Below are 62,331 nucleotides of genomic sequence, written 5' to 3' on the forward strand. Positions count from 1 at the left end.
CACGCGTTCTAGTGTTATACATATTCAACTTCACCAAATACGCCAAGGCAATTAACTACAGTCATCACTCTAAATAATTAGGTACATCAAAATCAAATCCATAGCCTTTTGGAATCCGAGTTACACCTCACCGGAAAATGAAATTAATGGTCCAGAAGTTTATGTGATTCGAACTTAATTGTATTGTCCAGACACATACAAAAGATGTAATGATAATTCGGAATGCAAAAGTAAATCCATCAGATCCAGCGAATGAAAGAACATTGTGTATAAACCGTAAAATTTTCATTTCCCCAAAAAATGAAAAAGCAAACTGTACATAATCATCTCACTTGGGTTCAATTATGATTTCCCTTCTCTTTTGTTCTTTGTCCTAAACCCTATTTACAAATAATTTCATCTTCTAGCCCTCTCTGAACCCCACATTCATATCCTCACATTTCTACCGGAAGCTGAGATTATCAAGAGTTCGATTCCCGTCTTTCTCTGAATCTCATAGACTCGGAAATCCCTTTTTTTCTAAAAAAGAGAAAAAGTAAAAAAAGAAAACCTCAAATCTTAGTGCTACAAGTCATAACCAATAGCATGTGGAAAGTCGCCGTAAAAATCAGGGATGCCGGAAGCCTCCCAAAGCCTCTCGTTGAAAGCCCCCTGCATATCTTCCGGTATGAACGGCGTCCGGCAAAGCGGGCACGTCTTCTGCTCGTAGCCGACCCACCGGTCCACGCAGCCTTTGTGGAAGATGTGACGACAGTTGGTCAAGCGTCGTACGTCGTCGTCGGCCTCGAACTCGTAGAGGCAGACGGCGCAGGACTCGGGCGGGTCGACCAGGTCCGAGAACTTGACGACGGGGAGGAGTTCGCGGATCAGCAAGGCGGAGACGGACTGGAATTCGGGGATCCGGGTCAGGTGGGGCGGGTCGGACCAGGCATTGTCGGGTTCGATGAAATCTTGGAGACCCAGTAACGAGAAGAGGGTGGTGATGAGCTTACGGATGAAATCAAGAAGGGAAAGTGTGCTGAGGAAGAGCTTGGGGAGCAGAAGCTCTGTGTAGCCTGCTGGGAACCCCATGGTTGGAGCTTTCAAGGTTTGTTATTGGAGATTTGGAGTGGCTTGTTGCTTTTGTGTTTTGTGGAGATGAGAGAGAGAGAGAGAGAGAGAGAGAGAGAGAGAGAGAGGAGAGGGAGAGATCTGTGAAAGTGAAGAGCTTATATAGCCATGGATGAGGATTGAGGAGGTGTTGACACTGTTTTTGGAATGACTGTAATGGCCTCCAGCTTTGTGGAGAATGACATATACATTATTCAAGTCATTTTCAGTTGTGTATTATGTACCTACCTTTCCTATACGTACATGTTAAAATTGCTTTCACCTTTTGTTTTCACTATCAAGGTCTAGTGGGGGCATAGAACTCTGTCGGTTTCAAATTGTGTCAAGGTATTAAACGTGTTAAAATATGAAAATTTAAACTCGATCTAATTAATTATAAACGTGTTGGAGAATCTAAACTTATAATAAATTCTAAACGTGTTAGATAAAATCTAATAATTAAAAGAAAAAAAGTGTAAACTTTTGTTCTGGCCTAATCTAATAATCTTAACTCATTTTCCGATTCACTCTATCAAATTTTTTTTTTTGTTACTGTGAAAGCAAAAGGAGATATCATTTATCATCATTCAACAAAACGACTAGTCATCATGTTGAAAATGGAAGACCCATCTTTGTTTGTGAGGCTTCAACCACACTTTTTTTTCTTTGCACACCTCAATTATGACATTTACATAGCTCATGGAAACTCCATTGCATTGTCTAGAAATATAAGCACTCGATGTCTGGTTGAATTGGTGTAGATGGTAATGAATTCCACTAAACAATAACTTATTGACATAATCTGTTCTTAACATGTCAACTATCCACTTAATAGAGTCGCATGTGTTTCTACTATTAATTGGGGAGTAATATATTTTCACACTTAAGTACATAAATTTTCTCCATGTACATCCAGTTATCATGTATAATTTGGAAATTTTTCTGCTTACACTTATTTTTTTGTTTTTAAATTTGGTAACTTTTAAATGTTTCTTACTTCTTATTAGGTGCACGTCCAGTACATCAACATGTAATTCCAAATCATAAAAAATCATAAAGTCAATGTTAATCACTTTGATTGTTTACTACTACACAGAAATTAGAAAAGGACCTTTGCAAGCATATATATGAAGAGAACAGGTTCTTCATAATGCTTAAGCTAGAATCCTCCTCCTCCACTTTGTTTTGTTTTGTCCACTTGTCCCACACCCCCAACATAGTAGGAGCCAACAAACTAATTTAGTACTTTGATAGGAATTACTTTTCATTAGGTTGGGGTTACATCGAGAAATGGGGGGGGGGGGGGGGGGTGTTATGGATGAATATAGGGTAAAATCCTCATATAATACCTGAATTATCACGAAATGCACTTTTTGGTACCTACAAATTTTCAGGGAGTCCAGTGGTACCTGTACTATCCCTCCGTTAGCCCTTATAGTACATCCGTCCATTATTCCGTTAAAAATGCCTACGTGGCAGTCATGTGACACTCATGTGAGTAAAATAGTAAGGGTAAAATAGTCTTTTTGATAGGAATTACTTTTCATTAGAAAATTAGAGGAAATGAGTTATTCAAGTAAATTATATTGGGGTTACATCGAGAAATGGGGGGGGGGGGGGGGGGGGGGTGTTGTGGATGAATATAGGGTAAAATCCTCATATAATACCTGAATTATCACGAAATGCACTTTTTGGTACCTACAAATTTTCAGGGAGTCCAGTGGTACCTGTACTATCCCTCCGTTAGCCCTTATAGTACATCCGTCCATTATTCCGTTAAAAATGTCTACGTGGCGGTCATGTGACACTCATGTGAGTAAAATAGTAAGGGTAAAATAGTATTTTTATTTGTATTTAGAATTATAGAATTTAATATATTGAATATCTATAATTAAAAAACATTTTGATACATAAAAAATAAAATTTATTCTTTACTGTTATTGGGATACTTGGGTCAATTAATTTAAGTACTTTTATTTTTGTTTAGTTTTTTCTATTTTATGAAAATTTAATATATATTAATTTAGACATAACTTTTTTCTAGAACAATTAATAGGATTAATCAATAGAGATGGTAGGTAAATCTAGATATTCACTAAATTCAATTATAGGTCTTTCTTTTAACCTAGTCTAATTTATTTTAATTTAGTTTAATAAAAAATTTGTAAAAGAAATATGAAAAATAGGTGTTTTACGATTTTACCCATACTTAACGGAATAATTAACGGAAGTACTAAAATGGCTAACGGAGGGATAATACATGTACTACTAGACTCCCTAAAAATTTGTAGGTACCAAAAAGTGCATTTCGTGATAATTCAGGTACCATATAAAGATTTTACCCATAAATATATAATGTGCTATTAGAAAGTTGGGTTATTATCACAAATGGTACCTGAACTATATCTCAATCTTATCGATGGTACCTAAACTTCAATTTTGATCACAACCAGTACCCGAACTTTTCGATTTCATTTTAAATGGTACCTAAGGCCACATTCGGTCACTATTCCGGCCAAAAAAGCCAAATCTAAAATATAAAAAAATTTAAAAAAAGTTCAAGGCAAGTCTATTACCAAAAAAATCATCACTATATATGATTGCAACCCTTGAAATCATCAAAGATCATCACTATGATTGCCTTTACATGCCATTTTTAGTTGGAATAGTGACTGGAGGTGGCTCTAGGTACCATTTAAAATGAAATCGAAAAGTTCAGGTACTGGTTGTGATCAAAATTGAAGTTCAGGTACCATCGATAAAATTGAGGTATAGTTCAGGTACCATTTGTGATAATAACCCTAGAAAGTTAAATGAACATGATTGGAGAGCCTTTACGTACAAGGAAAGAACAAAGACTACAAATTAAGCACTACGTAGCTTTTATGATTACTCATGAGTCACTAGGTGTGTGCGATTTGAATGAGGCATTCCCTCTAACATCTCTCGGGAGTCTCGGGGGCCCTAGTAGGTATATCTTTAATTTCATTGGAAGTTTAACAAACAATGTTGATGGTTTATGAAAAAACTAAGCAATAAGTATCAAAGTTATCGTTTGGACATGCATGTAGTTCTAGCATTATGGAAAGGGTTAGACAGAACGATTTGGCTAGCTTTATAGATATGGCTGATCCCTAAAAATCAATCTCCTTGCTTGCTTAATTAGATTACGTTCATAGTTGACGGTAAGTCATGGTCTATTGATTACTAAGTTAACTAACACCATAGATGTTATGGATTCAAATTTTACCAGGATGAAGGATGAATGGAGTGGGGATAAAAAAAAACAAAGGCATGTTCATAAATAGCATGTTTTAATTTATGGGCTTTTAACTTTCTTAGAGTGAAGGAAAGTGAAAGAGATGGTAAATGATTGAAATGTCCTAGCTAGCTAGCTAGCTAGACATGAGTACATCATCCCTTGGCCCCAAAATAGGGTGGACATGAATTGTAATGTAAATTCAATGAATTAAGCCAGATTATGTCGTAAGAACTGGTTATTTTTAGTGGTGATGAGTACTAGTGGTGAAGTTTGGTGTCTTTCACAAATCATGGTGTCATTGTCCTATGTTAAAGTGGCATGATCAATGGGGCAGCACTGAACATATGACAATGGCCTTATGCCTTGATTTGAGACAACATTTGAGGCGATCCGCCATTTCCAGCTTCTCGATCGCTTTCATTCTGCATACACAATGAGAGATTTATGAATATTTTTTTTCAAGAGACGAGACATAGAAGCACGCATAAATAATTTAATTGTTATAGGTAAAACTATGCTACGTTAACGTTTCTCATACATGTCATATTTCATGTAATATTTACCACTTTGAGAACTCTTGTTATCACTTTGAGGACTTATGTGATAACTAAAAAAAAATCCTCATTAAGGTAAATAAGGTCCTCGTTATAGTAAATTAGTTTCTCATATGTCAACGTATTGTAGAATTTTCTAATAATTATATCTCACATAATAATTTGTCTTGCTTATATTTATTTAAGTTTATTTGATACACATTTCTCTTAAAATATATATAAGTATTTTTGAGCTACTGGATATTAGTTAGAATGAGGGAGAATTCTGCCCTTAACGAACACTCGACTGAATTCGATGTGTCAATGTAAGCATCCATGCCCATAAAGAACACTTATCTAAGTGCGCAATTAGGTTAGTTATCTAATAAGTACGTGATTTAACATTTCAAAAATTTGTATGAGATATATTAGTACAAAAATTTGTATGAGTACACATTTTAATAATGGAACAGGTTGATTTTCTTTATTCCAATTCTTCAAAGTTAGTAGACACATTTATGAAAATAAATCTTCCTTCTCGATTTAATTAATATTAGCTAATCAAGTAGAAATTTGAACCTAACCGTTAATATTGTTTAGAATTCAATCATTATAACTTTGCCATATAAGCACATAAGCATGCCAATGATTCTCATTCTGGAAAAATTATTACATGGTCTCGGATCATGGGACACATGGTGATCTGAATAGATGTCATTGATCCACAAGACGTATACTTATTCTTGATTGGTTCTATTAATTTATTTTTTTCACCTTTTGCAAGATTCCTACCAAAATCGAGTAATATGATTGATCCGGACCACTATATGGCAATGTCATGTGGTAGTCCGGAATTACAAAATAATTCCTTCTCATTTTGATAGGATCTCAGTTGAATTATTTCTACGTCCGAGTAAGCATGCCCCAAGCTAGCTAGCTAGGTTAGACTAGACATGCATGTTACTATGACACACAGTAATAAATTATGAATGAGATAGTTGTCGAACCAAATTTTACCATGTAGAAATACTGGAAGTTTACTTTATATATACATGTAAATACTTTCATTGGTAGATTAATATTTTAATCACAGCCACGATGAGGATTTTACATGGTACATATACACCTGATGTGGCCGTTGATTAATCACATGTCAGACCGGGCCATAAACATTAACAATGGCTCAAAGCTGGGGGGCCAATCATTCACGAAGTGATTGATGAATACTGGTTCATGTGTGAGAGAGAGAGAGAGAGAGAATTAAGAGAGAGGACAAAGGCTCTGACAAGATGTATTGGCCTGAGCGCGGTAATGGTGAGCCCTGCCATTGTCCAACCAGGCAAACCAGCAAGCAAGCATGCATGGGCGCCCAGCTAGCTGGAAAAAAATTATATACCAAGAGCCCTAGTGGGTGAGGGAGAGAGAGAACTAGGGTTTGTATTGTACGTATGTAATATGTATGGATGTGCTGCGCGCCAAACTGGGTCTGACATGTGTCTGATGAAGCTGAGACATGGATGGCCAAGCGATAACGCACACACAGTGACTGCGAGGGAGGGACAGAGACACTTGGACGGGACACCATGAGAGAGAGGGGTACGGGCCAAAACAAGTCTTACTCTCTCCCCGACACCAAGTCACCACCGCCTTGTCTCATTCAGTGTCTTCCAGTCTTTGTATCCACTGCCCTAGCTCCTTCGATCCTTTCAGTCCCAGGACGTTTCACACTCAACCTTGACCTTATTGCTTATCCACCATCTATATCGATCTGCATGTATGTCTGGTATATTATTATACCCTAAATTTATTGGTCTATGTTGTAATTGCTTGTGACTTGTGATTGTGATATTACATGGATCATCCGTGGCTTTTATTTTGCTTTTGGCAATCTGTAGCCATCCCTCATTGTCTTCATCATGCATGTGTAGGTTAAAAATCTAGTGAAACTAAAGCCAACTAATTCACTTGTACGTGTTTCTACTTTTCGTTACTTTTTCAGTATTGAAATCAGTGAAATGTAGTCAAGGATTGTAATATAATTAGGGTTTCTCTCTTTTGAGCATGACTCATTTCGTTCCATATTTTAAAAAAGCGAATCTCTACAGTCTATACATGATCAACTATATAAATTTCAAGTGTCTTTAAGTTTTTTATAAGACCTACAATATGTTAAGTTTATAGCTCATTTCGTATTTACTATTTTATCATTAAACTATTGATGCAAATTGTATCTCATGACATTAAGTGATGATTGAAGCCAAAATGGAGCTATAGCCGTCTCTTATAATTTTATTTTTCCGTTATCTTCTACTTAATAAATAAATATCTACCTTTTAACCCGACTTAACAATGGAGTTACTGTTAGCATTGAAGTCACCCTCAAGTGCAAGAGGTACAAGTTATAGAATAGGGGATTAAGTAAGGATGTCGAACCCACGAGGATTGGTAAATCTTTTCCTAGCTAGGGAAAACCTAAGGAAAAACCGAAAAACTAGAAGAATATACAAATGTACAATCACAAACAAAGGCTCACAAGTGAACCAAAGTTCATGGTGAGTATGTGCAAGATGGTGTGTAGAGATTTGATTTTGATTTTGAGATTGGTTCCTATTCAAATTGAAACAATGAAAGCAAGTAAAATAAACTAAGCTAAACTAAACAAGTTGTTATCAAATGGATGGGAGTTAGGGCATCGGGTTTCACCTTTTGCCTCCCTTGCAAACATTAAAGCAATTGAATATGAATGATGCAAAGCTAATTGTCCAACTACCCTCTTAGCATCCAGATAGGACTACTAAGGCTTAAACCCCTTTCATTTTATTAACTCTAACCGGATAAGTCTAGAGCTAACTACCTAGAGACAAATTCAATTACCGGATATGTCTCAATCCTTTGCCCCTAAATGCATAAAGCTTAGAGTTTAGGTAACCAAGCAAGCAAACCAATCCTATCTCTAGGTGATTTTAGCTCACTACCCTCACATGCACACATGGTGTGCTTTCATGCATGCTCCCTTTTTGCCGAAAGGTAATCAATCTCTAGGAAAAACTTCATGTCATGGCAAACACATAACTCAAATTGATTAGGTCTAAGTAATGCATTCAACTATTGACTTAGCATGTGAGAATGACAACATGAATTTGCATCAATTTATAAACAAAAGCATCAATACAAGCAAGATTGGCTAGGGCTTTCAACCCTAGTCACATGCCAACTAGTTCACTACTCACACATAGCTAGATACACAAGCTTCAACATTCTATTAAACATCAAATACATAAAGAGATAGAGAGTAAATGGTGACTATTGATGATGCCGGAAGAGGTGGTGGAGATGGGTCTCCAAGAACATGATGTGGTGGTAGTCACCTCTTTCTCCTTGCTCCAAGCTCTTGATATTGGTAAGAATAGTGAAATTTGGGATCTCTAAGGTGAGTTGTGATGTTGAGTGGTGGAGGAAATGGAGGTTGTAGTGGTGAAAATGGAGGTTTTAGAGGTGGAGATGGTGGTTTTAGTGGTGGAAATGGTGGTGTCTTCTCTAGAGAGAAAATAGATCTTGGATAGGATGAAGATGATTGAATGGAGTTAAGAATGCTGAAGAATTGGTCTTTGGCCTCTCTTTGATCAGCTATGTGTGTCCTCTTTGGTCCCAAAGTGTGCAAGAGATGCTCTTACACCATTGTCTCCCAAATGGTCCCAAATTGGCAAGGTGCAACAAAAGGACAAGGTGTAGGGAGATATTTGAATTTCAAGTGATGGGAGATTCTCACAACCATGGTCCTCCTTTGCTGGAGAAAAGACCCTCCATGAGCGGCGGCTTGCCGGAAAAGTTTGCCGGAAAAATCGCCGGAAAAGTCTATTTGCAATTTTCTTCCAATCTCCGTGTCTTCTTCCCCTAGCTTCAAATCTCCGCATTTCAAGCCTCAAATAGTCATTTTATTCTCAATGAAAGGTTTCCTACAAATAAAAGGAAATGGATTAAAAAAGGCAAAATAACATAAAAGACAAATCAATTTTCATAATTATGGGGCACAATTACATAAGTAATTTGTGACTCAACAGTTACAAAGGACCAATCAATTTTTATAGCATATATAGATATAGTTAAGCACGATCAAGTTGGAACTCAGATAAAACTTGGTGCATAGTGATTAGTGTTAACCAAGTATAGTACATTTCCCCACTATGGAAAAGTGGAGAGACCCCATTGGCAATGGGTACTGTCACATTATTGATGCCATTGCCCTTTTAATTACTAGCTATAAGCCTATAACTACCATCATGTAGGTGCTGGGGAATGCTTTGAATTTCAACTTTTTATATGATGGAAAAGAGGTTTTAAGAATTCAAGCCAATTATTGAAATGAAATTTGGTGAACACTCTGTCTCTCTTTCGGTATACCTAAAAGCGCGCTTGTTTGAAATTGCTCCATTCCCTCATGCACGTTTCAACTCCCTAATATTTCAGGTAATCAAGAAATAACATGCTTAAGCTTAATGTATGCATAAATACCTAGCTAGTTGAAGATAAACAATCCCAACTAAATTCATGGTTGATCGAGCTAGGCTTACTTGCCTTAATTTGTCCCTATTAGGATCTGATTAACACAAAGATAGGCCAGCTCATGAAACCTGATCACCTTATTAATTTTATCCGTAATTAAGCATCTTGTACTTCAAGTAAAGACTGTACCGTTTTTGCATTTCTTTAGTTTATTGAGTCAGTGAGCATGTTTGTATTCTCTTTCTCACCAATTTGATTAGCTTCTATATAAAACATGAGTTGTACGGGGTTAGTACAAATCCTTGCTCTAATATACTATGATCTTCTGCAGGAATTGCCTGCCACAAGGTCTAACTGAGAATCAACTTGTCTAATGGTTAGTACTGAAAGCTCAAATACCATATATCCAACCTTGATTGTCAGATCATGTATCTGAGATTCAGAACAAGGCCATGAGGAGGTTGATTAATCCATGTTTATTAATGGGACAATTAGCACCAACTTTGCATTGGTTAATTAACTAGCTAGAAAGCTAGTTATGCAGAATGGTCGATCTTGTGAGAGCATGAGATTAATGATGATTGTTAATGGTGATATATATGGAGTGATGACTAGGATTCTATCACTCTATTGCTGTCTCTAATTTGCTTTTGATAATCTGTTTTAACTTTACCTCCAGCTTAAACCTACTTGGCATGCACTAATAAGTATGGTTAAAAAGGACAGCTTGTACCATATTGGTTTATTCGCTAGCTTTACTATTTACCCTCGTTTTGTTAAGGAATTTAGAGAAATCTATTGGGGAAGAGACCCGAGTCTGTAGGGCTAGCTAGCTATAACTAATCCAAATGTTTGTGTCAAGTGTAAGTATATTTTGTTGAGTCTTTTGCGGGTACATTTTTCTCATTCAATGTCGCTCTTCTCATCAATAATTCTATGTTGTCTGCAACCATCATGCTATTTTTTACCTATTACATCATATTTTTTCTTTAAATCGAAAAGTTTATTTTGCAATACATACAATATATTCTATTTGAACACATTCTTGCAACTTCTCTTTGCAAGCATTGCTTCAATAAATTGCTTTGTATTTTCATAAAATAAAACAAATTGTTTTGTTGGGATGAGGAAATTGAGGACTAGCATATGTGATAAATGTTACCAACTTGTAACTAAATGTGATGATGATCAAAATTCAAAAATTTGAAATCCAGATTCAGAAATTGAGAATGGGATTAATACTACCTAAAATGATAATGATTTCAACCAACACAGGTTTCTTATCATCATATAGCAATTTTTTCATCTCTTTACATATGTAATCTATAAATGGGCGACTATTTAAAACACAATCATTCTTATTATGAAAAAACATTTCCGAAGGTAATGAGAACAAATATATATTATGAAGGTTGAAAGACCGAGAGTCAGAAGAGAGTTATCATTCTTCTCTAAGTCCATACAGATAATTTCTTTGTTTTAAATCGTAGTATAGTGATAAGAAAATCGATAAACCATCGGTGATCGAGAATAATATCAATACCCGGCCGGCGTGATTATATTTATTCCTGGCCCTTAAGCTCATCGCTAATCTTTTCGATCGGCAAAGCTAGCTAATTAGTTAGTTCGAGCTAGTTGCTAGTATATATATATATGATATAAAAAGTAGATTTCTAGGGCTAGTTGCGAGCTACGTCTTTTGTTGGGACTTATTTGGGTGGAAGGTGGAAGCAGCACTAACTTGATGAGGAAAAGCTAGAAATGAAAGAAGGAATTCAAATAGGACCACGAGAGATTTCCAGACTCACATTAATAATACTGACGTACTGAATAATTAAGAAGATAACGATATTAGTACAGACACGCACAGAGACACAGTAGAAGTCGGATTGATTAAATTCAGTAATGGTACGGTGGGTCATCTTTCGCATGTGAAGATGTCTGGTGATCTTTTACCTAACCCTAGCTATTAGCTAAGTAGCTCTGCATATGTTAACACTGCAAGTTACACAATTCTTTCTTTTAACCATCTGGGGTTTACTTTCTTGTGTAGGTATCCCAGATCGATGTAGAGAACTAGGTAAACCGTAAACTTTTCTGATCGAAAAGGATATACTCCATCAGTGGAAGAAATTACAACCTTAGCTTGCTCAAAAATCTGCACGAAGAAAAAAGTGACAACGTACATTGATCCACCTTGTAGGGTACCGGAAAAAGCTACATTAATTAAGTAATCTCTCATTCATACTCAACACATAGGAAACCCATTTCCCATATGTGTCAGATTTATGCGCATAAAACATGTGAATATTTTGAATACATCCAATTACTTGCGGATATTTTGAACGCGGATTTCCTACTTTAAATACAAGCAATCACTTTAAAAGAACATTTAAGTGTCCTTACATTTAAAACTAAAACATCTGAGTTTATAATTCACCTATTTAATTACCTTATGGACCAGCTGATTTTTCTTGAAGAGGATTTTTTTTTTTTTTTAATTTCAAGAAAAAGCTCAAACTCGTACATACTGTTCTTGTATTGTGTAATAGATTCTAGCATACAAGGACACTCTTTAATAAGGACTACTTCTCTTGACATGGTCCAAAGGTTAAACTTTCTTGTCAAACTATATATCTGGTATACACTAAATAGTTCTTAAATAAAGTAGCTAGATCCTACGAAGAAAGAAGAACTTGGACAAAGCCAACTAAGCTGCCTAAGCACTCGATCATATAAATCAATCAATTCTTGTAATTAATTAACAGTCAATAGAACCTTAATTAATCATTCTTTTGGTACCTCACATCCTTAATTATTAACTTACTTTTTCACTTCCCATGCTTCCACTTACTCATGTGTAAAGAATTGAAAGGCATGACTCTCAGCTAGCGTATATATGTATCATTATCACTAATGATAATTATAGATATTAAAATTTATCGAATAAGGATTGTTTCTTTTTGTTCTTTTCCTCACCAAATAACAATATTTAAGAGAGCAGAATTCGAGTTTGGGGTATGAATTCAAATTTAGGGGTATTTGTCTATTTAGTTGCAAGTGCTTGGTGCATGTTCTTTTTAATTGAAATAAACTGTTTTGTACTGATCACTATAAAAGGGTTATCATGGCCTAAATAATTACTGAGTATGTTATTCGGGTATTTCTTTTCACACACCTTAGCAACAATAAATTCCACTTTCACTCACTATATATATTGGAGGGGTCTTTCTAAATGTACCAAACAAATATCTATGTATACCCAGCGAATCAAATTTGCATGAAAAGACAGTTGTATCCTCTTAAGAAATGACATTAAAAGTCATGGTAAATTAAGATAATAACATAAAAAAACCATAAAATCTGAAACACTTTTTTCTATTGTACCCAGCAATTCGCTGTGTTACCGTTATTTCTTCTAGCAAAATCTTGAACCTGAATTTCACTTTTCATAATAATTGTTTCATCTCTTTGGATTAATACATATTATATTATTTCAAGTATAATCATGATTTCCTCTGTTTTAACTCTGTTTCTGACCCTAATTTGATCTCAAATTTGTAGAACGAATGGATAATTTGTAGGGTCTTTGAAAAATCTGCTGTGGGAAAAAATTCCATATCATTGGACTTTGTGAATTTTGGTTCTCATGGAACTAAAATGGGTTCTTCTAGTTTACCACCATTATTGAACTCGGCACTTTACAATGGCACCAAGACTAGATCTGCTTCAAAGTCCAATTACGTGCCCTACTTCTTTAACGATGAGTCCATTGATTCTCAAACAAAGAGATTGGTGATTAAATCAACAGCAATCCTCTTTTCTCCGTTTCTTCAAATCCTTCAAACAACAACAATGCTCTCCCACGAGTCATGTATCAGAATCCACACTACTCTGCTCTAGTTTCATCAGCGAATTACTAGTCTTCATCCCTATTGTAATAGGTTTTGCTGGGTTTAATTAAAATAAGGGTAATATTGGAAAACTTGCTGTGTGTAGTTAGAGATTTTGTGATTTTGCTGGGTGTATAAAATCTGCTGGGTATACTTAGATATTTGCTAGGTACATTTAGAAAGACCCATATATTGGAGTTTCTTTAAGGCTAATCTGTCTCGTGAAAATAATTCATGAGAGATCGTATAATTGCCCTCCTCCACTCGTTTCATTTAAACACCAAAAACTATTTACCAAGTTTTTAAATCCTTGGTTTTTCATACAAATTAACCTTGCTACAAGAGCAAGATTGTGCTTGATTTCAAGTAAGAACCTCATGCAACGAGGAGAGTGCCAAGTGGGGGTGGGTCAAAGCAAACAAAAATAGGCCCAACTCCAAAGCAACAGAATTGTGTTTCTACTTGTGTTCGTTTTTTGTCAATAAAACAGCGGATCGGAAGGGGAGGGCACCTTCTGATGATTTTTCGCTTCCTTTTTCAAGAGGCATGCGTTTGGACTGATCGACTAGTGTGATTTGCTCTTGCATAATCCTTTGTTAAGTTTTTGACATCACCGATCGATTAGCACGAGTAAGAGCATTTGGGAAGCAAATAAGAATGGGCAATTGTGATCAAACAATTATGGAGACCTATAGCAAGTAACATAAACTATCCGGCCATCTCACTCATGCACCTTGGGGAACTTGGGGTACTCGTTTCCTTCGCAACAGATGCTGCATTGATGATCCTCATCCTGATCTTTCGTCAGTCTGGGTAGTGAAAAGACAGTTGATAGATCATGGGCCAGACCCAGTCAAATTTTGGCCCAATCCTGAAAGCTGAGGGTGAAAAAGACATTTCCCCAGTTGAGAGACCCCGACCCATTTGCGCAGAATTGGAAGATCGAGGAGACCCATCTCCATCTGAGCAGCAAAAACACCCATCTGCCATTGGCTCTCAGTCAGGTAACTCCTTCTCTCTGTTCATATTAGGTCCATTTTTACCTCCTTAGTCCTTACGCTCCTAACTTTACTTACTGTGTTGCTATCTTCCCAAGCATCTTAGCTCTCACTCTGATTCAGGTTCAGATCCAGATCTAGGGCTAGTCTCTTTCAATCTTGTATTTATTACATATTTCTAGAATTTACTGCCTGCTTTTCTATTTCCATCTCTGTTGTGCAATTGAATATCCACAACTTCCAGATTTAGGAAATTGAGTTTGGTGAATCTGTTTCAGTCTTTCCACATTTCACTCTGATTTCTAACTAACAGATCAGACTAATCTTATACTTAAAACAATGACATTACGCCACATCAATTTCAAGCATCTTAGCTCTCAGTCTCTCACTCTGATTCAGGATCAAATCAAGGGCTATTTCCCCTCTTTCAACTATTATGCACTAGTATCGCTCACTTGCCTATTCATTGGCCATTTGGTTACTTACTCGCATTTTGCAACTTCCATCTTGGTGTGACTCTTCTTTTCACACTGTTGTTGACAGTAATTACAATCGCTGGAAAATTATTTTAAGCATTCAATGATTATTTTGCTATTGCTTCAAATGCATAAATTTAGGGAATGTGTGACATGCTATATTATATTTTGTTAACTAAGTTTCAAACCTAATGTGTTCCGATGAAAAGCATGTTTGAATCTACGGATTTCACCTAAGTTATACATGAGTTCTATGTCTTTACTTCATAGATGTTGGAAGTTGAAACTGAAATACTTCTAAATTTTGATCATGTTCTTAGGGTGGGCAGGGTTACTGGAATTGCATTCATATGCCAAATATTTCTGTTACTTTTGGAACCCTCTTTGGAATTTTAGTTACTTACCAAATTTCATTGATTCAAAATAAAAAAGATTCCTAAACCATCCTATGTATCTTTCCTTCTCTGTTGATATCAACATAAGCTGATACGCGATTGATGATTTTTCTTTGTTCTTTTTGCAGAACCGAGTGTGTGATGTTCAAATCATCGATTATGAAATTACCCAGAACTTAAGAAAGGGCTGCAAATAGAAGCTAGCTTTGTGGGATTTCTTATATATGAAGAGATGGAAGCAATCAGGTGTTTCAGCGCAACTAAGCAACTCGGCCATCATTCTATTTTGACACTTATTTTTCTCGGTTACGATTCAGAAAAGGACAGGATATTACTGTTCTATGAGAGGTATGACTCTTTGTTAGCTGATTGGAGAGAAGGACATGAGATTTGGTAGCAGCAAGCTATATGATAACTCTATTTTAATCTCTCAAAAGCATGTCTTGTAGTAAATATATGTAATGACTTGACAAGGAAACATGTTTTGCAGTGAACAGATACAGGCCACAAAATATTTACACGATAAAGTGTTTATTCATATAGGCATTAATAACTCAAGAAATTTTGCCATCCAAAATAACAAGTTAAAGATGTTAAACATCACCTCGAGCCTACATGACTATCTACAGGCACTTCCACAAAACAATGCAGAGACAATCAAGAGGGATAACTTCAGAAGTTTGAGGGACTTGATGAGGCTAAGATATCAGGGATAACTTGAGTAAGAACTTTCTTCTCCTGGTATCTTAGCCTCATGAAGTCCCTCAGACTTCTGAAGTTATTCCTCTTGATTGTCTCTTCATTGGTTTGTGGATGTGCCTGTAGATACTCATGTAGGCTCGAGGTGATGTTTAACATATTCAACTTGTTATCTTGGATGACAAAATTCCTTGGGTCATTGAGGCCTGTATGAATAAACCCTTTATAGGGTAAATATTTTGTGGCCGGTATCTGTTCACTCCAAAACAGGTTTCCTTGTCAAGTTATTACATATATTTTCTGCAAAACATGCTTTTGAGAGATTAAAATAGACTTACTGTGTAACTTGCTGCCACCAAATCTCATTTCCTTCTCTCCAATTAGCCAACAAAGAGTCATACCTCTCATAAAATAGTAATATCCTTTTCTTTTTTGTACTGTAGCTGAGGAAAATAGGTGTCAAAATAGACTGATGGCTGACTTGGCGAGTTGCACTGAAACAACTCATTGCTTCCCTCTTTTCAGATTTACGAAATTCCCCAAAGCGAGCTCTTAGTTCCATACCTCCCCTAAGTCTTATTATGGATGCAGATTTGCTCACCATCAACAATTAAGTGGTGATGAAGTTGCCACGTGTATAAAAATCTAACCATAGTTAACTACGTCTAACTCAATCAATTAAGAATGAGAAAAAAACATTTAACATTATTAAAATCTTTATATTTTATTTATTTTACTATTCATCTCAATCTTTCATCATTCATCCTTAATTATTATAATTTTTTCTAGGTTTTCTCTTGGATTCGTTCTAAAAAAGCATTTAACATTATTAAAATCTTTATATTTTATTTATTTTACGATTCATCTCCATCTTTAATCATTCTTCCTTAATTATCATCATTTTTTCTGGATTTTCTCTTGAATTCGTTCTCAAAGAGGGATAACTTCAGAAGTCTGAGGGACTTGATGAGGCTAAGATACCAGGGATAACTTGAGTAAGAACTTTATTTTCCTGGTATCTTAGCCTCATGAAGTCCCTCAGACTTCTGAAGTTATTCCTCTTGATTGTCTCTGCATTGGTTTGTGGATGTGTCTATAGATACTCCTGTAGGCTCGAGATGATGTTTAACATCTTCAACTTGTTATCTGATAGGAGCATAAAATGCGATAAATACAAAGTGCAATCTTTTACATTTTTCTTAGTTATTTCCTTTAAAAAGTCAGTTTTAACTTTGTTTTCTTTTTAGGTAGTTCGTGAAGTAGTTCAAGAGAAATAATAGCTTAAAGGGAGAAACGAAGCCATGGATCATAAAGTACTGATGCAGAGGACTAATTTTGATCAACCTTTTAGCCAGAAATTACAAGGGAAGTGCACGGAAATCGTTGTGCAAAACAGTTGCTGCAAAGTAGAAAACTGTAGTTTCAGAATCAGCTTTCTGGGAACGGTTTTGAGGAGCAATTCTTGCATTCTTCCAGCTGTACCTTTTCAGAAAGGGCCAGCAATCCTTGAATACATGATGTTATAATTCAACTAGAGCTAAAGAACTGGTCATGAACGAGGCAGTAGGAAATCAAGATCAACGCAGGCTTCCCGATAAGGCAGAAAATTGTCAGCTTTACGAAGTTTTTTGGGAGATTTTTTCCGGCTATTTACTTGGAGTTTTTCTAGAAGATTATTGATTATTCTAGAATATATGATGTCATAGAACACGTGGGAGTCAAGAACCATCCAGAAACTTGGCAAAAAGAACTCGTTCCTTGTCCAAGAAGGAAGTTTCAGAGACAGAAATTGAATCCTAGTCAAAACAGGACAGTTTGGCAGAAATCTTCTATGGACGAATTTTGGGTGCATTTTTGGAAGTTTATTGATGCTACAAATTACAAGGAGAGTCCTAGAATGATTCCTCAATATTTTGGGAAGATTACTAAGGCTTGAAAATCATTTAATTGTGCACTAATTAAAGGAATCCTCAAGCAACTAGGGGAGACTTTTCAAAGCAGAATTGGAAAATGAAACTTGGCCTGTGCTCCTCATAAATATAAATCTTCTGCAAACGTGAAAATGGACGACGCATTTCACCTTCTCTTCTATCTCTCTTTCTTATTCATCCGCCACCATCTTTTTCTTCTTTTTCTCTATTTGTTTTATTTTGGTTTTCAAAACAATGTGTAACTAACTCTCTTTTTGTTAGGGACGAGGTTTGAAGCCCCAATTATGTAGAACATATGTTTGTTTAAATCTAGTTTCTTAATCTTTGGTGTGAATTGGTTGTTTATTTCTGCTTGATTGAAAACTTTTATGTGTTTATGTTCTTTGAGTCGACACTTAGGATATATGCATGTAATTTGAGCTAGGTTTAGAAAATAATTCACCTAATCGTCTTGTTTTCTAATCCGCAAGTATGCAAGGCTTTGGACAAAAGCTGATGTTTTAAACAACTAGAAGAGCATGCTAGGTAGGCGTTCCACACTAGACAGCAACTCTATAACCAATCGTTTCCATGAGATCTTAATGCTTCCAATGTGTTGACACTATATGTGTTGTTGATAGGATAGCGTTCTATACCTTGATTGCATGTTTGATAGGCTTAGCTATTGTGCGTTCACGTAGACTAAGTAATTAGGGAAACATTAATAAGAGACATGATCTGCTCCGACTTGTTTCTTGGTTGGTTTATGTTCACACCTTAGTAATTGAAACTAGGTTAACTTAACATTGTTCCAAAGTAATTGGTGGTGGATTTCCAAGTCTCTAACATGTTCTCCATCTTATTTTCTCAAAATCAAAAATCAAATTCGTTTTCCTTTTGTTTTCTCTTTTATTTTCGTTAAAAACCAAAAACCCCAAAATATTGTTCTTGGTTAGGATTGCAGAGCCCCTTTCTATCCCCTTCTGTTTCCTGCCACATTTTTCTCCCTTTTCTAGTATTTGACGTTTTTGTTTTGTTTAGTTTCAGATTTTATTTGTTTGATTTGTGTTTTAGTTAGTTTAAATTAGTTTGTTTTTATTTTGTGTGATTAATTTGTTACCCTCAATCCCTGGCTAGAATGATCCCTCCTTATTCTATACTGTCGACTACATTTTGATGGGTTAAGTTGAACGCCTAATTTGGGCGTATCATTATCTTGGATGACAAAATTCCTTGGGTCATTGAGGCCTGTATGAATAAACCCTTTATAGGGTAAATATTTTGTGGCCGGTATCTGTTCACTCCAAAACAGGTTTCCTTGTCAAGTTATTACATATATTTTCTGCAAAACATGCTTTTGAGAGATTAAAATAGACTTACTGTGTAGCTTGCTGCCACCAAATCTCTTTCCCTTCTCTCCAATTAGCCAACAAAGAGTCATACCTCTCATAAAATAGTAATATCCTTTTCTTTTTTGTACTGTAGTTGAGGAAAATAGGTGCCAAAATAGACTGATGGCTGACTTAGCGAGTTGCACTGAAACAACTCATTACTTCCCTCTTTTCAGATTTACGAAATTCCCCAAAGCGAGCTCTTAGTTCCATACCTCCCCTAAGTCTTATTATGGATGCAAATTTGCTCACCATCAACAATTAAGTGGTGATACCACCACTATATATGACGCTGCCACGTGTATAACAATCTAACCATAGTTAACTATGTCTAACTCAATCAATTAAGAATGAGAAAAAAGCATTTAACATTATTAAAATCTTTATATTTTATTTATTTTACTATTCATCTCCATCTTTCATCATTCATCCTTAATTATCATCATTTTTTTCCGGGTTTTCTCTTGGATTCGTTCTAAAAAAGCATTTAACATTATTAAAATCTTTATATTTTATTTATTTTACTATTCATCTCCATCGTTCATCATTCATCCTTAATTATCATCATATTTTCTGGGTTTTCTCTTGGATACGTTCTAAAAAAGCATTTAACATTATTAAAATCTTTATATTTTATTTATTTTACTATTCATCTCCATCGTTCATCATTCATCCTTAATTATCATCATTTTTTCTGGGTTTTCTCTTGGATTCGTTCTCTAAGAGGGATAACTTCAGAAGTCTGAGGGACTTGATGAGGCTAAGATACCAGGGATAACTTGAGTAAGAACTTTCTTCTCCTGGTATCTTAGCCTCATGAAGTCCCTCAGACTTCTGAAGTTATTCCTCTTGATTGTCTCTTCATTGGTTTGTGGATGTGCCTGTAGATACTCCTGTAGGCTCGAGGTGATGTTTAACATATTCAACTTGTTATCTTGGATGACAAAATTCCTTGGGTCATTGAGACCTGTATGAATAAACTCTTTGTTGTGTAAATATTTTGTGGCCCGTATCTGTTCACTGCAAAACAGGTTTCCTTGTCAAGTTATTACATATATTTTCTGCAAAACATGCTTTTGAGAGATTAAAATAGACTTACTGTGTAGCTTGCTGCCACCAAATCTCATTCCCTTCTCTCCAATTAGCCAACAAAGAGTCATACCTCTCATAAAATAGTAATATCCTTTTCTTTTTTGTACTGTAGCTGAGGAAAATAGGTGCCAAAATAGACTGATGGCTGACTTGGCGAGTTGCACTGAAACAACTCATTTCTTCCCTCTTTTCAGATTTACGAAATTCCCCAAAGCGAGCTCTTAGTTCCATACCTCCCCTAAGTCTTATTATGGATGCAGATTTGCTCACCATCAACAATTAAGTGGTGATACCACCACTATATATGAAGCGGCCACGGGTATAACAATCTAACCATAGTTAACTATGTCTAACTCAATCAATTAAGAATGAGAAAAAAGCATTTAACATTATTAAAATCTTTATATTCTATTTATTTTACTATTCATCTCCATCTTTCATCATTCATCCTTAATTATCATCATTTTTTTCCGGGTTTTCTCTTGGATTCGTTCTAAAAAAGCATTTAACATTATTAAAATCTTTATATTTTATTTATTTTACTATTCATCTCCATCGTTCATCATTCATCCTTAATTATCATCATATTTTCTGGGTTTTCTCTTGGATACGTTCTAAAAAAGCATTTAACATTATTAAAATCTTTATATTTTATTTATTTTACTATTCATCTCCATCGTTCATCATTCATCCTTAATTATCATCATTTTTTCTGGGTTTTCTCTTGGATTCGTTCTCCAAGAGGGATAACTTCAGAAGTCTGAGGGACTTGATGAGGCTAAGATACCAGGGATAACTTGAGTAAGAACTTTCTTCTCCTGGTATCTTAGCCTCATGAAGTCCCTCAGACTTCTGAAGTTATTCCTCTTGATTGTCTCTTCATTGGTTTGTGGATGTGCCTGTAGATACTCCTGTAGGCTCGAGGTGATGTTTAACATATTCAACTTGTTATCTTGGATGACAAAATTTCTTGGGTCATTGAGGCCTGTATGAATAAACCCTTTATAGGGTAAATATTTTGTGGCCGGTATCTGTTCACTCCAAAACAGGTTTCCTTGTCAAGTTATTACATATTTTTTCTGCAAAACATGCTTTTGAGAGATTAAAATAGACTTACTGTGTAGCTTGCTGCCACTAAATCTCTTTCCCTTCTCTCCAATTAGCCAACAAAGAGTCATACCTCTCATAAAATAGTAATATCCTTTTCTTTTTTGTACTGTAGCTGAGGAAAATAGGTGCCAAAATAGACTGATGGCTGACTTAGCGAGTTGCACTGAAATAACTCATTGCTTCCCTCTTTTTAGATTTACGAAATTCCCCAAAGCGAGCTCTTAGTTCCATACCTCCCCTAAGTCTTATTATGAATGTAGATTTGCTCACCATCAACAATTAAGTGGTGATACCACCAATATATATGAAGCTGCCACGGGTATAACAATCTAACCATAGTTAACTACATCTAACTCAATCAATTAAGAACGAGAAAAATGCATTTAACATTATTAAAATCTTTATATTTTATTTATTTTACTATTCATCTCCATCTTTCATCATTCATCCTTAATTATCATCATTTTTTCTGGGTTTTCTCTTGGATTCGTTCTCCCCCCCCCCACTCCAAAGGCCAAAGCCATGACTGTCGAAGGAGAAAGCAAAAGAAGAATCGGAAAGCTTCTCGGGCCACTGCAAGGGACGTCAGCGGCGGCGGCGATGTGAAGGAGAACAACGATAAACGATCCTCCACGGGTTGTTGGGAAGTTGAAATCGAAGAAAGCCCGAGCTAAATGAAGACATCATGGACGAGGAGTTCAGAAAAAATTTCAAAAATTCACGTTCAAGAGTGCTGCGAGTGTTGTGGAGGAAGCCTCTAGGAAGAAGGTTGATTCAACCGATTGCAGAATTGAAACAGATCTGTGCAAGGCCTGCTGTTGTTGAGGTGTGGGAATGTGGGATGCAACTGCTGATCCTAAATATATTTTCTTTCTGAGTGTTGTGGTGTTGGAGAGATTAAGGTTTGGGGATTTGGTGCGCAGCTTTGAGATGGTTGAATAGAGTCTGTAGATGAGACTGAGAGATCGATACCCAAACGAGAAAGAAATAAGATGGATTAGAGATGGGCAGATGCAATTAATTATAAAACAGACTTTTATTATTACATTTATTGTGTGAGTTTGGCAAAAAAATTAACTATAGTTATCTTATTTTACACATGTCAGTATTTGAGAGGGTGGTGACACCACCACCAACTGTTGGTGGTGAGCAAATTTGATTCCTCTTATTATTGCATGCTTTTGTCGATAATTTGTAATCTGATAACCAATGACATCTACACCAGATACTTCATTCTACAAAAAATACATAAGTAAATAACAAATCACATATGAGCTTATGTTACCACATTATCAGCCATGTTTGATTGTGTTAAACCTTTCTAAATGTACCTCATTATTCCTAGACCAAAAAAAGAAAAGAAAACATACCTCATTATTCATCCTCCTTCTTTTCCGGTTCGTGGTAACATCCCTTAGAGATTTGGTGTTGTATTGCCGTATCTTTGGCTCTGCAGAGAGTCTTTTAAAGTTTAAACGAATCCTTAACCATCTTGTTAATTGTAAATTGATGTGACATAATGTCATTGTTTGAGTTGCAGGCATGCATCATATAAGGTTGAGAATTCAGTATTCAAGAGTACATGATTGTTTTGGCAAAATTTTGAAGTATAAGAGTAGTCTGATAGGTGAAACTAACGGTAGAAATCAGAGTGAAATGTGGAAACATTTATAAACATGGTGCATGGAGCAAATCTACTACAACCAACCAACCAACCTGAGTTTTCAAAACTTTAAGGGCACGTTTACTTACTTGGAATGGGAAGGAATGATTACGGGATAAAACTATTCCTACGTTTACTACTAACACATAAAGGAATCGGAATGATTTCGGGTAAAAGTATTCATGCGTTTACTAGCATATGAAGGAATCAGAATATGTGTATGTCCCACCTCCTTATTAAGAATCGATTCCTGAATACTCAGGAATTTGATTACGAAAGGGGGAGATGGGTTTAGGAATCAACTCATCCGGAATCAATACCGATTCCTTTCTTCTCCCATTCCAGTTGTCTCCGATTTATGATTATTTTCCATTCCAAGTAAGTAAATGTGTCATAAGGGTATCTACAAGAGCAAATCTAAGTCGACAATTCTAGTTCTAATGGTCAACTTGAATTACATATCAAGCGTATCCATAAGAAACCATAAAACTCGCTGTTAATCAATTGGAATCTTCGAATTATTAATTAAGCATGGTATGTTGCCCTGTAATTCCATTAACATTTTGCTTTCTAGCAGGCGATTTCTTGCAGAGTAAAAGGAGTAACATGGAGAAAGGGAAAAAAGGAAATATCAGGAAAAAAAAAAATGGCAAAAAGAATTTGAGATGTGTGTATTAAGAGGATAGGAATGTGTGAGTAAAATTACTCAAAATTGTGTAGTGTATACGAATAGAACAACTCAACAACACTATGAGCGCCTTCAGAAAATAGAATGGGCAATGGGCCAGAAAAAGAGGAGGCTGATTGGAGATTATTTTTTGTTTTTTTTATCAGCCCAGCAATTTTGCCTTTAGGAATATGATTTTTGATTTTTTGTCCTACTCAATTTGTGTGTTCTAACTGATGTGTTTATTATCATTGTTTTGATGCTGAACCAATCGCTTTTGATACCTTTGCTATGAATCGGTTGTATCACTTGCCCTAGGTGCATAATACAAAATTATGTAGATGGATTCCGGAATTCCCGCTATAGCCGAACATGCGGAAACTCCAATTTGGTGAAGATTCTCAATAGGAAATTTATTAAAAAGAAACTGAAGCAAGAAACATAATGGTTTGATTAATGGGTAACAATATTAGTGTGGACCAAATGGCCGAATGTTAGAGCATCTCCGAGTCAAGTGAGATGGGGTTCTTTTCCATCTCTCTGTCGTTTATTAATTCTGGAAAAGCCAAATCTCTTTCAACAAAGTGAGTATAACTAGACCAAAAGAACTAGTTGGGTTCTCTCTCCTCCACTTAACTACAAGTAGGAGAAGAATAGTGCTTTCTTTCTATAACTACAGCTTAGCAAATCAAAAGTGTGGCAGAGAATTTGGCTGATTTGCCCAATGACAGATCCTCAGAAAATTTTATATGAATCGGAGAGAGTAGGGGCACATCACATGAAGCCCAGAATGACAAAGGCATCAAACAAAGCGATAAAGGAGAGATTAACACAATTAGTATAGTATATCTTTGTAATAATACTCGAGCAACCTTTTTGTCTTTCATTCTAAATTATAAACTAGAAGAATGAGAAAGATCGATTTGCCTTGTGATTTGAGCACCCACTATACCTTTCTCCTACGTGATGCACACAACTTAAGTCCCAAGCATTGAAATAAAGCCAAACGTTCATGGCAAGTAGCTTAGAAACAAATCAAGCTCATCTTGATTCTGTGTTGATTAGTACATTACATTGTATGGAGCTGTCTATCACAATATAAAGTTGGTTTAGGTTTATGCTTAATGAGTTAGTGTATTGATATGACATTAACATCTATTATATGTGGCCCATTTCTTTCCACCTAGCTAGAATTACATAATAATATTGTACGAATAATTGATTACTGATATAATGATGATATTTTACTTCATAAAAATGAATGATGTCTGAAACTTGAACTAATATTTTTAAAAATAAAAAGAAATATTATCCGCTTACATTTAGAGCTAGCAATCGATGAATGATGTCATTTTTCTATTTTCTCATTCTTTTACGAATCAGAGCTATTGAAACGTAAAGAGTATTTAATGCCCGTTCATATAATCATGATCAATAAAACCATTATGGCAGAGCTAGATCATTTCAAACAGGGACATGTCAATCTTATGGTAGGGAGGAAGATCAGTTTGATACTGTGCGCATGGCACTGTGCCCAACTATGTATATATGCTTTAGGCTGTCACATGTACTTGTATTAATATATTTATTTGGCTGTCGAAGTATACATGCGCTCGTAACGACCATTCTCAACACAATATGTAATAATATGCATATTTGAATGTGAATTTCATACACATCAACAACTAGAAATTGTGAATACGCTGAATCTCAACGTACTATAGTGACCAAAATTAACTACATTTAACAGTTGGACATTTAGACATTGATTGATCTATCGCAATTGAACATAAGCAAAAAAAGAAGTAACATGCATGTTCACAAGCATTTTTTTTTTTTTTTTCACAGTAAAAAAAAAAATGTTCACACGCATTTTTTTTCTAGCTAATCACTATGCAAGATTCACATGCAACTAGTAAGCACATATTATGAGTTTCAATATTTACGACAACTAGTCACACGCATTGTCTGATATTAATAGCCATTAGGTAGTGTTCCAATCATGACCCAACAACCCCCACAGATTGTAATTGGCGACAGAATGAGATCACAAAATCATAACAAACACCAATGACCCAATGGATCCTGGTAACAACCAAAGAGACCAAGGAGGGAGTGCCCCAATCTATGAAGCCAGATACCAAAACCAAGTCACAAACCCAAAACATACAACTGGCACACCCATTCAAGCAATGCCGATTCTTCTTCTTCTACATCAACAGCATCTCCCATAAAGAAACAATGGGTTTCAAAACCCCATAGCCAAAGCCAAAGCCAAAGCCAAAGCTATTCTTGTGGGGACTACCCCTCCCCCTCTCACCCTTTTTTTTTTTTTCCCTACACTTCCAAAGCTTCGACCTTTTTCCCCAGCGGAGTCATCAAGGAAAAAAGATTAAAGGACCAAACTTTGGATCATCACCAAACGCCTCGCTCTTTCAGTCCTTCCCTTCTCTCTAGTCTCTAATACAAACAAACACTGCCGGATTTGATTCATGCCTCTCTTGTTTTTACTAATGATCCTTTCTCGTTTACCCCGCCATTTTTTTTTAGCTCACTATTGTCTCTGAACTAGATGACAATATAAGCTCCATTCCCATTTCATTTTTATTCAATTTCATGGCAACAGCCACATCTACTAGTACTACTACTACTACTACTGCAGCTCTCAAAGCTCACCCCCATCAACAACCACCCACCAAACCCAGACGCCGCAACAACAACTACCCGACCCGGAAGCTCGACCCGCCGACGATTGTCTCCCCCGAGAACTCCTGGTGCTGTCCTGCCTCAAAACCAATCCCGACCCATTCCCGCCGCGGCGGACTACCCATTGACCCGACCCGCGAGCTCGACCCGGTTGAGGACTACCCATCTCCGAATTCTTCGCCGTCGTTCAGGATCCGGTTCTCTCCGGGGAGCTTATCCCCAGTCATGGACTTCACTCCGGCTTTGAGCAACGGTCACAACGATTCGTATAACTCGAGCTTCACTCGGTTCAATAGTATGCTCAATGCGGGTCTGCTGAACCCAATGTCGCCGCCGCCGCGGACCAGCCCGACCCTTTTCGAAATGATGGCCAGCGAGCCCGAAATGGCCAACCCGAAACCCGCCCAGATCCACCAAAACGGCGTCGCGCCGCCGCCGAGGACTACTCACATGGGTTTGGTCCAGGACAAGCAGGCGCTGATGATGCAGCGGGTTTCGGACCTCTTGGGTTCTCGGAGCCCCGGGAACCAGTTCAATGACCCGACCAATAGTGACATCAAGCTGACGTTGAGCTCCAAGGACGGGTTCAGCGTCTCGATGAGTCTGCACCGTCCGATTCTCATCGCGCACAGCCGGTTCTTCGCCGTGAAGCTCTCGGACAGGTGGGTCAAGCAGCAGAGAACGACGCCGTCTTCGTCGCCACCGTACAATGTGGAGATTGCTGACTGTGATGACGTGGAGGTTTATATTGAGGCTTTGAGGTTGATGTATTGTAAGGATCTGAGGAAGAGGCTAATGAAGGAGGACGTTCCTAAAGTGCTTGGCATTTTGAAGGTAAAAAAAAAAAAAAAAATACTTGTTTGCTTATGTTTGATTGCTTAGAAAGAAAGTAATATATAGTTTGGATAATGTAGCTGTTTTAGGTAAGTAGGTTATGTATTTGGAATGAAAACAGAGTGTACCCGGATGTTGAAATTTTGTTTTATAGTTGAATTATGTATGGCAAAGCAAAAAATGGAAATGATGAGATTGTTGTGTGTGGTGTAGGTTTCGGCGGCAATTGGGTTTGATGCTGGTGTTTTATCTTGTTTGGAGTACTTGGAGGCGGCGCCGTGGGCTGAGGAAGAAGAGGAGAAGGTGGCATCGCTGTTGTCGGAGCTGCGGCTTGAAGGTGTTGGAGCCGGGGAAGTGTTGAAGAGGGTGTCGCTGGAAGTGGCTAATGGGACTGAGGAGGGTAATGACAATGAAGAAGTTTTAGTAAAGCTTCTGCATGTGGTTCTTGAAGGAAAAGATGAGAAGGCAAGGCGCGAGATGAAAGGATTGGTGACTAAGATGCTTCGTGAGAATTCGTCTCATAATGAACTCCGGAAAGAGTCCTTGTACTCGGCTTGTGATGGGTGTTTGCAATTGCTTTGCCACCATTTTTCTCGGGCAGCAGAGGCAGACTTGAAGGATGTGGGACAGATTGCAAGGCAAGCGGATAATTTGCATTGGATTTTGGATATTTTGATTGACAGACAAATGGCTGAGGATTTCTTGAAAACATGGGCATCTCAAACTGAGTTGTCTGAATCGCATTCTAAAGTGGCTGCAGTTCATAGATATGAGGTTAGCAGAGTTACAGCTCGACTCTTTGTTGGGATTGGAAAGGGTCAGCTGTTGGCTTCCAAGGACGTGAGGTTCTTGCTTTTGCGTACATGGTTGGTGCCATTTTATGATGATTTTGGATGGATGAGGAGGGCATCAAAAGGCCTTGATAGGCACTTAATTGAGGATGGTCTGAGCAACACAATTCTTACCCTGCCTTTAGCATGGCAACAAGAAATTTTGCTGGCTTGGTTTAATCGGTTCTTGAACTCTGGTGAAGATTGCCCAAATATACAAAGAGGATTTGAAGTTTGGTGGAGGCGGTCCTTTTGGAGGCGGAATGGGGAGCAGGAAAGACCACGGCCATTACGAGTTACAGCTGCAACCATTGAGAAGCAATAGAAGTTAATAGTATCCACAGTGTGGGAAATGATGCACTAAAGGGTCTGTCTTTCTATCTCTCTTTCCTTCCTCCTGATCACTATAGTCTCATTTAATCTTAGTTGGTAATTTTGTGGTCTTCTTACTATCTAACCCAAGGTGGGAATCCCCTGATGAAGTTTTAGTTTGATTGGATACACCCTGAGGTTTAGGTTGGAAGAGGCTATAGAAGCATTAGATATATTTATTCAACTTTTGTTCTGTTATAAAATTCAGAGAATTGCATGTTTAGTTAGGTTTGATGGAAGTATGGAATCTTCTTAGTTCATGTTGAATGGAAGTATGGAACTTTAGCGATATAGGACTGACTAATATTTGGTATAGTGGTTATTGGTTGAATGAGATGAGATGAGATTTTTGGACAGCTGGTTCTACATTGGGAGTTGGACAGCTGGTTCTACATTGGGAGTTGGCTATTTCTATATGGTTGTTTTGATTTTGGCATGTAATTTGGTCCTGTCCTGGTTTGTGTAAATGATTTGGCCATGTTAGAACTGTTGTGTAGTTCAAAAGTGCAAAATAATATGGTAATATTTGGTTAGCACTGGACTAGTCTCTTGAGTTGTACACTTGTATGCTTGTTGAGAAGTATTATGTGTAATTTGGAGGGAGGAAAAAGCATTGCCCTTGTGGAGATGTTGTGTCAGTCCTCTTCTTGTTGGTGGTGTGGATAGAACAAACAAGAGGATTATGAAATTGTATGGGGAAGTGAAGGATCTGTGGGATATAGTTTGTCCTGAGCATTCCCTGTATTTGGGATGCACCATTCTTTGTCTCTTAAGCTTTGCTTATGTTCAGTTTTGATATTTTGCAATTCTAGAGGAAAGGTTTTTCACTGTGTCATTAGTTTTATCACATTAATAATACCAGGGCTTTGCCACTCACGATGAAGTTTAGTTTTATCTAAGCATTTCCTGTTTGTATGTTATTTACCCTTTTTCTCCCTTGTGCAAACTTCATAATGAGATATTCCTCATGGAAATGGAGTTCCTTTTCTTGCTTCTTGTTAGTGGCTATTGGTTGCAGCCTGATATCTAACCTTTGCCTTAATTTGTGCAGCTCTAGAGAAAGTTTGGGATTTTTGACTGAGATTTGAAATCAGTTCCCGGTAAAGGTGTATGAAAGTAAGGTTCTGCTACTTCCACTGTTGGTATGTCAAGGTCCGAGAACCTGCCGGTTCTTACAGGATTGTTGTAACATGTCTCAGGTCAAGTTGACAGAGAACACTACTATTGGTATCTCAGCCCAATTCTTTCTGTAACCGAGCCTTCAAGGCTGTTGTCTATACTTTTGATTCCAGAGCATCTTATACTGTGTTGAAGAGGATGATTTTGTATGTTTTTTTTTCACTGCCTGCTGGTGTTTGATGTTGGAATGTAATTAAAATTTTCTTTTTAACAATTTAGCTGTTGTAAGGAACAACTTGATTGTGAGTTTTCTGTGGAGTTAATATACCGTGATTCTATTGGGGGTATTGGTTATGATGGTGCTTGCACTATTTAGTTTTCGACATCTTGGGGAGGACTCTTGAGGAAGTTTTGGGTCTTAACAGATTTGGAAATCCTGTTATGTGAGTTAGCAGAATGCGTTACAGCATCTCTGGCATAGTCCCCCTTGATTTCAGGGCTTTTCTTTTCTTTCATCTTCTCCATTCAAAGAACAGCTTACATGGATTGGATTTGATTATAAGCAGGAGGATGTTTCCACTTGGTTATATACTTATATGTACGGAAAACTAGCGTGCATGTTTACTGAGCGATATAAACTTGTAAGTAAGCAATGCATAAAACTGATTAGTTGTACGAGTTATAAGCCTTGCCACACCTAAACTTGTTTTCATACTCAAATTCAGCATAGCTAGGCAAGCTAGCCTTGCCACACCTAAAGCAAAATCCTACGCGATAGAGTTGGAAGAATACTAATGAGACATACATCTGTCCTTACTAATTACATAAATTGAAATTTGATCTTTATCCCTCCACAAGTCATACAAATACAAATTTAACAGAATCGTTACTTCCCTACCTCCCAAAAACATTTGAATCCCCTGATATTAACATGTGTACTAAAATCACAAAACCGAGGAGGATGAGGAAGAAGGGAAGGTATTCACACTCCTGCCGCGGCAGCAAAGTGGTGGGAGTTGCCCTCCTCCTGCAAAGTGGGCATGAATCACTGAAGCGCAGCGAGGACTCGATACAAGTCCTGTGAAGCCTATGCTTACAAGCTGTCTGGGAAACCTCCCTCGCCGAGTTCAAACTTTCCAAGCAGATACAGCACTCATCACTCATCGTCGGCTGCTCTTCTTCTTCTTCTTCTTCTTTGGAGTCTAGACCTCGTCACATGCAGGCGAATCGATACTCCACTCATTTATCGTTGGCAGTTTTCATAATATCCTTGTAGTTTAATTTCCTTTTGTAATTAGTATAGGGTTTCCTTTATAATCAAGTGTGGATATCAAATACAGATTTCCAATATTGTATTTCATAGAAAATATACGTAATATACTTATAAGTATTCTATGCTTCCTACACATCTTCAAGAAAGTATCTTTGAACGTAATCGAGAAAAAAACACTTAAGATCGTCATAATTTATTGAGTATCCGGTATAGTATTTGTTGCTTTGGGAAAAAGTCACCATGAAATCGAGCAAAAGCGATGAAAAAAAAACAGTATTATTATAAAAATGAGTGAAATATAAACAACATGGGGATGTAGCTCAGATGGTAGAGCGCTCGCTTAGCATGCGAGAGGTACGGGGATCGATACCCCGCATCTCCACTCTAATTAATTTTTTTTTTTTTTTATTATTTACTGTCCTGTTGTACCGTATGGTAAAAAAACGTATCAAGAACAATGCATATTAATTGTCACAGTGGTTTCTGGTATTTGGATCCCTATTGTAATTGTTAAAGAATTTGAATGTTCATTCAGAACTACAAAGAATTAATTTGACTGAAGCATTATAGGTAATCTACTTGTGTAATCAATGATATGAACTAACTGCTAGGTTATATGTTGTTTAACTAGTACTCCTCCTCCTCAGCTGCACCATCATCGTCTTCACCGAAGTGGGTGAAGAAGGAATTTAGCGTTGGGCAGTCATAGTTCAGCTCCCCAGGTTTTGCATATTTTTGCCTACACCATTCATCACAGCCCAACAAACCAACACCCAATTAGTTAAATACTTACTTACACTAAGGACATCAATGAAAGCAACAAAGCTAATAGTATTCGTCAACTTAAGTTCTAGATCACCTACCATTCCTGATCAGTTAGCATTTCATCTGACAATCCAAACTCTCTTAGCTCTTCTTCTTCGTGGTGCACTGACAAACTGTACCTGCAAATATTCACAGAGATTGATCTTCCAGTTAGTAACTTTTATATATCGGTTGACAGAGGCTACAATCATCTAGGGATCCGTGGCGCAATGGTAGCGCGTCTGACTCCAGATCAGAAGGTTGCGTGTTCGATTCACGTCGGGTTCAAATCCTAATTCAGTTCCCACATTTTTTTTTTTGGCACATATTTTTCTATCAAATGCTACTGATGATCCTGTATGTTTAGTAAGTAGAAAAACAAGTACCTTCCACCATAGCCTCGTTCCATAACCACCATGCTTCCATTACTAAAGTTGTTCAGTCTCTCATACTGCTCCACTGTCCATTTATACCATCTCATCAGAAACACCCTCAGAGTTAAGCCATGTGAAACTATCACCAAGTTGATGTTTGGGTTTCTCTGCCCTGGTGGCTGAAACCGTCCCACGTCAATATCCGATTTCAGTGTTTCTCTGAATCCTGAAATTACAACAGTATAATGCTTCAATTTCTCAATACCATTTGTCCTAATAAACTCAATGTGAAAGTTGAAGAGAAACCATACCTGTGATTCTGTCATAAACATCAGCTGCAGATTCCCCATTAGGAAACCGGTAAAAGAATCGACCATATCGCATACGGATAGCTTTCTCCACTCTCATCTTCTCCCTATCCTGAAAATTCCCTTTTGATACAGATGCATGTGTAGCAAAACCAAAATAAGTTAAACTTCTCTTATTAAATGCACATGTAGAACACAGTTCAAAACAAAAAATTTCTATCTTGCTAAACAACTTAACATGTTATGTTGTCAAACTATCAATCTAAACGTGACATTTTAGTGCTACATTAACAATCTAGCAAGATAACACCATATTAACATCGGCCTAGAGAGAGAATAATAAACTTAACATGCTTCATTGGGCTTAAATGACATGCACTTACCAAAATCTTGCTCTCTTAAGCGAGGCTCTTCTCTCATGCCAGCAATTCTTGAGCGCTCAAATGATTTCCCTAAACCCTTGAGTGTGTCAACTGCTCTTTTATAAGGAGAAACATAAAAATAGACCTTCCAATTATGCACTTGGTCTTCCTCAATCATCTCCCTGATCCTCCTCCCACATTTCTCAGCATCTGTCACACCTTTCTCTGTCAATCCAATCTTTGGATCAGAAACTCTTGTGTAAACTCCCTCATCCACATTTCCTTCACTCTGCCCGTGCCGAACCAGAATTATCCGCCGAGGCCTTGGAGGTGGAGTTTTAGTTTTACTGGTACTAGTACCTGATTCTTTATGAGAGTAATGCTTTTGAGGAAAACCAGCAAACCCATTACCATAATGTTCAATAGTATCCCTGGGGATTGCACGGGCTTGGATTATATTAAAATCATAGACCCTTTGTTGAGAAACTTGGATAGGTGAAGAAAGAGTTGCATTTTTGGGGAAGCAAGAAATGTAAAACGAGGAAGCAGAAAAGCATGGATGAGTCATTGCCATGAGTAGAACTCACCATTAGTTTGAACTACTTCTAGTCATATATATATGCATCTGCAGTATGGTCCAAGATGGAGGGCTACTTGAGCCTGCCTCAGTTTCAAAGAGAAATACAGCTCCAATTTTCTTGTTGGAGCTTTTATGTACATGCACCACCATATATCAAATGTCAATTCAAATCAAGTGCTCTTGGTGTATGAGTTGGTTTGAACTTTATCTGATTGGTATGTTTTAGTGGTGAAAAACGGAGGAGGGGTCCTTTTTGTCTAATTTTTGTTGGGTTGTGAATCTTGTGAGTAGTTCATTGGTTTGGACAGAAGGGCATGAACTGAACGATGGAAATGGAGTTAGGTGCTTCCCTCCCGGGCCAAGATTTTTGTCCTAACTAGAGGGGACCTATTCTGCATAGTACCTTTGGGTCCCAATTGATGTGTCTTCTGGGATGAGTTGTTGAATGAGCTGAGCATAAAGAAAAGTATATATCCCATTTGATTCTTGGAAAAGTCAGGGTGAAGTATATATTTGTTGGTGACTAGATTAGAATCAAATTGGAATATTGATATCAGTCTGGTTAATCTGCATGGTTTTGAAGGTAAGAGAAGACAGGGTTGGTGATATATGGATCTGTGTATTTATTGGGTTTCAGTTGGGACTTGGTTTTGAGACTCTTGCACAACATGCATATCTTGATAGGAATAAGGAAAAGTGGCTGAACCTTCTAATTTTTATCATTACTAGATGCATCTTGGCAAATTTGTTGTAGAGAGGATTTCCACAAATTGAAAATTGATTAGTTGAACAATATAAAGTTGTAACTAAGCGATGCATAAAAGTGATTAGTTGTATGAGTTATGTCTCATTAGGGATATATATAACATGATGATCTGCCTAAAAGGAGCAACAGAATGATCAACTATCATTTCGTTCGAGAATCCAAACTCTCTTAGCTCTTCTTCTGTGTGGTGTATTGACAAGCAGTACCAGCAAATTCTAAACAGAGTTTCAGTTGACAGTTCTTTCTACGCTAATCTAATACAAGAGAGATTGTAAACATGATCCGAAGGTGCGTTTTTTATTCAAGTTGGGTTCAAACCAGGATGCAAGATTAGTACCTTCCACCGTAGCCTCTTTCCATAACAATCATGCTTCCATTACCAAAGTTGTTGAGGCCATCAAACTGCTCCACTGTCCACTTGTACCATCTCATCAGAAACACTCTCAGCGTTAGGCAATGCGAAACTATCACCAAGTTGATGTTTGAATTTCTCTCCCCTGGTGGCTGAAACCTTCCCTCTTCGATATCCGATTTCAATGTTTCTCTGAATCCTGCAATTCACATTTCAATGTTACTACACTAATCCAATGAAAACAAAAATTGGTAATTTGTGGAGAAGCTCCGTGTACCTGTAATCCTATCATAAACATCAGCTGCAGATTCCCCATTAGGAAACCGGTAAAAGAATCGACCGTAAAGCATACGCATAGCTTTATCAAGTCTCATCTTCTCCCTATCCTGAAAATTCCCTTTAAAAGTGTAACAAGAGTACAAGACCAAAATCTGTTAAAATATTTCTGTTGAGTAATGCACATTTAGAAAACTATCATGCTTTGAAAAGCGAAGTTTTTCTCTCCTGCTAGACAATTTGACATATTATGTTGTCAAGCTATCGATCTAAATTTTAGCTTCATTAGCAAGATAAAAGTATGTCAATACCGGCCTAGAAAGAGCAACTATAAGCTTCAATGGTCTTCTATGGGTTGTAAGAGTAATTGTTGGGGGACAAATATACTGAATAGGCCCCTGCATAGATGAAATATGTATTCCCTTTATCTCATCTTAAATACGAATTCCTTCCTATCACCTGAAAACTTGAACACTAGAAGTTACGAGATTTGTTTTGGGATGTAATTAGACTTGTCATCTAGATGGTGTACCCTAATGTTGAAACTAACCTGAACTAACCCTATATGGAATGCACTTACCAAAATCTTGCTCTCTTAAGCGAGGTTCTTCTCTCATGCCAGCAATTCTTGAGCGCTCAAATGCTTTCCCTAACCCCTTGAGTGTTTCAACTGTTCTTCTATAAGGAGACACATAGAAGTAGACCTTCCAATCATGCACTTGTCTTTTTTCAATCATCTCCTTGATCCTCTTCCCGCATTCCTCAGCATCAGCCATACCTTTCTCGGTCAATCGGATCTTTGGATTAGAAACTCTAGTGTAGACGCTCTCATCCACATTTCCTTCACTCTGCCCATGCCGAACCAAAATTATCCGGCGAGGCCGTGGAGGTGGAACTTTATTAGTATTAGTACTACTACTAGTACCTGATTTTCTATGAGAGTACAGTTTTTCAGGAAGACCACCAAACCCATTACCAGAATGTTCAATAGTATCCCTGGGGCTTGCACAGCATATAACTGCTAACAACCCTTTGTTGAGAAAATTGGATAGGTGAAGAAAGAGTTGCATTTTTGGGGAAGCAGGACATGTAAAACAAGGAAGCAGAAGAGCACAATTGAGTCACTGCCATGAGTAGCATTCACCACTAGTTTGAACATGCAACTTCTAGTTCTAGTCAAATATATGCACCTGCAAAATTGCTGAGATGTTTCTTTCATGTGCATATGAAGATCAATTGTCAAATCAAATCGGGTGCTCTCGGTGTGTTTTATGAATTTATGTGGTGAAAATTTGGGAGGTGTTTTCAATTTTTGTGGTGTTGTACACTTTGATTAGTTCATTTGTTTTGTATGGACAGAAGGGCGTGAACTGAACGGTGGAAATACAATTAGGTGCTTCGCTCCTCGGGCAAGGTTTTTGTCTTCAACTAGAGGGGTCCTTACCTTTGGGTCCCAATTGGTCTGTCTTGTGGGATGAGCTCTTTAAGGAGCTGAGTATAAAGACCAGTATAATCCCATTTGATTCTTGGGAAAGACAGGATGAACGAAATGAGAAATTCTTAGGTGGGCTTTCCCCACCACGTGGGTTTAGAGCCAACCAATCAGAAGAAAGAAAATTTTCTCTCTTTTTCAAAACTGCCCTGCTCCCTAAAATGCAATACCCAAAACACTCCCCTACTGGGTAGTGATTGATCCGCCCCACCACGTGGCTTTAGAGTTGCCCCACGCAAGATTCTCTGAAGGAATAATTTGTGTTAGTGACTAGATCAGAGTCAAATAAATTCATTTGTATGGTTTTGATGGTAAGAGAAGATTGGGCTGATGATGTATGGATCTGTGTGTTTTATTGGGTTTCAATGTTTGAGACTTTCTTTGCACCACATTAAGCACATCTTGAATTCTTGATAGGAATGAAGGGTAAGGGAAAGTGGACCAACTTCTAATTTTATCATACTATATGCATCTATATAAATTTATCCTACAGAGGACTTTTACAAATTTGAAATTTGCATACTCTCATTTATGGGATCTAATTTAATAACTGGAATCAGTTATTCTCTAGTTCACTTGTAAGAACTAATTTAAGTGGAAAACCATTAGTCATTTTGATATTCTATTGATCTAGTTTTCCTTTAAATAAAAGTATATGAATTTATTGTGAGATTGATTATTGAATAATAATTTATAAAAAAAATGAACGAATCCAATCACTAAATTATAGATATCTAAAACACACTTATTTTGATATTTTCTTCTTGATTTTTTCTATTGGAACCTCCAAATTTACTTACTTGACCTCCTATATTTTTTACACCTCCTATCAAATTTTCAAATACTAAATTTACTCACTAAACCTCATTAAAGTTACTCAAATAACCTCACTCATATAGTTTGCAAACAAACTATTATCTTTAAAATAAAAAACTTAGTCATTTCAATGATTTAATTACTCATGCCATCAAATTCCTAAAGAAAATATGCTCTCCTCTCTGACTCTCGAAAGAGAGATATCTCGACGGCGGCTAGCTCCGGCTGATGGCAGTCCTGCATCTTCGACGACAAAGGGGGTCATTCTACTTCTCTCTCGTTTGCCTCTTGGTGGTGACGGCAGGTTTCCTCGACGGCGCCCCTTGCTATTAGGTTGCGGCCTTTTTCTTTTCATTGCGGCTGTCAACTGTTACGGTAGTACTGGTGTTTCTGGAACCGATCTGGGGTTGGTTTGGAGGGGGCTCGATGGGAACTTGGTTTCTCTTCGGGAGATTGACTCGAGATCGGGGCTTGGAGTAGTTTGGGTTTGGGAGCCAGGAGCTTTTAGATCCATGGCCAATGCTGCTGGTCAGAGTGTGGCAGCGGTGAGTTATTGGTTTCAGGCTGGGATGGAGCTCACTGGCCTACTGGTTTGCCAGTGATTTATCCTTGTTTGAGCGGTGACGACGGCTTTGGGTCGATTGGGATGGTAAGAGAAGGGATCGACTGTTTTCAGCGGGCAAGCTTGGTGTTGTAGGTGTCGACGACGGCGAGCTTGTTCTTTGTGGAGGCGGCGGTGATGGTAGTTGAGGCGGCAATTTCCTCCTTAGGGTTGCGATTAACCCTAGAGCCTGTAATAAGTGGGCCTTTTGGTCTTGGGTCCTTGGCATCCTTGATCGAGCTGATTCAGGCCCAAAAGGATTTTATGGACTTTTGAGTTGTTCTTTTTTCTAATATTTAATTTTTGTATGGGTCGCAAAATCTAGTGCTCGGTTGAAACATTTATTTAAACAGCTTATGAGCATTTAGGTTTTGTTAGAATAATAGTGCGTGAATTTCCTAAAAGGTGGATGTACTCTGGATTGCAGAGTCTCTATTTGTTTATAATAAGTTTTTTGTGAGTCCTAAAGGATGACTCTTTATTGTTGACTCCATTAGGGTGTGTCGTTTGGTACTGCTTGCTGAATTATAAAATCGGGTTGATCTCTTTCGATTCAAAAAAAAAAAGATTTAATTACTCTATAAATCTTAATTACATATCTATTCTTTAATCAGACAACATAAATCTCTTTTTCAATAAAAAAAATCAAACACAAGGTATTGATTTTTAAAAATTAATTACTAATCAACAAGAAAATAACATGAACTATTCTGTGGTTTTTTTTTCTTCTTCTTTTTAGCTTTGCAAAAGAAAAATGAAGATTAATTATTTAAATATTTGTTTAGTTTATTTTAATTGCTAGATCATTTTTTTTTTTTTGCAAATATAATGGATGGACTAAGACTTCCGTCATAATATGATTTATTTTGTTTTCACTCACCAATATGAGTTCAACATGTATATCATACATTTTTATGTCACATGATCTGAATCGTAGTTTTAATTCTTATTAAATATATATGAATGCTTTAATGAGTATGTAGTGAAATTAGAAAATGTAAATAGATAAGGAAAATAATAAAGAATCCAATCTAATATTAGTGAATTGGAAAGTGTAGAGAAAATCAATATACTATTATTGTCCTTAATAGTCATTTTATAGTAGGTTATATATGTCATTTTTAATAATTCATAATAGAGTGAGGTCAAGTGAACAGATTTGGAGATCCTAATAAAAATATTATTTCTTCTTTTATTGTTATTCTCCTACATGCTCGCAATCCTATAATTCTATGTCATGGATGTCTAGCTATGAAAGTCTCACAATTTTGCTTTTTTCTTCACTTTTGTCAATGAAGTGGCCATCTTATCATGGATTTTGAGCTTCGTCCCTATTGGTGATAGAAATCGTGTGCTTTGTCTTTTATTTATTTTTATTTTTTTTCTTCCCTTTTTTTTATTTTTTTTTATTTTTATTGTGGTGCGATTTCTTATTCATACTTTCTTATATAGTAAGAGACTTCACACAGTATTTGAAATATTAGATCTATCAGTCTATGGTGCCCTTCATAAAGTTTTACGAACAACATTACCATACATTATATTAACAATCTCTACGAACCTTGCACATTTAACTATCCATGCATTTTGTTTATGTTTGGTACAATTAAACATTGGTTATTCAAAGTTCTACCGCATCTTGAATTCTTGATTTGATCAGGTCATTCATAAAAGAAAGTTGGTAATCTCGAGTTGGTGGTGAAAGTTCTGTAAAGTACCAATCATTTATATGTTTTAGTGATTTTCAACATCCCAAGTCGATCATATATTGTTTGCAATTTTAAAACCCTAAACCCAATTCTTTAGTCAATAAAGACATATTACACCTTTATGGGATTAGGTATGAGGTCCTATTCTCTAACCCTAAAATTCTAATTAAAACTAGTTGTCAAGCAAGCATAACATCCTATTAACTATCATCACTATTTCTTCGAAAAGGTATTATCAAATTAAATGCATGGTGTGCTAGACTACTAATTTCTTCTTAACTCCCTTGACCAGGACTATACTACTAAACCTGGACAGTCCATGTAAGTAAATTAATTGAAACTATAGAACTGACTACAATAATTTATCACCATGGGACATCTTCCTATAGTACTACAATGTACTATATCCCTGGACCTCTTTCAGAAACAGTACTTCTAGGATAAGGTACTAGCAGTAATACCTAATTGGTTTATTGTCATTGTCAAAGACAAGAGCATATATAGTACCTCTGTTTACTTTGTTTAAAGGGTTTGGAGGTTTTTGCATATGCAGATATACAGTGATAAGGAGCTGTCTTCTAAACTATGAGCTATAATTAAACCCCTATCTCTATCCTCCTTTGTTTTCTAAAACATTCTTGCACTTTGGAAAAGTTGCAATGGCAGCCTAGCTCCAAACTAAGGTATGGTCAGAGACCGAAGAGCTTAACTCTTCCCATTTTTTTTGTTTAGTCTAGCTTTTAGGATCATCCACAACTGTCTATATGTATGAAAAAAGCCCATCTGGAAAAAGCTAAAGAGTGATGGTCATTGACAAGATGTTTACGATTCTTTAGAGGAACTAGCCTATGATTAAGAGTATGAGTAGCAATTAACAAATGAGATCTTTCTATTTCAATCCCATCTTAGTAAAAACATAACGTAATACAAAATTGACCCTTGGGGTTTTTGACAAAATGCTTAATGTAGACAGCAATGCATAGTTTACGTTTCGGTTCTACCAACTTTGAAAAGAAATGGTTACTAGGTGGTGTTAATTTAATTGAGATGTATATTATTATGAACCAGAAACTCCTAGGAGAAATTATAGCTAGAAGTAGCACCACAATGTGTTGCATTGCATGTGAACTGAAATATAACAAATATAAAAAGCATAATTTACATAAATTAACAAGAAAAATACTCTCAAATTAACATATTGTTATTAACAATGATAAATTAACAAATTAATTAGAAAACAGTGATTATGAAGAAATTCATGATTCTTTTATGCAGTTTTGCTAATTAACATACAAGTAATTTGAAATGAAACCTTAAAATCCAATTACAAAATTGATTGTTTTATTCATTGGTCAATTGACTCGTTTGTATTTAGTAACTTTGAAGATTGCGTTACATCGTACATAATTCAACATTAAAACCTATACAAGTTATGATTCAAGAATATGTTACAATTATGAACCCAAATTCACAATATAATTTTTTGATGATGAGATAAACTAGCTTAATTGAGAGAACAAAAAAATGTCTCAACATATGAAAATGGATTTGATACGAGACTTGAACTTCAGTCAAGTTGGAGCTTCCTCATCTCAAAATAAACCTCTTGTAGACACTACTGTATATATATTAACATGATGAAGGAACATTATCACAAGAAAGTTCCCATTTAAATATATTTGGCCTTGTTTTTCATCATATCATGTTTGATCAAGACTCAATTAATGTATATTAAGGCCTTATCCATGTGAAAATTATAGTGGAAACTAGTGGTGTGCAGTGTGTTTTATCCCTATTAGTTTGTACATGCATATATATAGTCAAAATGCAAAGTAGCCCACTTGCTCTAAATATGAACATGTACATATATATTATGATATCCATAAGGAAAAAAAAAGAAAAAAAAAAGAAAAATAGACATTATTTTATAGTCATGAAAGATCGAGTCCCTTTCAATAGATATGTCTGTTACACAAAAGCTTAGCTTAGCTAAGCTTAGATAATCAATAATCATCCAATGAGAATGGTAGCAAGGTCTTTTAGGAAACCATCTTGTGATTGCCAACAAAAATGATTATTCTAACAAAGCAGTGCATGCAAGCAAAATTAACTTATTAGTGAGATTCAGCTCAACATTAATCAACAATATTATCATGTGGTGTGGAAAGGAAAAACGAAACAAGTCGAAATGTTAAGAGACAGATGCACATTGAGACAAGCAGCTAAAGAGTGTGTTCTCAAATTTCTTTTGCGTTTCCTTTGTCACTTATATCGACTTTAGTCTTGTTGCTGACTCATCTCTCTCTCAATTAACAAGAAGAACATATATTAATAGTTGGGTTAAGAAATCTTCTTGTTTCTAAATAATGTTTTGATATCTTAGAAGAGTGGATTTGTTACCTAATTCTTCTTACTTGTAGCCTTGTAGATTGCACCTGCCAATCATTGAGCTCAACTCACATGCATGGGGTATAGTACTGACCAGTGAGAAAATGGTTTCCTAATTATAATGGTAAACTCTAAGTTCAAAGCTTGCCTTAGTGTTCTAGGGCATTATTGCTCTTCGTTAACAGATGCTTGGTCAGAGAAGACTTAATAAACAAGTCACAGAGTTGGTATGGATAGTTAGTCTTTACTTGGACTTGAGAAACAACTTTGCATGACATGCCTTTAGATTTTTGGTCTGTGGTCAAACTTGCAAACCAAGGCTGATAAATTGTCATTAACTGCTTAATTTATTTTAGTTTTGCAAAACGGTATGATATATGCGAGGATAAGGGTTAATTTCTAGCAGTTGCTTAGTACTCACGCTAGGTATATATGATTTCATCTAGTGTTCACACACCAAAGTAATGACTTACATTATGAGATTTTTTTGTCAAAGTATAAATGGAAAAGCAAAGCTACAATCTTCTGGCCTCATACAGCTGGATTTTAATTTCTTGTTCAAACCATATATAAGAGGCTAAGAGCAGCTCGAAAAAATTGATTAAGCTATTATGTTTTTATTCCAAGCTACATACTTCATTCTTAGTCATGCACCGAAGAGGTTTATCTTGGGCCTAGGAAGCCTTTGGGTTCCCCTTGACGAAGTCAAAAAAAAAAAAAAAAAAAAAAAAAAAAAAAAAAAAAAAACTTCTATATATTTGTATGGAAGTATAACAACTTCAACAATCTAGCCGATCGACAACTTTAACTCATCAAAGTATTATGGCAAAGAGGAAAAACAAAACACTACTTCATCACGTTCTCCTAGCTAACCGCCCAAAAATCCTCAAGGGCAATGGGAGATACATAATTTTTTACACGTCCACACTGAGCAATAAGGTCGGTTTTGGAGTCATCTCTTTGAGAACGACAGTATGAGGAATGCCGCATGATCGTACAAATATTTCCATGGGAACTCAGGAACTGTACAAAAGCAGACCACCAATTTCAATTCCTTCGCGCTGCAAGTGGCTTTATCACTTGAAAGCTCTGCAGAAACATTAGATATATGGTACTTGATAGATAGAAAACCCTTGAGAACTCTTTGTCATGGCGGAAACACAATGAGGCCTTGACAGTCCATGAGTCAAAAGCCTGATCTGTTATGCAATGAATCCAATCATTGGATTGTCATGTAGAATGCCGAAGATATAATGTGTACACAAAAGAGCGTTCATGAATTTTTTTTTTTTTTTTTTTTTTTTTGCGGAACTCATTTTGTTTATTATCTAAATGCTTTTACTTTTTCCTTTTAAAGCAATTCGTCAAGTATTTTGCCTTAACGTCTTTGCCCAATTGCCCTAGCCTCCTTTTCTTTTCTCAACACATATTGTTCTTTCTCAAGCCTTTTTTTCATAGTTCTTTTGATTAATTTTTCTTCGGATCTGTTAACAATTGATCAATAGAACATTGAAGAAAAACAAAAAATCAGACATATTCAATTAATGCGAGCAATATTAGATCTAAATGGCCATCAACTGGAATTTAAGTTATCAAATTAAGTCACTCGAAGCCATCGTGTGTGAATATACTAGCAATAAAGGTCATCCTCTTCATCTCCTCTGCCAATGTCATTCTAGCTTTGTCATCCTAGTCCAATGCTTCCTTTGCCTTTATATATTCTTTTTGGCTTAGCTTATCTTTGTATTATTGGATTGGTCCCACCCATTTTCATTTTCATTGAACTGGTCCTAGCTAGCTAGTTCCACCATTCCTACCTTTTCTTGTTTATCTAATTCATGTTGTGAGATCTTTAAGCAAGTGCAAGACCAAAGATTAAGGAAGTTAAACATATTTAATAGCTAGAAAAGCCTCTTTTTCTTTTTGAGACTACTTTCTGGTCATTTCCTTGGTATATAGATAATATTGTATATTGAACATATCACAAAAGTTGATGGTCTTATATGAAAGTTCAATACATGCTTTATATATACAAACAAGAATCCTTTTCTTTTCCTCAATGTGAAAAGTCAAAATTCAAATCATTAATGCATGCATATATGGATTAGAATGAAAAAGAAAAATGGAAATTTCTCAGGTAATACAGTTGCATTCAATTAGTAATATATAAGAGCTGGAGCTGGAAAACCAAAGGAGCAATAAATTATATAGTTTATGATGAATATATCGATTTTATCATTCTTTCACTTTCATTTATTTGTCTGTTAACTGTGGAATTGACGCTATCCATCTCAAGAAAATTGATCGATCTAGCTAGACCCCCACCCCAGAAAGGATGCAAATTAACCAGCAGAGAGATGGAGCTTGACAGTCCATTGGATCATTCAAGAACAAAAATGGGTGAAGGTTTTGATGTTAAATTTTAACGGCTATAGGAACAAAAAGGGCCCCTTCTTAACTTACCCTTTGGAATTTATTTTTCATACAATGGTAACCAATTATGGCCCACGACAACAAAAAATCTCCATGCGGGTCGTCTTTATTTGTGGTGTTATTATGCACTACGAGCTAGTGCCAAATTGCTCTTTTCTTCTCCTCCTCCTTTCCACAGGATGAGGAATAAAAGGAAAATTGGCAAAGCTATGGTTACACATGAAATAATGAACACTACATGCTTTCAACTTCTATATACAATCCCTTTTAGTTGGGTAAGAAATAATAACAGCCACCATGACATGAGTAATACAAATTGATCATGAACCAATAATGCCTAATCTCTAGTTAAATTTCAGAACTTCCATCAGTTACTCATGGTCAAATCTGGAATTTTCATCAGTTGTGCTCATTTGAACCACCTGACCTCCTGAACCAATTCATTTGATCGAGTTTCGAGAAAACTTCTTTTAGAGTTCATTAGAGTACGTAGGAGCAACTGGCTAGCAACTAAAAATGCGATATGATTAAGCATCAAAACCAAACTCAAGACTCCATGGCCAGCTACTTAGAAGCCTAAAAGACACAATACAAATCATACTAGGTTTTCAGATTAGGGTTTAAGAGTAAGACCTTTTGAATTAGGGTTTGTGTATTGGACTAGGTATGGAGAAGATGCTCAATAAATATGATAAAAGAGTAACCAACTGTAGAGTAAATTGTACCTTACAATCATAGTTTGAAATAATGATTGTGATAAATGGTGCTTAGTTTTGAAAGGTAAAAAATGCAGCCGTCATTATGCCCAGTCTATTATGGAAATTAATCATAAATTGCTACGTTTGATTAGGACAAAGGCGAAAGCTAGGGACTGATCACTATTGTGCAGTCATTATTCCATCGGCAACTAAGGTCAAGCAATTTATGGATTTCATTAAATATTGAAACGAATATTTCAAATCGTTTTGTATTCCATGAAAATTACACCTATGATAGACTGATAGTGCAACATATTCCATCGCTTCCTTCAAACGAAACCATTTTCAAAAAACTGTGGAAAATGTTGACAAGGGAAACAATGACATACTATCGAGGATCGAGGAGGTATCTTTGGAAATACTCTCCTACCATTTTAGGATAACCAATTTAGAAATGTGACAATAGCAGGTCCTCATAATAAGTCACTATTGTGATGCCTTTGGCTTTGGTTTTCATGTGTTTCACATTCCAAGGTCCATGCATGAAAACAAAGGAAAACAATCACCCTCACTAAAAATGGCAAATAAATTGTTCATCGTATAAGCCTTTCATTTTACGTGACCTTGATGCTAGCAGTAGTTGTTAATCGAAGCCATCAAATTAGGGCTAGCTAGTTGTTTATGTTGAGAATATATACATCCCACATAGGAAAAATGGGACCTTGCAAATGAGTTTATAAGGGTTTGGACCACTCCATCCATGGCCAATTGGTTTTGGATGTGAACCCCAAATTACTTTATCATGATATCAGAGCCACGTTACCCACGTGTGCATGCCTAACGGCCACACGGGCTCCACGTCACCCAAGTTGTCCACGTGTATGGCTTGAAAATTCGCCACACGTGCGGGGGCGTGTTGAGAATATATACATCCCACATGGGAAAAATGGGACCTTGCAAATGGGTTTATAAGGGTTTGGGCTACTCCATCAATTGTCAATTGGTTTTGGATGTGAACCTCATATTACTTTATCAGTTGATGTAACCTTATCTAGAAATTTGTGAACTCAGTTGAAATTGGGGAAGAAGAAGACTTCTCTATTTATTTTCTTTTAAGGTCAAGGAAACTTCTTCTTCTTCTTCTTCTTCTTCTTTTTTATTTTTTATTTTTAAGAATTTTGGGCTTGATCCCTATGGTGTTATAAAAATGAATCCCTAGTATACTTTGATTTACTTGTCAAGTTAAATCATGGACTGTCATGAACAAATATTAATTAAAATTTATGCACCAAAAAATTAATTAACAAGAGCTGAGGTTAAGTAGTTTATCAGTGTAAAACATGAAGAAAAAAGGAGTTGAGGTTAAATGCTGTGCAAAATAACTCGATGATGAGGATGAAATAGTCCAAAAACCTTTCTTCTGTGGCTGGCAGAGTCAAAGTACAAGACAGTCCCTACAGCCATAAAAGCCACACCAATCCATTGGTCCAAAGGCCCCCAAAACATAACTAAACAGTAAATCAATCCCCTTAGATCTGCATACTGTGTCTTCTTGCCCTACCCCCCAACCCCCTCGAGCTCCCTCCCACTTGGATCGTCGTCATCACCATTCACCACCATCACCACTCTCTTCTGTCTCTTACAAAAACCATGTTGTTCCTAGATTCAAAAGCTGCATCAATGGCAGAGAGGCCACTGGGATGACTGGAAACCCTAATCAGCTAGCCTGGTTCGTCTAGAATGGTCCATGCAAAAAAAATTAAAAACCCATCAATATAAATCTATATATGAACCAAGGACCACCCTATTGGCCTCAAAATTATTTAGTTCCAAGTTCCGAAGAAAATAAGCACCCAGTTTCAAAACTGGAGCAAACAAACAACAGTACCAGGCCGCTGATCTCAATGCAAGGTCACCCGTCTTTTATGGGTTTTGGGGTGGCGCCCCACCCAGAATTGACCCATCCTTCCCCATAAACAAAATTACAAAACACAATCATAGACATACCCTTCAAAAGTAGGACGTGTCCGTACGGATCCAAGGGCATGCATAAGCAAAGAGGAAAGGTTATGTAAGCAACTGAGCCGTTAACATATAAAATCTGGATGAAAGTTACGTAAGGCTGATAAAGGCTGATAGTTAAACTGAGTTTTCTGGCAGAGAGTCTCAGACAGACTCGGAGAGAGTGATCGAGGTTTTGGGGAATAGGGTTTGCTAAGTTGCGCAGGGGTGCGCAGAATGAGGTCAGCCTGGTGTATGATCGATTAGGGTACGGTAAAGAGGTGAAGATCGAAGGGAAAAATGGCAAGCTGCGGGGAAAGCTTCTCTTAGTTTAGGACCACCTGCCTTTTCCAACAGACCAAACCATTAAAGCTGCTTAGGACCTCTTGCAATATAACACTCTCATTTCTTGGAGCTTGTAGCTCACGTAACCAACATTTCTTACTTGCTAAAAATATTTTTGTTTTTGTTTATCGTTTTTGAAAATGGGAAAGTGAAATGGAAAGGATCTTTCATTTTGGCTTCAAAAACATTTTAATTACTTGAAAATGAGGTCATTTTAATTTGAATGTGAATTTCATTTCACTGAAAATATAATTAATTAGAAAGGTGAGTTTCGTTTTTGGTGTATGAGATTGGTTTGAAGGAACATGAGGTTTTTGTTATGGCCATGAGGAGAAACCTACGGTCTATAATCTCCTTATGGACATGAGGCTTGCTCGTTCTCAAGATGACAAGAACTTGGCTTTTCAAAAGTTTTATAAATCGTCCTATGATATAGTTAACATTGCATTGTTGCATATACCACTGAATCATTGATCATGTTTCTACTAGAGATATTGTACACATAGGACCCATGCATTATGTGTGTATGTCTCACCTTGATGAGAAATTTGATTAAGCAAGTGATGTGGTACGAAGTCATTCTAGTTTATTCAAGAATGCATGACATATTATCACTACAATTTCACCTACAATCGGCATTTCGAATATTTATATAATAGATTAGTAACATCTTTTGTAGAACCATTGGAATAATTTTCCTAGATTATTCTATTAGAGCCCAAAATATGAGAGGCACAAAATGAATTTGGAACCTAAATGTAAGATCCTACTGAGAATTGGTCGACCCTAATTGTGCCAAACGATTCAACTATAATTTGATCCGGATTTATGGCAATAGAGAAAATTTCATCATGTTGGATCTACATAACTTATCCACGCTTGTATTCGGGAAATTATAATCTCCTTGTCATATTGTGAATTCCAACAATCAGGCTATACCTACGTATGTTGGTCGATTGGCAACTCTTATTCATCGTTTGGTAAATTTACTTTACATCCTATTTGAGAGTCAATCCGCGTTAATATAAATCGACCGACAACCGTGTCCTCATTGCTACATTTAACCCTAGCTAATAGAGAAAACTTCCATCGATCAACTCTTCATTGTGCCAATGACCTTGCAATTGGGGAAGAAGTCATGATTTCCTTAAAGAACATGTGGAGGAGAAACCAACTTGAAAAATGTTGGTGATCATGATAGGGCACTTGTGGAAGAAGACTAAATGAATGACAGTGAAGGGATAGAAGGGTGCGCGTGGAGTAGGGCATATTATTTTCATTCTCCATTCGTAATTAAACACAAAAGAAAGAAAAAAAAGAAAAAGACGATGCGGTCCCAAATGAGATACACATATATGGGTGGACTACTTTAATACACACAATTAATAAGAATTAGATGGATGGCAAAAACAATTGGACCACCTCATCTCGTCCCACAGTCCCTTATTTTGGGAACATTTTGCCACGACTCCAGGCGCATCTATTCTCTTATATTTCACCCCCCCCCCCCCCCCTCCCCCCTCACCGTGAAAAAAAAAAAAAAACAAAAACAAAAACTCCCCGACTCTTTTGGTTCTTGTAAAACCATTACAGAGACCCTAAGCTAGGACTGGAGCTCAGGCCTGCGGAAGGGCAGGGAAGGGCCCCACCGCCCCTTCCATAAAAGAATAGAAGGCTATAGCTCACTAAATCCATCTGTAAGCCTGGAAACAACTCCTACGTAGGAAAAGACTTCTGGGGATCCGCTCCCTTCCCAGAGATTTTTATTTATTTTCTTTACAATGATTATTTCTGGGTTTTGGTCTTTGATTATGATGAAGTTAATCATAGACTAGGGTTTTGAGAAGAAATGATTAAAGTAAAGAAGGAACAAGTCGTGTGGCGGCTTGTAGTTTGTGTAGCAAGGCAAAGGACGATCATTGAATCATTACTATTATGTTGTTCTATTATCTACTAGTTCAGGAGAGGGGAGCTAGAGGAGGGTGTTTAATTAATCAATCACATTTTCTAATCGTTTAATTATTATATTGATTCAAAAATTAATATATATTTTTAATTAACAGTCATTTTTAAATAATTGTTGGGTATGAAATAATTGAGGGGGCCGGGTATTAGAATTCTCATTCTAGGAAGTCTATTTTGGAGGTATTTATATCATGGAGCATTGACCCACTAGAGAGAGAGATAGAGAGAGAGAGAGAAAAGAGAGCAGTATAGAGAAGGGCGAGAGAGAGAGAGAGAGAGGCCATATATGAAATGAAATGAAATGATGAACATGGTTAGGAGGTCATCATCAGCCCTATCTGATATTCTGATCTTCTATTTCTGAGGAGATATATTTGATCTTTTCTTCCTAGGTTCGGGTTTTCATGGCTCACCCTGTTGGCTTATTAACAGAACAAGTCTGAGAAACAGAAGAAGCCCACCACCATCACCACCCCAACATATACATACTCAACCTCCACATCCACTTGGTAAGTATATATAACTACCTTTTCGGGTTTTTCATCAATTTGGACTCTTGATCTTGATTTGATTGATTCATATTCTTCATCAGCTCTCTTTTCTCATTAATTAATTAATTTCTTTCTTCTTTTTGTTGTGAAGAAGAAGACAGAATCTGAGTTTCTTTTCCATGGCTAGAGAGCTGTGCAGTGAAGATCATAAGTCCTCATCAGTTGGTTTTTGCTACTCGGATGTTTCATCAGCCAATCCAACCATCCACCATCAGAACCAGTTCACAAATCAGATCCAAGGCTTTGATCAGTCAAACCCAGCAGAGATCTTCAACTTGACCACTGGCATGGAGATGATAGGCTTCTCCAAGGGAGCCTTCTTCTCCAAACATGGAGGAGGAGGAGGACCTTCATCTTCGAAAGGCGCCGATCATTTCTACCATCCTCATCAGCAAGAGTACAACACAACCGGCATGTCGGAAACGAGCAGCGAAAACCAGAATCTAATGGAGTCTGGTGGAGCTTGGCACCAGGAGAACAGCAACAATAGGTTCCTTGTTGATGATTCTTCATTGAGGTGTGTTTTCCCATGTGAAGGTAATGAGAGGCCAAGCCAAGGCCTCTCACTCTCTCTTAGCTCATCCAATCCCTCTAGTATTGGCTTACAGTCCTTTGAACTCAGGCAGACAAATCATCATCAAGATATTGGGGGCATCAATCAGAGTCATATGATATTGCAAGATGGGTATTTGGGTAAAAGCTCAGGTCTTGGTCACCAATCTCTTCTTCATGAGAATCAAGCTGCAGCTTCTGGGCTTTTCCAGCTCAGAAACTCAAAGTACTTAGGCCCTGCTCAGGAGCTCTTAAATGAGTTCTGTAGCCTCGGAACAAAGCAGACTGATGCTCTTGGAGTTTCAAAGCACAAGTCAAACAAAACCAAACAGTGGGAAGATCAGGATAACAATAATGGCAGTACTTCTTCGTCTTCGAAAAAGCAGTCTTCCCTGTACTCCCTCGAATTCGTTGAATTGCAGAAGAGAAAAACCAGACTGCTTCAAATGCTGGAAGAGGTAAAGTAGATATAAATATTTATGTACTTTTGTTTGACTAGTAATTATTTTTATCTCGCTTCATGAAAAAGATCCCTTCCTTTTCTTGAAACCCCACTTTCAGTTTCTGGGAGTGTATTAGAATGGAAAGTTAAAAACTTTTACTGGGTATTGATGAATTGGGGTCTCCATGATTAGTTGATTACACTAACTAACAAATTTGGAGGCCTTTAAATTAATACCCAGAAACCCTTTATTTTCCATTTATTTTTAATTTTTTTTTTTAATTTCATGATCATATGTGGTTTATTAGGTGGAGAGGAGATACAAGCACTACTGTGATCAGATGAAGGCGGTGGTCTCATCCTTCGAAACCGTGGCAGGGACTGGAGCCGCCACGGTGTACTCGAAGCTGGCTTCGAAAGCCATGTCAAGACATTTCCGGAGCTTGAAAGACGGGATTGTAGCTCAGATTCAGGCCACAAGGAAAGCAATGGGGGAGAAAGACCCGGTGGCTCCCGGAGCAAGCCGAGGCGAGACGCCGAGGCTTCGGATTCTCGATCAAACTCTCCGGCAGCAGAGGGCTTTTCAACAGATGAACATGATGGAGAGTCATCCATGGCGGCCCCAACGTGGCCTTCCAGAGAGATCCGTCTCGGTTCTTCGGGCTTGGCTCTTCGAACACTTTCTTCACCCGTAAGTCTCATCCCTTCTTTTTACAGTAAAACTACAAATTAGATTTTTGCAGAGAATCAATGTTATGTGCTAGCAAGGCAAAGTTTTTGACTTGGTTCTCATCTCTCAAATCTCGTAATACATGGTTGTGAATGATGTTTTTCTGTTGCGAAACATTAATACCAACAAACACCTTAATTTGGTTGTTTCTATCCACCACCATTCAGATTCTGATCCAAATTTTCGATTTTTGTCATATTATTTTCAATCATTTAAGTTTTTTCTCATGGCTATATATATATATATTATGTGTGTGTTCTTTTTTCTTGTGGGTCAGTCACTACTACTGAGTCTCTCAATTCTACATATTCATAGTAACAGTAGTATTTGTTTTAAAGTATCAAGAATGTTTCATGATGATGAAAACTTTTGCAGGTACCCAAGCGATGTTGATAAACATATCTTAGCCCGCCAAACGGGTCTCTCAAGAAGCCAGGCACGTCCACATCTCTCTCTCTCTAGAATATTAGTATCTACAAAATTACAAATTAAAATTTTGATCCCATCATTTAGTTTATATTATTAAGAGCGCATATCTTCTTAGGATCCATAGTTAGATATATAATCACATAATCATATTATAATGCAGTAAGTAATGTATATTATTATCTGTGTCATCAATGATTATATTGTATGTTAATTTGACGCATTTTGTTTGTTTACATATTGTGCTGGGTTTTCAAACAGGTATCAAATTGGTTCATTAATGCAAGGGTGAGGCTTTGGAAACCCATGGTTGAAGAAATGTACATGGAAGAAACAAAGGAGCATGAAAACAACAACAACATGTCCTCCTCAGATGGTGTCACTACTGATCATCATGGCGATCCGAGCACGCAGATGACACGACCCGAAGATCAGAAACCGACCCAGGACCAACTCCAACTCGTCCGAATAGACTCGGAGTGCCTCTCGTCCATCATCACAAACAACCCAGGTGAGAAAAGTACTGGCCATGACTCCAGAAGCGGCAAAAGCGCCCTCCAAATGCACCCACAGCACAATTTCGGGAGGGTAACAGATGCATTCGGATCATCGATGGAGCTGGATTTTTCAACTTACAATCATCATCACCAGTCTGGAGGCGCAGTTGCTTATGGTAATGAAAACCCGAACCAGAGCTTCAATGGGGGAGGGCATGGTGTGTCATTGACATTAGGGTTGAACCAGCATGGTGGTACTAATGGGGTGAGCTTAGCATTCTCTCCTTCCTCACAGAGCTCTCTCTTCTACCCTAGAGATCACATCGAAGAGTGTCAGCCGGTTCAGTACTCGTCTCTATTAGACGGCGAAGGCCAGAACAATTTGCCTTACAGAAACTTGATGGGTGCTCAGTTGCTCCATGACTTGGCTGGCTAGGTAAAAGTACAATATTGCTCTTGGATGATCAGGAGGTTCGATCACTGTGGTTTCAATTGGAGGTGATAATAGATAAATAGTGGGTAGGAATAGATGAAAGTTAATACTTGGGATACATACATAAGGGGCTATACTGGGTTAGACAAGCAGATTAATATGATCATCGTTTTCATGGCTGCTGGTAGTTAATTAATTAATTTTGGGTACTCCTTTTTCATTTTCATTTATAATTTGTATGAACGTGGTTTTATTATTGCTAGGCTAATTTGGAATTGCCAGTGATCTGGTGCAAAGATGATTCAATATTTGTTTCCTCTTATATATGGGGTAGACTTGATTATTTTTCTTTTTCAGTTTTGTTTTCTAAAGATCTTCAACCTAAGTGGTTAGACATCTTTCTGTGCCCAACTGATTATGATTGAACCATTTGTGGCTCATCTTTAAGTGAACAGTTGCAATTTTTTTGTGGCTATCTCCATGAGGACAATTAAGTTGAGCAGCACAATTTGGTGTTGGGTCCTTGTGGTTTTGGGGGGATTAAGACAATTCCTAGAGGAAATATACAAATATCGTGATCGTTTTTTTGTGAGTTGGGTGGTCCCTAATTTTCGAGCCCTCGTGAAGATGATACATATGTAATGTATTTCGATCATGCCAATGAGAATTGGGGTGACTGCTTTTTTGGGTTGTCAACTTTGGGATTGGTTTATATGCTTCTGCTTTTGTAAAATGAGAAAAGGTAGCTTTATTAGCTACCTTTTCAGGCATAGTGTGCAAGGCATTAGGGTTTTCTTTGTTGGTTGAAGATGTGGACCTGATGAAATTGATCATATCTTCATGATCAGAACTTCTCTCTTTTGCATGCAAGCTAGACCTAGCTAATGCAAATATTAACGCTTCAAGCCTATGTAAAATGGATTCTCATTGATTAAAATCATGCACATAATTAAATGAGCTAAAAAATCTCACCGAAAATTTTACATTAATCTATGTCTATTGAGTCATTTTTTAGTCTATCGGACATGTGTGTGAGAAAAAGAACGATGAATTAACATTACCAGAATACGAGTGAATACCACTTGGCTATCGATCAAATAGTACAACAGCCCATGCTTTAATGTTTGTGTACCGACGTACATTGATGATTTTTTTTTTTTGAAAGGACGTACATTGATGATTTGTGACTAATAATGTGTTTTATTTATTCATGCTACATAGGTAATTTTCGCTTATAATGGATGCAATGAATGCTTTTGAAATTCATATGGCTTAGAGTTAAAGGCAATAGTCGATGTTTTATACTTCCATTTCATATTGTAACATATGCAGCAAATCAGGATGCATGTGATAAATTTATCACAAAAGAAAAACTACCCTATTCTTTATTAAGGTGATCTAAAGCCCCAAATTGCAGTATGCAATTAATTAGATTTGCATCTATATATGGAGTTTCTATAATTTATTTCTTTTAGGGTTTCTATTATTTCCATGCACAATCCAAATGAGTCATGACGTCTCGTGCAAGCTACAGGTAAATTTAAGGAAATTTTCTTAATGCTTAGAATTTAGCATCCAGTAAGATTTGAACTATACGCAACTAATTAGTTTTGAACACCTAGATACAAAACTAACCCTAATAACTGATATATTCCAGCCCTTTTTTTGTTAATATTTATAACTTCAATCCTCAGTACCAAACTACAAATGTTGTGATCTCAACATCTCAACCCCAAGTCATCTGTATCTTACAAAATTACTTCTGAAAGCTCATAATCTTATAACCCTCGCTTGGATCGAAATCCACAGAAGTCATCGCTGCCAGCTTCATTATTTGCAAGCCTTTATCTCTCAGACAATCCCTCATTCATATCTCTATACATCTCACTATCTCTCTCTTTATTTTTATACCGTGAGTTTTCAGTTTTGTACCACCTCGTGTTTGTTATACACCGATTGACAACAACTAATATTAAAGAGAAGTAATGTAAAAGACTAGCTTGTAGCTATTGTCTTTGCCAAGCAAATTGACAACTGATCTAGGTGTACGTTATTATCTAATAACTATCTCGTTTTTCCCTTAGTTTTGCAAACACCAGGGGCTGACCTTGTGCATAGCCCGTCAGGGGTTGCCTAAGCTGGCCCTCGGGTTGCTAAGAGTCTCGTAAAGCTATCTAATTCCTCCTTGTGTATATATACACATAGATGATCTTACCATGTTTCGCAACTTTCGCGTCCAAGAAACAACGTAAGGTACAGAGAATCTACAAGTAGTCCCCTTCTCTTGATCTCTTCTTTCCCCACGACATCTCCCTGTGATAAATCTTGCTATGCAACCTCACAAGAATAAGGAAGCACCTAAAAAGACTGCCCTCGTCTAGAATGGGCCATTTGCCTCTTTTACAATTCAGATACGAGCCCACAACTATTTTAGCTCCAAAAGAGCAAGAAACGTTTGCATTCCAAGAAATCATGTATAATATTCGACCATCAGAGTCCACAAAAGCTAGGGCCAATAGCTCAAGTCCATACTATTGTCACGGCACCTTCATTTGAATGAATAGCCCAAGCATGAAGCTTGTATGATGTCCTCTGATCCCAATCACAAGAACAAATTTCCATTTATAACAAAACAGGGAAAATAAAAGAAATAGAAAAAGGGACAAAGTTTTCAGCTTTACACAATGTAGATACCTCCACTAGCAAGGCTAATTCTCTACATCACCAAGCATAAGTAACACCCACTTTGGGACATCCACAAGACATGGTAAGGCCCAACCGAGACATGCATCGTGTAGCCCTATGTTCAGGCTACGCGGCGGTATCCGGAAGTTGCAAATCCGCCACCGGGAAGCCACCTTCCCGCCCTTGCCAAGATGCCTCCACAACATGGCTTTCTACATGCTTCTTGGACTAGCTAGAATTGTATGGTTGCTTGTCCCACATCGAATAACAAGTAGAGGAGATGGCTTCCTTGACTTATAAAAGGAATGTCTCCTCCCACAACTCAAGACATTCCATTACACCTCTTGTAATCTTGTTGGGCCGCAAGGCTCGACACACTAGTACACATTCAAGTAGACGTAGTCTCCCGCTCATGCGGAGGCGAACCACTATACATCTCGTGTCAACTCTCTCTCTCTCTCTCTCTCCATCTCTCTCTCTAAAGCTAACTAGAGATCCCACGGAACACTAACGTTAACATTGGCGCCGTCTGTAGGAAGCCGACACACAAAGGCTTCGTCACCTACCATGAACTTTGACCCGAAAATATCGAGTCGACACTCATTCAACAACAAATTGGAGCAGGTCAGCGCCCAACAACAAAGTCAACGCTGACATAAAAAAAAAAAAAAAATCTGGGCGCCAAATTTCTCTGGGCACCCAGAGATTCCCTTTGGCCACCCTTCTCCTTCTTCGCTGCATCCTCCGCTCCGCCAGTCACACACCCAGCGGCGCACTTCCGCTAGCTAAGCCAACTTCGTTGCTTCGTGCTACCCGGAGGGTTCAACACTCCGCTCCGCCCACCGCTGCACACCCCGCTGACCGCGAGCTCAGCCGAGGTACCACCGCTAAGGAATCACCGCCCAACTCCTCCGCCCACTGCAGGTCTCCGCCCAACTTCGAAGTTCCGCCCAACTGCCAGGTCGGGGACTGCACTCTGCTGTTACTTTCCTCCGCCGAGCAACATTTCCTCTGGTCACTCTCCGCCAGAGCCACCGCTAGAAGCCTAGCCGGCGCCTAGGCCTTGCACCAACCGCCCTAACGTTCAGCGGCAAGCGTTACCCATTATCGGCGGTAACCCACAAAAAAAAAAAAAAAAAATTCCGCTAACTTTGGCGCACCGCTTCGCACAGTCGAGCAAGTTTCCTCCGCTCGTCACTGCCAACAAGTAGAGCAGGCATGGACCAAGGACTCATTCCGTCGAGCCTGGCCCGTCAAGGAGTCGTTCCGCCAAACATCAACGCACTAGTGAGGCTAGCCAGCGCCGGTAGCAGCAGCACCAGTCTTCTGTCAGCGGCACCGCGGGGCTTCCGTCAGCGGCAGCGTCGAGCTCGGTCAACGACAACACCAAACTTCTATCAGCAGCTTCCGCCAAGCAAGCACCTGAGCACCAGTGGCCTCCTTTCGGCCATATTCCGCCACACTGTACACCGCTATTTCTAACCGCTAGCAGGCTCCGCTGCACCGCTGAAAGTCACCGCCGAACTTCATCCCCAGGCTTCACCGCTTAACTTCACCGCTGGGCAGTCTTCATCGAGCACCAAACAGCCAGCAACCAACTGCCAACCTCCGACAAAGCTAAGCCCCTCTATTCGCAGCAAACTGTAACTCCTTAATTGATGTCATGCTCGGCACTTCTTCAGGGATCGGTCCGTCAAGGCGCTGGTCCACCAAGCTAGCATGCTTGTTCTAGCTCTGAACGCTGGCTCTGCAAATGATAAGTTATCGAAACTCATTAAATTAAAAGTCCAAACATTCTTTTAGCACTTCGGGGGCAGGCATATTTGATATGTGTCTCAAGCATGGCCAATCATCTATATTTTATATACTTTCCTTAATTGCAAAACTGGGCTGGCTTGCTATGCTCAGCACACCTGGACATCTTAAACACCATAAGCCTTACATACATGTGCTATGCATTGAAAATCGTTACTTATGATGCATCCGTATACATGCACAGGTATACATATTATAAGCCCACTGTTAAAGCATGGTAGTACCCTAATAAGTCCATGACAAGTGCGTATCCAATTATATTCACATTTATACATCATGGGCTATGCCAATTGCTTCTATATTTCCATGCATCGGTACATGGCTATTCTGTTCTACATCTGCAATCATTAATGGCCTTGGCAATTGTCAAAAGCACAATCATTAAAACATCTCCAGTATGTCCTACATGTGCAACGCACACAACAACATACCCATATAAACAAAGCTTGCCATCAGCACAACCAGTTTTTTGGTAAGTACAAAAGCTGACAAAAGGTTCATGTTCTTGACCATATAGTTTCTGGACAATAACTTATATACACATATATATGGGCTAATGCGTCCATGTATCAAAGTGGGTTTTATCACTAGTACATATACAGATTATTCGTGTTGATTTTTCAAATCCTTATACTAATCATCTATTTTGATTTAAGGAAATTCAATTATTTCTATCAAGCATTCAATCTCAACTACGAGTTGACGGACATTATCGGAATACTTTATCTGCCAAGCAATGGACCGTCATGCTCGGCCAACTCCGCTAGCCTCCAAATCGGCATAAGATAAGTCACTTTATCTTATCTTTTGCGCTCTTGCAATTAGAGCATTTGCCATGACTATACATGTCTCCATGACACTTAAGCATGCCTACAAAATGTTATTAGCAACTTTACTACAAGTACATGCTATACACATATGTCATGCTACTACTTAATTGCAACTCAATTAAATAAATATGTGACACTCATCTAGAAGCTTGTGACACTTACGACTTACTAAAACATGCTCGGATAAACGACTTGCTCGGGTTACGACTCGCTTGGGTATCGAGTACGGCCACGACTTGCGCTTGGGCCACGCCTCGCATGCTCGCACAGCGCCTACACACTCAACTACACCCAACTTGCTCGAACAACCCAACTTGCTCGATCATGTCCAACATGTTTTACTTAAGCCCCAAGTTCACAAACGTTTCATTCTATGTCACCGGGACTACTCCCACAAAATTACTATGGACACCCATTACACTTGCCACTATCTATTGTGAGTGTTATATGGCCATAAGATCCACATATACAACTACCAACATTTTACATGTTCATACACATTAATGGAATATTGAATTCTTCTACAATTTGTTGCTCACTACAAATCGAATTCTTTTCGCATTCCATTAATACGAACGGTAACCAATACAACAAAGCATTCTACATATGCGCGTTTTTGTCTCATTGTGGAGGATTAAACGAGTCCCTTCTTGCTTACGGAGTTCGGGGACTTGTAGGGGCTCCGTACCACCCGGTTACTTATGCTTGGTGACATCGTGTTTATAACTCCCCAACCAAGAAGCTCCTCTTACATGAGGACTTCGGGGACTTGTAGATACCTCCACTAGCAAGGCTAATTCTCTACATCACCAAGCATAAGTAACACCCACTTTGGGACATCCACAAGACATGGCAAGGCCCAACCGAGACATGCATCGTGTAGCCCTATGTTCAGGCTACGCGGCGGTATCCGGAAGTTGCAAATCCGCCACCGGGAAGCCACCTTCCCGCCCTTGCCAAGATGCCTCCACAACATGGCTTTCTACATGCTTCTTGGACTAGCTAGAATTGTATGGTTGCTTGTCCCACATCGAAGAACAAGTAGAGGAGATGGCTTCCTTGACTTATAAAAGGAATGCCTCCTCCCACAACTCAAGACATTCCATTACACCTCTTGTAATCTTGTTGGGCCGCAAGGCTCGACACACTAGTACACATTCAAGTGGACGTAGTCTCCCGCTCATGCGGAGGCGAACCACTATACATCTCGTGTCAACTCTCTCTCTCTCTCTCTCTCTCCATCTCTCTCTCTAAAGCTAACTAGAGATCCCACGGATCACTAACGTTAACACACAATTACATTGGCAATGTTGGGCAACTTTGCCAAGAAAATTTGGCTGCAAACAAAATTTCCTTTATTCTCACAAGTATTTTTTTTTTATCGTCAATTATTCTCACCAGTATTACAGTATAACTTATAAGTGGTTACATGAGAATGGATGAGGTTTTTGGATTAATTAGCTTTGGTAAAGTTTTAAATATATATATATATATAGGATGTTTCTTGGGTGCGGACGTCCGTACCTAAGGATTAGGTACGGATTTCCCATTTTTCCCCACTTTCCGATCATAGTTTCACATCTTAACCGTTCAGTTTTTAGATCCTAATGTATAGATCATCTCTACAAAATTTCAGCCAAATTGGTGATCGTTAAGGCATTCAAAACTGCAATTTACAACAATGAATATGAACGGTTCCGAATCTGTAGAACAGGAACCATTCGTATTCATTGTTGTAAATTGCAGTTTTGAATGCCTTAACGATCACCAATTTGGCTGAAATTTTGTAGGGATGATCTATACATTAGGACCTAAAAACTGAACGGTTAAAATGTGAAACTATGATCGGAAAGTGAGGAAAAATGAGAAATCCGTACCTAATCCTTAAGTACGGACGTCCGTAGCCAAGAACCCCTGTATATATATATACTACAATAAGTAGGGCTGGGATCGGCTCGGTACGGGTCAGTAAAGAAGGTATACCGAAGCTGAGACCGATTTTTTGAGTCAGTTCGGTACGGCTCGGTACTCATCAAATTGCCTATCAAAATCGAACCGTCCCGAAACCGATCGGTTCGGTACTAGTTCGGCACCATTCGATACACCAGTTCTGCTTTCAAAATTCTGTGAAATTTCAACTTTCAAAGCAATGCACAACTGACCAAAGCAATGCAGTCTTTCTTCATCATGATAGAAAGTAAAGATGTACACAAAATCAGAATTCACAAACGCATTTTGATACGATTGCGACTTTGCGAGTGAATGCCCAAGACAGATAGGCAGACTCTTAAGCAAAACCTAAAACCGAGATACCAAGTTGCACCATTTTCTTCAAGTTAAGGACCAAACCTCACAAATACAGAGCTTAAAAATTGAAAATTTGATAATCATACATGATAATCACATACCAACAAACATCTCATAATCTGATAATCATTTGAAATTCAAAAGAATCAAAACCCAATACTCAGACTTACTCCTAGCTTTCCCATTGATAATCAAATAAGAGCCTTCAGTGAAAGCTGCAAATGTATTGAAATCGGAGCTTCAACTTCCTGAGTTCTTGTCTTCGTTTTGAATGGAATCAATGGAATCGTGGTGCAGGCTGCATCGAACGAAGGAGGTTTGACTATTTGAGAGTGAAGACTGGAGGCCTGGAGTTGCTTTCGGATGAAATGTCAAATGACCTAGTCAAATGACTCAAGCTGCAGCCCTGCATCGATTTGGAGCAAACTAACGAGCCGGGTCGGTAACTTAATGGTATGAAAAAAGCCCAATCCGATCCCGACCCGAGCCCAATACATTCGGTACGGTTTCGGTTCGGCACTCCAAAAAACAAAAAAGAAACCGAGCCGATCGGTATCAATACCGGTTCGGACGGTTTCGGCGTCGGTATTTCGGTCAGAGATTGCCAGCCCTAACAATAAGTTCTAAAGTAAACGAATTCAACCAATTGCTTGCATCGGAAGCTCTTGCCACTATAAGGGTCGATGACGGTTCACGTACCCCGAATCAATGTCATAGCTAAGGCTTCAGAGTCGACGGTCTATATAAATCAGAGTTTGTGCTTTCAGTTGCATCTTTATTTCATGTTTTATAGATCTACGATTCTCCATTTTAGAGCATGTTCAGCGGTTTGGTGGTGACTGGCCTCCAACCTAGGATTAGTGAGGTGGTGACCATGAATTCCCAAAAACAAGCTTCCACCGGTCCAACATTGACCAGCCTAACCAAGGCTTTCGTGACCCAGGCCAAGAAAAATGCCAAGCCCGTGAAAAATTCCTTGACCCAGCCTTGCCGGCTGCCAGCTCGGCCCAAAACCGATCGTGGGTGACGTCAGCGACTGCTGTGGAGAGAGAGACGCGACATCGAACCCGAAACAAACCCAGAAACTCCAATCATAAGAACTTAATCCAATTCGAAAACTACTTACACAAACGGGTAGAGCATGATGAGAGGATGAGTTTTCATAGCACATGCAGCCCAATCAGTGGGCGAAGTCGCCTAAATTCACTAAAACCCGCTGAAGAACCTTAGAGTTTCCAGCGTTCGATTCTTCCTCCACGGTGAACGATTGGTCAAGCTGTGACCGGTGGTGTGTTGGCGACTTCCAGAAGAACAAGTTGGTGCCGGTGCGTCGTCGTACGGTGGCCGGATGGCAATAACACAGTCGGATCCTCAAATCGGGTCGTCGAGTCTCTCTTTTGATCGGTTCGAGAGAGATCGAACCTTCTGGGACGATATGATTCGTTTGATTCTTCCAAGGCTATATATAGCCTAAAATTCAGAATTAATCGACGGCTAGGATGAAGCGGTGCAAGTTTGCACGGCCCAAATCACACCATTGATTTTCTTTTATTTTTTCATAATGTTTCAATATTTCATAAACTTCCGAAATTCATAAAAATTAGCTCGGGTATCTGAAAAATTCCCCGAAAATTTTCACGAACTCATCATGTCGTGTACTTTTTTTTTATCACACTCTTAAATCAAGGATTTCACCTTATGAAAAAATTATGAAAAATAATCTCAAGCACCTTTATTAATTACCGAGATCGTTAATTAATTTCTCAACTATCTCAACTTAGCTCGACAATTTTTCCGAGGCTCACAGATTTGCAATCTGCTCTTTGGTCCTTGTTGTTATCCGTTCTACTACAATTATTCATAAATATCCATTATTACCATCTATTTACATCAAATATATTTCAATTTTACAATAAATAAATTAATAAAAAATTTAATAAACAGTAACTGACCGGTCAAGAAACAGAATGGTTGGAAA

At 37.8% G+C, this 62,331-nt stretch overlaps 4 protein-coding genes and 2 non-coding genes across 8 annotated transcripts; 4 read left to right on the forward strand and 2 right to left on the reverse strand.

Moving 5' to 3' along the window:
• Window positions 1-253: 253 nt before the first annotated feature.
• Window positions 254-1,176, reverse strand: LOC133743557 (brassinosteroid-responsive RING protein 1-like). Its single transcript, XM_062171531.1, has one exon. The coding sequence runs from the start codon at window positions 1,069-1,071 to the stop codon at window positions 565-567; it is 507 nt and encodes a 168-aa protein (XP_062027515.1). The 5' UTR covers window positions 1,072-1,176; the 3' UTR covers window positions 254-564.
• Window positions 1,177-26,145: 24,969 nt separating this feature from the next.
• Window positions 26,146-29,880, forward strand: LOC133743926 (BTB/POZ domain-containing protein At1g63850). The gene is made up of 3 exons (XM_062172002.1): window positions 26,146-27,221; window positions 27,435-28,418; window positions 29,475-29,880. The coding sequence occupies exons 1-2, from the start codon at window positions 26,298-26,300 to the stop codon at window positions 28,374-28,376; spliced, it is 1,866 nt and encodes a 621-aa protein (XP_062027986.1). The 5' UTR covers window positions 26,146-26,297; the 3' UTR covers window positions 28,377-28,418; window positions 29,475-29,880.
• A 1,244-nt stretch (window positions 29,881-31,124) lies between these two features.
• Window positions 31,125-31,197, forward strand: TRNAA-AGC (transfer RNA alanine (anticodon AGC)). The gene has a single exon. It is a non-coding gene; the product is annotated as a tRNA-Ala (tRNA).
• Window positions 31,198-31,248: 51 nt separating this feature from the next.
• LOC133745857 (uncharacterized) lies at window positions 31,249-35,822 on the reverse strand. The gene is made up of 8 exons (XM_062174022.1): window positions 35,218-35,822; window positions 34,639-34,758; window positions 34,347-34,560; window positions 32,685-33,094; window positions 32,305-32,424; window positions 32,006-32,219; window positions 31,679-31,759; window positions 31,249-31,554 (listed from the first exon to the last, which is right to left on the reverse strand). The coding sequence occupies exons 1-8, from the start codon at window positions 35,705-35,707 to the stop codon at window positions 31,443-31,445; spliced, it is 1,761 nt and encodes a 586-aa protein (XP_062030006.1). The 5' UTR covers window positions 35,708-35,822; the 3' UTR covers window positions 31,249-31,442.
• On the forward strand, window positions 31,836-31,907 carry TRNAW-CCA (transfer RNA tryptophan (anticodon CCA)). Its single transcript has one exon. It is a non-coding gene; the product is annotated as a tRNA-Trp (tRNA).
• A 13,429-nt stretch (window positions 35,823-49,251) lies between the features above and the next one.
• LOC133742494 (homeobox protein BEL1 homolog) lies at window positions 49,252-53,072 on the forward strand. Of its 3 annotated transcripts, XM_062170174.1 has the most exons (6): window positions 49,253-49,594; window positions 49,728-50,153; window positions 50,259-50,646; window positions 50,939-51,321; window positions 51,736-51,796; window positions 52,048-53,072. In XM_062170174.1, exons 2-6 carry the CDS (start codon window positions 49,756-49,758, stop codon window positions 52,717-52,719), a joined length of 1,902 nt encoding a protein of 633 aa, XP_062026158.1. In that variant the 5' UTR covers window positions 49,253-49,594; window positions 49,728-49,755; the 3' UTR covers window positions 52,720-53,072. The 3 variants fall into 3 exon arrangements, with proteins under 3 accessions (XP_062026157.1, XP_062026158.1, XP_062026156.1); XM_062170173.1 differs by having other exon boundaries at window positions 49,252-49,594; window positions 49,731-50,646; XM_062170172.1 differs by having other exon boundaries at window positions 49,254-49,594; window positions 49,728-50,646.
• Window positions 53,073-62,331: the final 9,259 nt, after the last annotated feature.

Source organism: Rosa rugosa, chromosome 4, assembly GCF_958449725.1.
Source record: "Rosa rugosa chromosome 4, drRosRugo1.1, whole genome shotgun sequence".
Classification (NCBI taxonomy): Eukaryota; Viridiplantae; Streptophyta; class Magnoliopsida; order Rosales; family Rosaceae; genus Rosa; species Rosa rugosa.

Excerpts from the sequence above, each read along its gene's own strand:
- LOC133743557 (XM_062171531.1), bottom strand. The coding sequence starts at position 1,071 with ATGGGGTTCCCAGCAGGCTACACAGAGCTTCTGCTCCCCAAGCTCTTC.
- LOC133745857 (XM_062174022.1), bottom strand. The coding sequence starts at position 35,707 with ATGCAACTCTTTCTTCACCTATCCAATTTTCTCAACAAAGGGTTGTTA. Across the intron at positions 32,220-32,304 it reads TGTTTATGACAGAATCACAG|GATTCAGAGAAACACTGAAA; the intron begins GTATGGTTTCTC and ends TTGTAATTTCAG. Across the intron at positions 31,760-32,005 it reads GAACGAGGCTATGGTGGAAG|GTACAGTTTGTCAGTGCACC; the intron begins GTACTTGTTTTT and ends GAATATTTGCAG.
- LOC133743926 (XM_062172002.1), top strand. The coding sequence starts at position 26,298 with ATGGCAACAGCCACATCTACTAGTACTACTACTACTACTACTGCAGCT. Across the intron at positions 27,222-27,434 it reads AAGTGCTTGGCATTTTGAAG|GTTTCGGCGGCAATTGGGTT; the intron begins GTAAAAAAAAAA and ends TGTGTGGTGTAG.
- LOC133742494 (XM_062170173.1), top strand. The coding sequence starts at position 49,756 with ATGGCTAGAGAGCTGTGCAGTGAAGATCATAAGTCCTCATCAGTTGGT. Across the intron at positions 50,647-50,938 it reads TGCTTCAAATGCTGGAAGAG|GTGGAGAGGAGATACAAGCA; the intron begins GTAAAGTAGATA and ends GTGGTTTATTAG. Across the intron at positions 51,322-51,735 it reads TTCGAACACTTTCTTCACCC|GTACCCAAGCGATGTTGATA; the intron begins GTAAGTCTCATC and ends AAACTTTTGCAG.